The following is a 72,089-nucleotide window of genomic DNA, read 5'->3' as shown; positions in this document are numbered from 1 at the left end:
CACTATATTCCAAGATAATGGCGCGGAATCTTTCAAAGCATTGAGGTTTAGGGACATTTAAGGTAAAATAGACTTTAAACGGATCGAAATAACCAGGAGGAGGATAACTGATTGGTGGCTATAATCAAGGCTCGAGCGAAATTCAATCCTTCAATACATATTGAAAGTACTTGACTTTATGGCTAGGTGGCTTGATCCGCCGTCCTACCTAAAAGGCAGAGCCAGATACATCCATTCATCTATCTATCCTGTTTGTACATTCTAATGTGCCCAAGGTAACCCCGTGACACTGTGTGTTTCAGGGTTGCAACATGACAACACACTGTTCAATACATTTTCACTTATCTACTGTGTCATTTTCACTTATTTTAGGTAAGGTATTGTGCCGCGAATGCTGTCTCGACTAAAAGTACATGCTTTACTTCCAGTTTCTGAACATATAGGCAATGACTGGAAGCACAAAGTGATTGAAAACAAGAATGCATCTAACAGAAAAAGAATTAAGATGCATCCTACTTAGAAGCTATTAAAAGTGTGCGCTAAGCTTAGAGACGTCACTTGAAGAATGGACATCAATAATTTATTTGATTTATATTTATGGCATAGTCAAATAGTGAAAACGAAGCGAAAAAAATGGCAGCATATCCACGGAGTGAATGATGGAGAGTGGGGCGAAGCATTCGTCCGTCCATGCGTCCGTCTGTGTGACCGTCCATGCGTCTGTTTGTGCGCCCGTCCCTGCGTTCTTTCATGCATCCGCCCCTGCGTCCGTTCATGCGTCCATCCATGCATCTGTTTGTGTGTCCGTTCGTTCATCTATTCAACACTCCAAGTCGCACCATCTCGCATCTTTTTATCATATATTCCCCATATAGAAGCACCGCCATCCAGCGGACATTCCAAGGACTAAACGAGAGGTGGCACACGCCCACTTTCTTACGGCCTGCGCTTTGGGTTCACTTCCCACCTTTAACCACCTCGAGTTCATGGTATATTCTAGTTCACTGTATTCATGGCACTGCGACGAAACGCTCGCTAAACCTTTCGAAAACCAAGGAGGTTACGCCCAGCGAGTATAACGTAGCAACCTTTCCCTGTCAGATAGGGCTCAATTTACATGCCAATGGCTGCTAATGAGAAATGAGAGACAGGAGAATTCGGCTTTTACTTTCTTACGGCTTGCGCTTCGTATCTACTTCTCATTTTTAACCACCTTGAGTTCATTCATGGTATATACAAGTTCATTGTATTCATGGCACTGCGGCTCAACGCTCGCTAAACCTTTCTAAAGCTAAGGAGGTTACACCCAGCGAGTATAATGTAGCATCCCTTTCTTGTCCGATAGTGCTCAATGTACATGCCAATGGCTGCTAATGGGGATCGCAGCGTGCGCGTTGACTAAAAGCCGAATGCTCATGTCTCTCATTCCCCATTAGCAGCCATTGGCATGTACATTGAGCACTATTTTTTATTGTTAAACAACGCACAGAAGAAATCTCTCACTGGCACCACCTTGGAGGTCAAGTGTTATACCTATTTCGGGTATGTGCCACTGGTGGTTACATACGAGGGACGCCCAAGCCACGCCATAAGGAGCTTCGCCCCTAAAAAATGAGCATGCAGAAATCGCACGAAACCTCGGTTTTTGATATATTGCATTATCTGCGTAAAAAGTCATGCAGTAAGCCACACACTAGGCCAGTTTGTATGAGCTGACATAGTTCATACAGTCCGAAGAGCTGGCTAGTCAACATCAAGCCTGGCATAAGATAATTATGTGTCAAAGTTGACAAAAAAAGTTGACAAAAAGTAAACGTCACTGATCAACCACTGCATACGCAACCAATCTTTATGTTTACAGTTGGCACAGGTCTCAATGCGTTGGAAAAGCTAGTTTTTGTGGGTGACCGTAATATTGAAGACAGCATCTGTCACGGAGAAGTAAAAATTACTGTTCCGAACAGCCTCGGCAAAGTAAGTGCAATGTTCTTACGCATTTTTCATTCGGCAGTCGTACTGCACTGCAAAAAATAAAACAAAACAATTCTTGACGACGTTCGAGACTCGCCTTTAAGAGGTGTAGAAGATAGTGTGACGGTGCGCCACACGCCTAGTCTTCCGATTCACATGCCCGGCTTCAGCTCTCCGTAATCATATCAACAGCAGGGCAAGGAAAGCAGCGTGTGTGAACTTGAAATTGCCGCTTGAAATTCCCATAATGCTGCTTACTGCGAGTGCAATCGCGAAGTGCCCGTTGCACCAAAATTGATCACACTCACTCGGGTGTCATTACGTGGATAAACGTTAGCAAGTTGAAGAGGGGGGGGGGGCATTGACTGATAGAGGTGGGGCACAAAGCCTGCCCCAAACATTGACATTGAAGGGAGCGGCAGTAAGTGTGGTGTGCAAAGTCATCCTCATACATTGTCATGGTAGGGAAGGGGGACTGCATAAACCCTCATTTCCACCTCTTGAATGGGATCCATGGGCCCGCTTATCAGCATACGCGTCCGTAATACAACACCTACAGCTGCCCACTTCGCTGGTGCTTATGCTCATGATAACAGTGTAAGATATGTACTGTTAACTTTTGCCATGGTGCTGATGAATAAGTTCAATAATGCCACAGCGCTTTATCACATGCTGGGTCTTTATATGATCGACTAATTGTGTAATTTACGTAGTTTTACGCCGTAGTGGTGTATTCTAACTCAAAATAGCCAGAAAGCCAGGGAGGCGTTCCGGTCCCGCCAGCGCGGAGCACGAAAACTGCGAAAGCCGCAAAAAGCAGACATTCAGTTGATAGTCGACCGCGCTGACCAAGCAGCACCATGTCTTTGTCTGACCGTTCCACGTGCACAAGCTCCTTGGAGTTGTCCGGCCATGACAGCTGCTATTAGGACACATGTAGATGTTAACGGGCATCGCCGTTCTTCTTGATGGCAGCACTTGTCAGGCCGTCCATGTACATGACTGTGATGAGGGGCTAAAATGCTTACGCTAAGAATTGCACCAATAAACGAAGACTTTTTAATATATTCAAGGTAGGAGGGTGTAAGTCTGTGGAGTACCTTGTGCGAGACATTGGCAAAATTGATTAAATGATTTGAACCAAGTTCTTACCTTTCTTACGATGTACAGCTTACCGTATAAAGAAAGCCGTTGTCATGCTGGACCTGGTATTGTGAACAAAAATATTTCAGTGCGTTAAAAATTGCGTATATGCGCCCTATGGGCGGCAAGGTATACCGTACTTTCCGTGCGGTAAATCCGTAGAGCTAGATAACGCACTTTACATTATCGAAACAAAATGTAATCATCACCTGTGAGTGTTTAGTGGCTGTCGTGATAAATCTATGGCAAACAGTGTGCACCCAAACAGCAATACCACATGACACACATCACACCCAGGCACTTGGAAAAAAAAATCGCACGCTAAACCAAGAAAGGGCCGGCCAAACACACACGATTCACAGCATACAAGCGGATGCTGCAGTGGCGCCTCAGTTTCATCACTTGTATTGTTTTACAGAGACGTACGTCCAACACAATGTTGCCCATATTTCCGGCAAGCCAGAAGGTTGTTCGGAGACCATCTATAAAAATTTATTGGAAAGCGATCGGAATGTGCCTGAAGCCTGTAATTGGGAATTATCGACGGAAAAGTGCCAGTGAACATAACCAGTGATTTTCCTTCAGATCCACAGAACTGATAAATCGCCGGAGTTGGCCTTTCAATTTCGTTCACCCTGATACATTTGGCAAAAATGTGAGCACGGAAGAGTTCGGCGGTGGCTAGATCCACCGAAACTGCGCATCGCCCATCGATCACGCACACACTGATTTATGGGTCAGATGTAGCTCTATTCCCTCGCCACAGACCAATCAGAGGGATGGTAATGAATTAAAATAATGATGTCTATGTTCTACGCACTTTTGCTAATTATGTTGTCATTTTTTCCCTTAAGCGCTCTGTTTACTTACACAAACGATATCTGAAGTATACGAGCATTTCGCACGACTGCATTTGCAGACATCCGTGTGAAAAAAACCTGACCAGAAAGTAAGGTTTGCGTGTCTCTTTCCCTTTTCGATGTGACAAAACTTCCTGTGCGGGGACGCGTTCCAAAAATTAGGCAATCTGCACAAAATAAACGTTATGGCCCCTCCATACTAGTGGAATGAAGCCTGATTGAAAAGTGCCGCTGATAGACCTTTCTTTTCATTTTTTTTGTTATTTTCCTTTCTCTTTCTTGTACCTATTTTTGCATTTGTTTCTGTATACTTTTTTCAATATATCTATTTTTCTTTCTTGATCTTTGTTTCAAGGATTTTCTTGTCGCTCCTTCTTTTTGTTTCTTTTGTTTCTGCTTTTTTGCGTTTTGTTTGTTTGGATGGTTTATTATTTTTTTGTGTCTGTTTTTGTCAGTCTATTATTTCTCACCTATTCCACGTGTTGCTACATCTCTCTATCAACTCGAGATGTAAATTCTCATCTTCTTAATGTGCCTGATGAGCGAGCACTGAGTGCAGCAAACTTTCTGGCAAGAAATTAAACCATCTAACAGACGCAATGATTACGCAACTGAAATAGAAGCTTTGCAGAGACGACTGATGGTTGCCACGCGCGTTTTTATGTGGGCGGAACGAACATTCAATAATTTGTCGGCCCGCCGAATATGAGTGACGACATTGCATTATGGCAAGTTCTAATAATTTTTTCACTGTTATACTTCAGGGGATAGAAAATAAAACCATTTCAATGGATAGGGCGAATGTTGCTTCTAAAGTATGGGAGAACGATGAAATCCTGTAGGCTTGTTTTATAACGTCTTTTCTTTACTCCCTTTACCAGTGTGTCGACGATACTCTGAAGCTCTGTAAAGACGGAGATACTATTGACGTGAGTATTCTTGTACATGGTTCTGTATGTAGTTAATGCACCGTATTCCTTGAACAAATAAGGTCCAAGTGAGGCTTACAATATATCAGAATATCCCAATGGAGGCTGTCCGTTAGGTAATTAAGCTCTTATGATTTTTATATGCTCTCAGATTTCGTACACGTTGTCCCATTGGGCTTGGTCAGGCAGTATTATGCTGCAGTACCTTGTAACATGCAAGCAAGTAATAAAGTGACTGTTTGCCTATAATTATTATGGTGGCGTTAAAAACAAGGATATCAATTTCACTATATCACACCGTGGCGGGGACTGTAAAGAAAAAAAAAGTCACAGCTTTACCGCAAAGGCGAAGCAATGAATGCGATAGGCACAAATTGGGAGGTCACGCGCAGAATGGCAAGCAGATTGAAACGTCACCAGCATTTCTTACGCACAGAGGACGCACTTAACGTAGTCACAGATACAGATTAACGCGAATGAGCGTATCAGTTGTTACCTTGCTGTGTCTGAAATGCGCGCCCTTTTCGCAAACAGAGGCTGTGCAACGATTGCAGTTACCTTTGTGCGCCCCGTAACTGCAACAAAATTGTTCTAACGAAACTCAAAACCCAGCCAAGCCGTATGATTCTCCCCACTGCAAGATAAGGGCACGCGATCGAGCGTACACCCCCTTATTCTCTACGTGGGCCGAAGTACGCGTGAGAGACGATAGCCGCCGTGCGCTCATTGCGCCATCTTGCTGATAATGCTGAAAACACGATAATCCCCCCCCCCTTTCCATATGCCCGCCAACAGCGGTAAGTAGTAGATATGAATAGCTTGCCGTTTGAACATTCAGGGAGGTGCGTTTCGGTGGCTCAGTGGTTAGCACCTTACGTTCACGGCGCGGACGTCCCGCGTTCGACTCCGCGCTCCGGAGTCTTTTTTTAGGATTTTTTTTGGCACCACAGACGCCGACGCCCACGTCGACGTCTGTGGCGAAATCCAGCTGAGTGTGTCCATATATTTGCTATCGCAATAAAGCACAGAAAAATTTATAAAAGGCTGCTCATCACCAGAGCACGTAAACTGAAAATTGGTACCAAATCAAAACCACAGATGGCTCTTGTAATCGGTTGTCATACCTATGAATGTATACAACTAATGAACACTACGGACCATGGCTAATCAGAATGCAACACACAAAAAGAACCAAGCTTTACGTTCATTTTATTTCATTAGTTCATTTCTATGTAGAAAAGAGAATTCGCAAATAATTTCGAATATATGTGGTTTAGAAATGAGTTGCGTACAGGAATGTGTTGCATGTGCCTATCATTTTCCTATTACATTTCAGATTTCGCTCGTAGAATCCCTTGGTAAAACTGTTGCGGTAAGTCCAAGCGCTCTATATTACGATTTTGTGATTTACCGGTTGTTAAACCAACATGCCAGCCTCCATTGGAAGCACAGTGGAGAATTTTAGAAGTCATGGTAATTTATGGCTTATCAGAAAGATTGCGTACTAAGTTACAAATTTTGTGGACTATTTGTGTCCTGTTGGTCTATAGAGGTCTCATTTTTCTCTGGCAGCAGTCCTGTCAAGTAAATATTATGCATGCTTAAAACTTAGAATGGAACACGTGGCAAGGAATAAAATGCACATTTTATGAGAGAAATGTATGGGCATAAAAAGAATATGGGAAACAAAAACGTTTGGTAACGCTTATTGAATGCAGTGGATGATTCTCTGCTATGTGTATATTGTGTTTCGAAACCAGGAAGCATATATTTGAACGCATAGACGGACTGTTTTATTTGGCTTGATACAGTTATGGTGAATTCGAAATGATTCAAGCTTCTCTATTAATCGCTTCATTTTTCGTTTTGTCTGTTTGTGTGTGTGTGTTACATCTTACATCTAACAGTGCATCGTGAAGGACCTGCTAACCAAGACGCCAAGGGAGACCGTTAGCGGTCTTCTCTGTGACGTCGCACGACTATTGTCCACAGTTATTGGACAAGTTCCCGGTGGCAGTATTCTAAGCAAACCAGTGAACGAAATCTGTGAGTACTTTGTAAGGCGTCCAATTATTTTCATGATTCATCAAACTGGCACGTCCATAAACTATGAAGTTGCGGAAAAGAACTTCCTGCACGAAATATGGAAGATGACTAAGGAGCCTCGATTGGTATTAACAGACACAACTCTAAAGAAACGTTAGCTTTGCATTGTGCAGAAAAAGAGAAATAGTGTTAGATATCTCTTGTGAATGTTTGTTCAAAGAATGGTTGCTCTTTCTAAATTACCTTACCTGTTCCCAATGTTGCAAGTATACAGATCACTATCATCGGATTCACTAATTCACAAATTTTCGATAAAGCCTACAGGCATCGTCAGCAGAAATTCGGGCACTACTAAAACGGGCTAGCTTACATGCTCAGAAAGTGCTAGAGAACTTTCAAAAGCTAGCCTACATGTCACCTTTACGGTTATATATTTAGCAGTGCATTGAATATGCTGAAGACGCTACAAACTAGTGCATAGGGGGAGAGACCGCCGCGGGGGGGGGGGGGAGCTGGAGGCTTGGACTTTTTTCGGGCTGCATCATAAAAGGGCGCAGCCGCCCTCCCCCGACTTTCCGGGGTAGGCCCCAAGATGTTGTCCCGGGGTGATGACGTCAACGAAGGAACCAGTCTTCAGGTCGAAGATGAAACTGTTTATTCGGGCCGAAGTTGTGGCCGCGCAAAAAGAAATTCAGATTACAGCAAGACGTACTACACTGGCACCAATAGCGGCGAACAGAGCGTCGGCCGTCGATCAACTGACAAGCGGCGAAGCGTGCTGGCGTTTACACACTTGCCATCGAACATTCTAGCGTTATCGCTAGCGGCGACGTATGTTACAGAATAGTCTGCAATGTTTCTGAAGTGGGCGTAATCTAAACAAAATGATTTACCACAGTCCCGAGGCTTCTCGAACAGTGTAGGGGTGGTTTGCGTTGAGAGTTACTGACAGCGAAAAGGGGCGATAATAAAACTTCAGGAGGGATTGTGGCAATATTATTTATGGCTCGCATATCGACCAATGGACTGTTCATCATCAGTTGTTCATTTATTTGAGATATTTTATAGGAATTCTTCGTTTCTTTTCCTTTCATGCTTTTATAATTCGGATCACGGGACAGCGATAAATAGGAACTTTGGTGCCACGGTAAGTTGTTTGGTGCCACGGAACTGAAAATTAGGCCGGAGAATGAAGGAAATTGCGGAATTTTCATGGTTCTTGCAAAAAATAAGTACGGAATTTACGCGTACGCACCAAGAAGGATAAGGTTTTTATATGTAACCAAGAAGAGTAAACATAAGGGTTCATTTTTTTGTTAAAAACAATACTGATAAGAACTGACAGTCAGTTCTGCCAAAAAAAAAAGCATAGGGATTTAATTAGAAGTATTTGTAGTGTACATGTAAAGAAAGAAGTCTTGATGAAAAGATAAGTTGCCGTGGTCAAGGACCAAGCTTGCGATATTCGATCAACGCGTTCGATACTTTACCAGTGGAGCTACCATGGTGGCTTCCCCCATCCACACTATTAGGTATGTATGTGCATTAAACGCGAGAGAGTGAGTCAGTGCCGCCTGTTCCCGTTGCGGCGAGTATGAGACACTCATTTTTTGCCTACTGGCATCACGTAGCACGTGAACGTGAATGTGCTACGTGCTTGAGGGGGGGGGGGGGGGGGAATCGAACTTTTTATTATGCGTCCCTTGCACTTTTAGATGCGGAGCATCTAATACTCGAGGCTTGTAGTGCGGCGCCGTCCGCAAGCTTCCTCCTCCTTCTTCCACCATCTGTGCATCCCTTCCTCCTCTACACACCGCGCGCGCTTCACTCCTCCACCATCTGTGCACCCTTCCTCCTCTACACACCGCGTGCGCTTCTCCTCTTCACGAACATTCGCTAGCTGTATAATGTAGCGCGCATGCGCCGTCACGCTTCGAGAACATCGGCAGCTGACGCGCGCGCATGCGCCGTCGCGCTTCGAGAACATCGGCAGCTGACGCGCGCGCATGCGCCATTGCGCTTCTCCCCCTTCTCGAACATTCGACAGCTGACAGTGCATGCGCCGTCGCGCTGTATATATACTCAAGGTCGGCGCTCGCTCGCTCAGTTGCCGCTCGTCGGTTGGTTTGTACGGCGCGTCGACGTCCAAGGTCGCGGTGAAATGAATTCCAACGAATCCACAAACACAATGATCGACGTCCCTTCGACCAGCGCCGCCCTTTCGCATACGTGTGTACGTGTTCACTCATTTAACAGCCCCTCCTACAACCACGTTAACCAATTTAGCCATCGACCCAAGTAAGTCGCAATTTAACCCCCCATTTCACAACCACGTTAACCAATTTAGCCATCGACCCAAGTAAGTCGCACTTTAACACCCCGTTAACCAATTATATGCTCCGCCTCCTCCTCAGTGTTCCCCCGAGGGAAGCTGCTGGCAATTTTTTTTGTAGGTTGAGCTACGGCAGCAGTTATTCCCTATTCCGCTTCGCGATGGTATTACGTTTTGTCGCCATCGGTGGCAAGCTTTTTTCACCCCCTTCTAGTTTCCCTATATGCGTAACTGCTACGCCGCTATTGAAGACTACACACAAAGCTACACACATTTTATTGGCTCAATGAAAAGTCGTCTTGGTTTAGTTGTAAGAGAAAAAACTCTACGTCTTCATTCGATTTCATTTGTTTCAGTAATTATGACTGTTAGTATTTCCCATTACAGAAACTCCAAACGTTTCTCTTTCTTTATGTTTCAGGCAAGTCCAGGTAACTTTTTGAAGACACTGTGAAGCTGGACCACTTCAGTGTGTTACATGAAGCTGGACGGCAATAAAACATCACAAAACAAATTCCGCTTTATTTCTTCCACAGTCCTATAAATATGTTCCATAAATGCTGGAAAGGGGTGGACAGATATCAGTTTACACCCGATGAATTTAAAAACGATCTTATATAGGTATGCTAGCTATCAGGGATGCGTATTGTTTGTAGACAATTTTACGCGGGTAGTTGAAGCTCCGAGAGCAGAACCAATACGACTGTTCCTAAGGCACAAGCGGTAGTGTCCATTAAAATGCTCCATCCAGAATTTCAGCACCTAGTTTTTTTTTTGAACAAAAGTTTTGTCATCTAAACCAAGGAAAAAGTAATTGTGACCACCCACACGACGTCAGCTAGCAGCATGCCTCTCAGCGTGTGGTGAGCTGACATTGCGACATTTCAATAACACCGTGACATTTCGGTAAACTTATTCTCGAAGATGTAAAGCAGACTATGCCCCAAAGAGTTACCCGAAAAACCAGATGCCCAAATTCACTAGGCAGTACCACTGGTTTCAGAAATTTAGAGCGGATTTCCTATCTTTAGGAAGCAGAGCGTAGTAATCGTAGCTGCTACATGGTACTTACAGATGTCCAAGCAGTTCTGTCTTTACTCGGTCAGTAAACAGGTTCCAACTTTTTTGCCCCCCCCCCCCCCCCAAGCAAGCTGACTAACCCACGGGCAGCGTTACGCACCACTAAGCTCGTAGATTGATTCTTTGCCTTAAGAAACGACGCCTTGGCCCTGCGGCGATGCAGTTTTAGTCGCGCAGCCTGCGTTTTCATTTTTCCGGGCTGCCTTCTGCCAAATGGTAAGTTGGGCGAGTTGGGCGAGTCACACAGTTGCATTATGCCCTTTGCCGTTTTGTAGAGCCGCAGACACCTAGAGAAGCGGTATGGCCACAATGAAAGCCACCGAGCTGAAGACTAGTTTCACTGTTTTCCTGCCAGAGGAAAAGTGCTACTCGCTCCGGCTTTCCTGCCCGCGTGGCTATAAGACGCGCCTATGTGGTGGAAGCCCCGCTCGGTCGTTGGTTGCGCGCCGATGACGTATCACGAACGTATACTGTTTCATTGCTGAAGTGGGCAGAGCTATGGTGACTGGCATCCCTTGTGCGAAAAGGTATTGAGCGGTTGCGCGAAAATTTGCAACGGGCTGAAAGGGGTGTTCTAACCCTGGTAACTTGCCTATCATTGAACGTATTAGCATAATTTATGCGGCAGTGTGTTTACAGAGCCAAATTTCACATATTTATGTTCATCAAAATTTTTTCGAACTTGGGCTTGTTTACCGGCCACTCAAAAGCAGCGGGGCCACGACGCATGTGCAAAAGCTTGGGATAGTTTTTAACCACCTGCCTACCCTACAGGCGATACTTCCTACAAGCAGCACTTTAAACAAAAGACCCTCTTAACGCAGTGATCTCTCCGTCTCGGTTGTAGTAGGGCAGGTACATTGAGCGACCGTTAAAATTAAGCTATTGTGTAGTGAAAGTTGCCTTTCAAAAATTCCCAATGATAACAATGCTACGAAGTGCCAATTTCTTGAGCCTCTTCGTTTTGGGGCAAGGCAGACTGTGTTTAAGGTTTTGGCTATTCGCACTTGAAGTGTTGTATTTGCTAAATTTCGCCTCACAACTGCTAGCGCTCGAGTGTTACACACACATCTGTGTGCACTCAAAGCGCGGAAACGAAGTGAAACACCGACAACATCATTACGACAAGGAAAACGAGCAGCAGCACACATGTCAGGCCTGCATGCGCAAGAACTCCTGCCAAAGAACTAGTGCACGTGACGGAAGAACCAATGGAGATGATAGGCTAGTGAATGCTGATACTAAAAAATTCTCTGTTCACTCTTTTTTGAACCTCGTTAGTTGTATTATTCTCCGATTGTAACGTCAATGGCGACCCCACTGAATGCAGAAATGAGTGCCTAAAAGCCATGCTTCAAAATCCTGCGCGCGAAACCATAGTAATGTGAGTTTTCATAGGCAGATCCGGGTAAGCATATGCCACATTAAACGATCGAGTTTTTCAAGCCACGATATTTTCTCACTAATACACGAAGGAAAGAAGTAAAGATGAAACGCGAAGGAAAAGAAAGGCCACAAGGTTAACCAGTCCAGTAGGATTAGTATGCTACTTTACGGAGGTGAAAGGCATGGGGGACTTTTGAAGATAGAGAAAGCATGAGAGAGAGCACGCACACGAAGTCACATATGATAATCATGATCTCCCATTAAATTTATAATCACATGGTGCAACTCTTGCCTTAAAGAACTTCAGCACTGTCTTCGATGCCTTCGCCCGCGATGACCTATCAGCTCTACATTCAAGATGTTCTCTGCCCATTGTAGTGAGGGGTGTTGCAGAAGATGTGCTCCAATGATTCCTCGCTACCACAGTTGTCGCCAAAGGGGTTGTCAACCATTTGAATTCGAAAGGACACACCAATTGTCTACATCAGCCTCTCTGGTCATAATGGCGCTTTGTAGGAAATATTGTGCCCTATTAACTAGCAACACGACATCTGCTTTATTACTACGGTAAATGATCACCAAAGAGTGCCAACAGTATTATATTCAGAGAAAAAAAAAGCAAGTGTTGTCGGAAGTAAAAAAAAAAGAATCTGACTCCGTTATTTTTGTTCTTCTGTCAGCTAAGCAATTACTCGATGTCTAGAATGCAAGGCTCTCATTTGGCGAAATTCAGTCATGTACACTTCAAGTACACAATATGTTTCTCATTAAAGAGTTTAAAACAATCATTGTGCTATTCTTGTACACTAGTGCTGGTAGGACGCACTGTATGCCGTAGATGTACGTGGGCTCCCCATCAGGCAGCTTGAAGTTACTTATGATGTGTGTGTGGGGAAATAGGTTTTCTTTCAGCGCCTCTATCCTTTGCACTTTGGTAAAGCCAAAAAAACCTCTGCTTGTCTAAAGAGTGCCTAAATAATGCTCAAAAATGGATGAACAATAGAGAAAAGATGTGTTGCCTCTGAGAATGGCTTTATCACTTCCGGGGATACCCTGTTGTGCGATTTCTCGCGAACTAACAACAGTGTCCGACCACCTTCAAACACAACGATAGAAATCACCACCCTGTCGTACTAGATTCACTACCGTCACAATTTTATGGACCCAAGAAAGTGCACTAGGTCTGGAGAAATCCCCACATCAGTAGGACAGCGTTTTGTGCTCCCTACTACTAAATAGTGCTCTTTAGTACAGCTACACATGTTAAATAAGAAGTGGCCGCTTTTGGTTATACCCAAACTTGCTTTATTACCTTGAAAAAAATTCTCGACATATTTGCTCGCCAATTCACTATTATGTTATTGTTACAAACCACCAGAAACCAGAACGCTTCAGAAATACAGTGAAGATGACTAACTATATAGTACTCGTTTTGTCGCTGTTCAGCCAATTAGGCAGCAGCTGATTCTATTTCTCTTTGTATATTTTGTAAATACATTTCTTCCTCCTGCACTCTCAACCCATGAAAATATATTCGTTAGCATGAAACTACAAAATCGCAGCGTTGGCTGATTCAGGCAAGTGGCACGCTTACACACTGGAGATCTTAATTGCGGTGGAATGTCTTTGGTCGTAGTAAATTGTGTTTTGATGCATATACGTTATCATTTCTGCCATATGGCTCATCTTAAAGCCACCTAGTCCTCACGCTGAGTACGATTCGGCATGTTTGTACTTCATTGGTTTCGCCATTCGCCGCAAGGGCTTAAATTTCACAGCTAACTAAATCCAATTCCTCAAGCATGCTTTTACACTAAACGATGTAGAAAACACGGAGAGACATATGGCAACCGGACGCACATCTGCGATGATCCACACTATTAACAAGCGTCATTGCCACTGAGGCTAGGCTGAGAACTAGAACATATTACTTGCAGCACATAGTGACGCCTGCTATGGCAGATAGATAGATATGTGGGGTTTAACGTCTCAAAACCACTATATGATTATGAGAGACGCCGTAGTGGAGGGCTCCGGAAATTTTGACCACCTGGGGTTGTTTAACGTGCACACAAATCTGAGCACACGGGCCTACAACATTTCCGCCTCCATCGGAAATGCAGCCGCCGCAGCCGGGATTCGAACCCTGCTATGGCAGAGCTGCTTGCTTCAGAAGCTGCTATAAATTATGTCCCGTCAGGGTCGCAGCGCGAACACCCTATGCGGGTTAAGTCTTTCTACAAGGGCTGTAATTTTCATCAGATATCTGGCCAGAGATTTTTGTAGGGGTGAAGAACTCAATCACTTTTTATGTAGGCTTGTGTGCGTATTTAATGCGTGCCCATATATACACTCATGCAAAATTGAAAAAAAAAATCCCGCAAAGTCATTCAGATTCCTCGCCTTCCTTTCCCAGCCTAGAAACGCCAGAGATTTTTCCTTATGGTTGATTTTTAACATTACGAGTATTTACACACGCAGACACGCGCACACAAAGTATGAATACTATTCAAAACAGACTGCATATTTCACAAATCACTACTTCCACTTTACTTGTAACGCGAACAACCAATGTTTATTCCATATATTGGAATTGACCGTGCATTGAAAAATTTCGCGGTATGTGAGACTAATTTGAATAAACTAGAATTTGTTCTAGTCCTTCGAACAGTGGCAAAGGAGGTGATGTTATTCAATAAAAGTTCTAAATGGAGTTACGAAGATCCACACAAATTAAGTGCAAATAGAGCTAACGTTGACGTAATAGATGATGGCTTTCAATGATGTAGCCACGTTAAAAAAAGAAGCGCAAGCGGAGCCATCATTTTTTAGGGTGGTTGGTTCGCCTTCGTTATTACAGCAACCACATTCTGTATAGCAGCATTCTTTACATTCTCGCTTATTTAGAATACCAGTCGTTGACTCAGACACCTTTCAGTGTAATGAAGACAGCGAATTTTGAGGGCTGGCTTCACTGTTTGACAAAACTTTCATAAAAAAAACCAAGTCATAATAAACCGAAAAGGAGTCTAAGAGGCATGTATTGCTTGAACGCATTGTAGTAAATGTAATGCAGATGTGAATACAGGAAAGTGTACAGGACAAGCAGTTGCCGTCATTCCGGAATGATACTGATATCTTATTTATAATGTGTTGGTTCGCACGGTAACTAGGCACTTCATAATACCTGAGGTCGTGCAAAGTGAGCGATGGTTGATATATCAGGGTGCCATACTACCGCGTGTTTGAGGAAAGAATTCGAAAGTAAAGATATGTTGAAATTGCGCGAACAAGAAAAAAAAGGGGCCACCAGGCCACCACAGACGCTTATATTGACGCCGGTTGACTTTTATGTACATGTGACACCGGCCAGCTTGTAAATCATGTTTTCGGCGTGGAAGTTCGTTTTATATGAACGGCGATTTAGCTTACCAGAAGTATGGTCACTGACAAGCTGCCTCAAGGATTATGCTCACTACAATCAAGGGAGCTTTCAGCCCTTCTTGTAAAATTCATTTGTACTTGCAAAAAAAAAAAAACTGACTACAAATGAGAAAGACACAGGATTTTGTCATTTTTTTTTAAGTTCACGGTAACAGTTCTTTGGGCAGCTGTTCATAACGGACCTATCCCAGTATCTTAAAAGAAGCGTACGTAACTATACCACAAAGCCGAAGCATTTGTTGTTTCACTGTTATAACTTTTCGCATAAAAATATATAACGTTAGAAAGAATTACGAAACCGAACTGAAAGGAAACTTTTCTCAGTGGAATAATGCTAAAATAGAAAGGTAAAACATTTTGTTTCAACACGCTAACAACCATTAACTTATGTCGGCGGTATTTTCAAACTGTTTTTGACATTTAGAAATGAAGCTTGTGAAGCACAAAAGTAATCCACCAATTAGGTAAAACTCTTCCCTTACATCTTTTCTGAGCCTTAGGAAGGTTGGCTAGCGTGTTAGCACTTAGCGTGAAAGCGCGCCATGCATCGCAAGCGCACAAACTATCCACTGCACTTGCTTTTCGCCGGCATTATTGACGTCGTGAGTCATGCTTAGAAAGCGTGATTTTCAAGGTGAAAGCCCATCGTGATTGGAACAAACGTGAAAAAAAATCACCACTACTCTATTTACGCTTACTACAATTGAAAATATCAGGGTGAGAAGAAAGTAAACTGGACGAAAAAACTTTAACACTTGCCCATGACATACATACCTTGTAGTGGGTGTGTCATGAGCAAGCACCACTTTTCGAGAATTTTTCTCCGTTTTTTTAAGTTTACAGAAATTCACGATAATGTTGTCTCCGTGAGAGATACTATAGAAGTAGCCGACATTTCTTGTACACGAAGTGAATGCTTGAGGAGGTAGCCATTGTGAGACATGTGTCTCATTTAGAACGGAGTATTGTCCTGCATGAGTGTTGCGAGGCTGACTCTCTGCAGTTTCGCAATATTAAGCCGTCGTGATAATCTAAGAGTCGCAACGACATTGAGTTTAATGATCACGCATAGTTGACCTATCCATATTGGCTCATCGAGTAAACGACACTCACTTTTATCATGGATGTACTTCACGTCACGGAGAAGAATGCAACTGCAGCAACACCGTTCAGAAATGGTAAGAAAAGAATGCGACTGATAGTTCAAAGACCGAAACATTTCTCAACATTGAGTTCTCCTTTTCTTGAGCCTAACCACCGCTAACGTGAAATTCTTTGCATTCCCAGTAACACTAACAGGAAAATTTGCAAGCAGCTTGTATTTTGAACATTGATTCCAAGTGAGGTTATGCAAGGTGCCTGCGCTCTTGAATACACATTAACGCCACTCATTTTCCGCTTTCTACATCATAACCAATAAGTTGAGCTCTAATAAACGCACAATAATACAAGACAGGTGGTATGAGCCGAGGCAAGGGAGCACACAAAGCGCAAAGCAGAACTAACAAGAAATTACGCGTTATAGAAGAGTATTGCACCTGCTCCAGCAATACGCTATGGCGCCATGTCAGACAGAGCAGCATGAGAACCTGGACGAGTGGTGACGCAAGGTCGCCTGAGTTGCCCCACCATCGCACAGACAATCATGTGACAGGTGGTGTGCTCACGACGCGAGCACTATTTCTGACGTACGTCGCATCAGGAGGAGTGCTCACATCTATAAAAAAGTATAATAAAATAAAAACTTGCGATGTTTTATTTTTTAGTCCATGTCCAAAACCTCCACAAGTATGACACGTGCTTGCGCATTTACAAAAAAGTCTAAAAAAACCCTTGATGACGTAGGACCTTATAACCAGCAGGTAGTCTGAAGCGCGTCTGCGCAAGCACACGTGGCTTTACGATTTTCTGAGCATGTGCGAGTACTGGCTTATCATTCGCTTCCGAAGTTCTATATAAATAGTCGCCAGTAATACAGGGCATTCAGATGCTTTAGCCGTTTTATAGAACATCTGTGGTTGTCTCAGAGCATAAGTCGATATAATCATGAGCTTCAGTCAAACCTTGCTCGTGATGTGCCTCCTGATTGCCTCGCGCTGTGTTAGTGCTGGCGTTGGTATGCATTTTTCTTTAATTTTGGGAGACTTTCCTCTATTTCATTACAAATGTATCTAACGCTGATGTTTTCAATCGGGTTGAAAAAAAAGTTATCGGGATTTAAGACTTCACGTAGACTCCATTCGCTTTGAGTAAGTTTAATTCACCCGTACACCACTGGCTTTTTGCCGCGTACGTTGCAGGTCTATTACAAGCAACCTACGCATGTCACGCCGTCAGTGACCTATATAAAAAATCGAAAAGATTTACCGCCCTGAAAAAAGCATGAATTGGTTCAACACCGTGTTGAATTTTGAGAGTGTACTGAAGGGAGAAAACAAACAATGTATATTGACCACTCCACGAATTTTTGTTACCATACCCCGGGCTATCTAATAACTTACAAAAATTAATCTGCTCCTAACGTCGGAAAATATGGTGCAAAGTATTATATATCTTCAAAGTGCAATGTCACCAGTGTTTTTGTTTTCTACAAGTTCTGCAACGTTGTAGACATAGAATAATCGCTAAGCACATTTCATTGCTCATAGTTACGGCCAATGGCAATTTCTGAGGGTAGCAATAAGATGAAACGCAGCAACTTTTAAAAGTGTGCATTTGTATATTAGTGATCATTGGTATGTTTTTGTTTACCTACCCCTTGTGTTGCTTTTCCGCAATTTTTTCATATAAACGTGCTACGACGACTTGATTGCGCATGGAAAGCGCATACATGGTTTCGATGCCAATGCTGCACCAAGTACCCAAATTACTCAGTCATGTGTGCAACCTCAAAGGAAAATTTCGTGATTCCAGTGCCTACAGAACGAAAAAACTTTATTTTATTTTTTTAAAACAATATTTTTTGAAAAACTTTACACAGCCACGTAGAAATTATACATGCAGGCTTTAGTGTGAGCAGATATGTTTTCTTTCATTATTGAAGAAATATCATAGCATAGAAGTTAGATATTTGAATAAGACAAAGAGTTTCAGATATGTATCTAATGCCATAAAAAGAGCCATACCTGTCTATTATCCTAATATGATCTTAGATGTTCCGTGTTGATAAGACGGTGGTATTCCACGTTGCGCTTTGTATCCTCATGAACTGCCCCCCCCCCTCCCTTAGGTTTCAAAAAAAAGAAAACCGTCATAACCACATATCATCATCCATAATTCGCAGTACCTATCACGATTTTTTGACGGAAGACTTGGTGGTCTGTCGGAATTGATGAGAAAACTAGAAAAACTGACCTGCAATTCGTTAACACAAACTTGAAAGTTCTGTAGTGCCTTTTTATTGTGTCAGCTGAGTATAAACGTGATATTCACTTAAAACAATTACAGTTGTGAATCAGAATTTTTTTTCTACAGAATGTTTGAACTAGTGTCAAAGTACCACCCGTGGTGTCCAGCGTAACATGAGGCAGAAGTGAGCCTTTGTTGGTTGGAGTGCTGTGGTTGGCTAATAGATAAGTGACAACAGCCAATAAGCCCTTTGCAAGCATAGTTCATATTCGTGCTGTCATAGCGTACACGAATCAATGCGTCCACACTAAACGTGGTGTAGTAGCCGAAAATTTACTCGTATAGGTTTTTCATAAAAACGTCGCACTTTTGACATGCATCGATGACCTTCTACCTTAATGCATTTATGTGGGCCCAATAGAAATGGAACGTCAAGTGGTACGTACGGAAGAACCAGTAAGTATTAGAGATGAAAGGTTAGTGTTCTGGCAATATCGACTTTCATATCAACATTTGAAAAGGAAAATTACACATTGTTGTGAAATATATGGGAGCCAATTTACTTGTACCAAAGCGTCTTAGAAATGCACGCAAAATGAGAATAAGTAAAGTTTGAGTTGTGTAATTGCCAAATTTGCTAAAAAAAGCGCACGAACCACACTTTGAAGAAGAAAGTAGTTGTAATTTTATACTCGAATAGTTTTGTTGTAACGATTAACCTAGAAACCATGATCACAGTCTCTACAGATCCGGCAACTGATGCGGCAGATATATGTACTGACGATGCCACTGCGTCGGAGCCAGAAACCTTGTCTGGCGACGCGACTTTTGATGCTGCAGACGCTTCGAAAAATGAAGCAGCCGCAGGAGAAGCAACTAGCCCAAAAATAAGAGTTGACTTTTAAAACTTTCACGGCGACAAAATGATACTTTATCGTTCATAGGGCATATCCCATGTTAATCTGCAACTTTGTAGAATACATTCTTAGTGAATAAGCTTGCACGCTTTAGTTCACATGCATGTGAAGGCAATAAGGCGTGCAATGAAGCAAGGCTAATCAAAACTGGGTTCTTTATTACCCATTGCGCAAAAATTGCCTCAGTAGTTTAAAAAAGGTGGTTCGTAGGCAGTGGATTAGGCCGGTTTAAAAATCATTATGAATGTTGTAGCTTTGGTGGGTTGCGCAATTTGGGCATCTTTAGTTTAGTATTATAAGTACATTAAAAATATTGCCCATGAAAACTGCCAATACCAGTATGTATGAGTAAAAGACGCACCACAATGACGGGCACAAAGGCGAGCCTATAACAGGGTTCACTTGTTGCCTACATTGTGGTTCATGAAATACAGCAAACAGAGCTAATTTCATTTAAAAGATTGCCCTTGCAGATGTATATTTATTGTTTTGTAGCTTCACCTGATAGTTCAGAGGGCTTGATACACGTAGCCTCCACAATGCTGGAGAGGGGTTATTGAATGCCAATAATTTTGCAGATGCAGTCATTTCGTAGCTATAAATTACGGTATGAACACATTTTACAGGCAATGCCGCGACTGTAGACGACGTGCCTATGAGCGACGATAACATTGGCTCAGTGACGGCGGACAATTATTCAAACGACGACTGCATAGAGGTCACAATACCGAACATTTTGGGCATTGAAGCGGTAAGAATAAACAATGTGCATCAAATGTGTTCCTAAGTATTTTACTTAGAACTTAATGCTCACTATAGCAAATGTGACTGAAGGAAATCGTTAGAAAAAGGTCGTTTCAATTACCGTCCCAACATGACCCAGACGACCCTATAAAATGCAGATATTTGTGAGCTTATAGTCCACCAATAGGTCATTTTACAGCGAAGGCTATTACGAAATCAAAGCTCTGGTCCCGCAGCGGCGCCGTAGTTGTGCGCCACTGCCGTCGCCCACGCCCGTAACCGCTATCGCAGAAATTGGACAAAAATTCATTACCAAGAAAACAGTGGAGCTTGAACACGAATCTGCTGCTTGCCAGCCCAGTACTCTACCACTGAGCTACGCTGGTGCTTAGGACTTGATCGCAAATTTGCTTTAAGCAGGCTTGATGTCGGGAAAGCAATCGCATTAATACAAGTAATAAAACGTTTTAGAACAGCAAAGGAAGAACCAATCTTCACACTATGCGAATAGCCTAATGAAAGGGCGTCCGATGCTACAACCCAATAAAAAAGACTCTTTTTGTTCCGTTAACAACTGTGGCGCGTACCCACTTCATTCATAACTTCTCATCGTCGTCAGCCACTGCAGGAACAAGTGGCACAAAATCCTTTGCCAGTATTTAGGGGATACCACGCTTCTCAGAATGACGAAGGATAGCATAGCGATTGCCGGCCTACTGCCCAAAAACTTTATTATTAATGCCCTAGTGAGTATCAAGCAAGTGTGCTTGCAGTAGTTACCCAATGAGTATTTTGAAAAGGCTCTGAAAGGCTGCTTTTCTAGCTTTCGCTGTGACTCTGCTGCGCTTTCTCACGACCTGGCATTTTATTTAATGCTCCCCCACCCATCTTTTTCATACAAAAACGTTTAACAAAACAAAAGTGGTGAAAGGAGGTGTTTTTAATGGAAAAAATGTCATCATTTACAGCTTTTTTGCAAGAAATGGTTTTTGTAAAAGGTCAGCGTGTTCAATTAGGATCTCGTTAATAAGGCGAAGAATAAACTTTTGAGTAATTTCTACATGTAAAACAAGCAATCATGCCCCGCCGCGGGGGTCTAGGGGGTAAGGGACTCGGCTGCTGACCCGCAGGTCGTGAGAGGGAATCCCGGCGATGGTGGCGGTCACCTCCGATGGAGGCGAAAATGCTGTAGGCCTGTGTGCTCAGATTTAAGCGCACGTTAAAGAACCCTAGGAGGTCTAAGTTTCCTGAGCCCTTCACTACGGCGTCTCTCATAATCACATGGTGTTTTTGGGACGTTATTAATCCATCAAAAATTAACCCTATGCTTTCATGCATGCCTTTGCGCTATATAGCTGCACAGTTCAACGGCTGTAAAACACGGACGGTTGCCGGCTCGGGCTGCCAGGATAACTGGAAGAGAAATTTTTATCGGTTGCATAATTGGCTGTGGCGTTATGTTGCTCGGTATTGCAATGCCGACCGACGCGAACGTACGAGCGCAAGTTTTATTGTTTCAAGAAATTTGTTGCTGGGCAACATTTTTACGTTCTGTGATGCATTGTTTTTGTACAATGAAAGCTTACATTTGCAAAAACTGCCTTAATATTGCGCATGTTAAGCTCACCTAAAGGCCGCAGCGATATTTCTCGGAATTAAACCATTCGTTAATAATAAATGTCCGCAACGTGTATTTAGCGCCACTTTTTCTACAGTTTTGTTAGGTAAAGGTACACGCAACCCGTTGCTTTCGTCATGGATAGCCTATTGTCAACCTTTTAAAAAACTGAAAAAGTTCTAGTAGTGTTTTGTGTGACTTGTAGCCGTTTATTTTGGTGTACCCATGCACAAGATGATGCCCCTTTCAGCACCACACTTTTAAAAAAGAAAAAAAATAGTCACATGGAATTTTATTTTAAAGGTTATGAAAGACAAGGTGGTTCCATGGTGCCGCGTTTATTTCTGTTTTTTTCACCTCGTGTTCAAAACCATTTAAAGTAATCCAAGACAATTTTGTCAATTTCCTATTCCTTTACAGTGCCTTAAGGACAGAATGAATTTATGCACAGGACAAAATGTAAGTACTACTCATTTCGGGACAAATACTCCTAATTTATGCGTCTTCATATAAAGTCAAACTCTATAGACTATGTTGGCAAAGCTGGCCAGATAAACAAAAACAGGTTTACAACTGTATTTGTCCAACGACAAAGCGTATTGCTTTTTGTGCAAACACAAAGTAAGCGTAGTGAGAGCATACGTTGACAAAGCAGATTGAAAAAACAACATAAGCCTTCCGTGCATCATTTTTAAGATCACAGTAGTATTTTCTTATGTTGTACTTTGACGATCCCACTTCAATATTTCAGCTAGAAAAAAGTTAAGGGACCCCAACACTCTGCCTGTAAGAGTTGAACGTGGTAGCGATGTCTTGTTCGTAGTGCGCCCTTCTTACACATGAAATTTTTTTCGAACTTTTTATGCACCCTCTTCGTGTTCTGTAATGCGTAGGTGCCGTAGCGTGCTTGCTTTTTGTAGTGAGTTACAAGATTTAAACCACGAAATCATCTTGATAAACACGTATTCTGAGGCCCGTTGGCAATGGGTGCTTGTACCACGCATTATTACTGCAATATTTAATGTTGTATTGTGAAGCATGTATCCAGAACGTGTGTGTTTGTAAAGTATTCGTTACTTGCACTGAATTTACAAGCAAGGCAAGTTATTTTTTCTTTATTCATAAAAAGACACGTGGGCCTATGGTAGATCATCCACTTGCCACGCAAGCGACCCGGGTTCGATGCACAGTCGGACCCAAACGACCCTGGTTAGGTCCCCAATCTGACCCAGAATTTTTTAAACGTAATTCTATATGCATCGTTCTCAATTTCGCGGTCACGCATAATTGTTCGCTCACAGCCAACGACGCCGAAGCCGACCCCGGAATTCCTACGAAGCGAGCTCTTGAACGCTGTTCCGTTAAAATTTCTTAACGTGCTTTCTTTGCCATACTGTGTTCATACTGTGGTGATCAGTGCGACAAAAAGCAGGCTGTTTGCACCATTTCTTTGTTGCATTCATTTGCCTGAATTTATGCAGCCTATATTTACGTGCATCAGCAAATAAAGCCTATTCCTGCATCATAGCTGAGCTTGAATAGTTTATTTTTTTGTTAGCGTGCAGTTCGGCGGTAATTATGAAAACTATTGCGGAAGAAACCACACCGGGTGCCTCCGGAAACATCTCTAAAAATTTCTAAGCGTTGGCTTCCTAGAGAGACAAAGGTTTCTTCAAAGGAAAGCTGTCAGGATGAGTGGATGTTCCCAAGAGCTAGAATACAAAAAAGATACACAGATTTCCGAGATTTTCTATGGAACTTCAAATACTCTCCTCATGGCACTACTTATGAATGGTGAATGATAACCGGTGGTATTGAAGAGCCAATTCACTTAGAACCTATTGTGAGGCACATGTATCGATATGTGATGCGTAAACTTTGCACACAATTATGCAGCTTTTTGAGTCACTTTCATACTAAAGCACCTTTTTGGCTATTGAAGCAAGGAGTAGCTTGAGAGTTCATGCGTTTCGCCGCACACTTTGGGGATGCAATGCAAACATTGGTCTCATCTCGAAAATTTTTGTCTAGTCTATATCTCTTTCAAACTAAGGGGGGTAAAGTTAATCAAGTTGAATATGACGAAAGCATTTACGTGAAAGTAATTTGTGAACCTCCGATGAATACGGAAACAATTTTTTGTTTAGGTTTGTGATAACCCACATTTCAATCGTAATAATTTAAATATTATTAGCGTCATTTCAGTATTGTCAGAATCATTTATTTTCTGCTTTGGAGCCTATCAGGTAAAAAAGAAAAAATCTGAAGTGTTACATATGCGAGACATAGTAGGCTGAAGGCCTTGAGAAGTGCTCTGCTGGTGGGAGAGGTTTTACTCAAGTTGGCTAAAGAAAAAAAAACACATAAAGCAAGGGATGATATATTGACGTATAAGATTAAATAAGAGTGCTGGAGGTTTGGGGAAGAAATAACGAAAGATTTCCATTGTGACTAGCTCTGATTAAGGAAGCTCCATGTATCTCGCGCAACATTTCTGAACGAAGTGCTATACAAACACTTGTTGTGTTAGAACATACCGTAGTCAACAAAATATCATCTGCGTGACAGCTTGCACATCACACTGGCCTCTCCTAATGCATTATCGTTAGCGTAAAAAAAGCTTACGCAATACTAGGTAATGTCACCCGTTTAGTTTTCCAGAAAATGCACCAAGCACGTACAAACGTTACATCTATTTCTCAAAATTTAAAGGGCCAGTCTTTAAAGGGCTCCGACTTTTTCGTTTACACCCTCCAAACAAGCTCGCGCATCTTTCGTACGCCTGACCAATGCCTCCTAGAAAAAGGATGCCTGGAATGTAATTATTTTTTTTTTCAATTGAGAGCTTTCCGCCAGCACGCAATCTCGGAGGCCATGCCTTCTGCCGCGTGTTGCGACCGTCCCCCACGTGCGAACGCTCGCTTGCGTACCGCTCAGTCACGTGACATTACCGTACTGCTCTGGCACGTGACATCACATCTGCTCGGAGGCGATTGTGAGAGCATTGCTGTTTTCGCACGCGGAGGCCGCCAGAGGCGTTCGCCTTCGTACCAGAGGGGGAGGGAAAAATCAGAGGGTGGGGCAACACGTTCGCGGCTGACGTTCCAGGCATATTTTTTTTTTCATTGGCCTGACCAATCTCCTTACACGCGCAGTGACGTCAGCTCGGCAATCGGTGACGTTGACTCAATACTCTTTGTTGAGACCTGGTTTAGACCAACCGACGAGCTGCGTGCTGCGTCACGTCACCGATCGCCAAGTTTACGTCACTGCGCGGGGAAGGAGGTTGATCACGCGCAGGAAAAATGCGCAAGCTTTTCCTGCGCGTTTCGGAGTCTGTTGGCTGGCCCTTTAATGTGTGCTACTGACTCTTTTAATCGGTGCCTTATGATGACGATTGGCAAACTTTATTGAATGATCAAAAAGATACCCCTCCCCCTTTCATGGGAGGGGGGCGACTGAACCAGCACAAATACTGTGGGCCCTGGCGGCATCTTCAGCCTGCCATATTGACCGGGCTTACAGATAGGAATCGGAGCTTAGGAGCGCAGCCTTTCATCCATGCCCGTCTGAGAATTCGTCTCCGATCGGGTCTTGTAAGCACGTCCATAGCATGTGGCTTAAGTCCTCCCTGTTTATGGAAAATTTTTATTTTCCCGAACGAAGGTCCGGTTCGCAGTGGTTCGTCCTTACCGGACAATAAGACGTATGTGTGAAGTAGGAGCCCCGCCAGCATCTCTTCTTTGTTCAATGACAAGTGTCGCGGAGAATATTTTTTTCTGCTTTGCATATATTGCTGCGTGAAATCTCTCTAAGTAATCATCGTTCAAACCCTCTCATCACTTTTTTTTTGCAGACGATGACAGAAGGTGTGTTGCTACTAGTGAACGTAAGTCTACTTTGACTTTTATTACGTACTAAGTGGTTCTTTTGCCACGTGCTAAATTTTATAGTAATCATTGTAACAGCGCGAAAGCAGAAAAGAAGCATGGAGCTAGTCATGTATCTATTTTGTCATGTAGTTTATTATTTAGAATTATTAAGTACTGCCTTTATATTTTCAACTACTTGATATGATGAAAATCAACGAGAATACATACCTAATATAACCGCTTGGACTGCTTGTTAGTCTTGCCTGTTTGTGATGCGTAATTCGACAAAGAATGTGTTGTATCTGGTCACTAGTGCTGAGGATACTCGCAAAAGCACAGAGGAAAGTGCCTACTCACCTCGCAATTTACGTGTTTACGTATCCAGTAATTTTGCACTTTTTGGTGTGGGACTATTCGAGGCATCGCGTAGAAGGAGCATAGACACGAAAACAGGCTAGTCTACAAACTACAGAATGTGCTCTGTGCGCTTTAAAAAATGTTTTACCACCATTCAAACAGACAATACAAATTAACAGTGAACTGTATAGGTATTAAAATTTAGAAACTAATTGTGGCTTCCTTTTGAGGCTTTTTGCGATAACTATTAGCCACAGTCAGGATACGTGATTCTACCTTACCTTAGCATCCATAGAATTATATCGCCATGTTTGCAAAAGTAGCTTGTGACCAACACAAAAAAAAACAAGCAAGCACTTCGTCGTGATGGGGTCGCTCATGAGAAAGATGATATAGAATAATTTACAACTTATTAAATTTCAGTGCACCGTGATTGGTGTATTCAAGAACCTAACTCCAATGAGTGCCTTGAAGACTGTGCAAGATGTCCTCATTGCTCTTTTGAAGAAAACTCTACCACCCGGTAAGAATAGCACCATCCTGTTTTACGTTCCAAACCGTGGAAGGCAATGGAATGCGATAAACTTACTTGGAAAACAGTCTTGCGCAATATGGCCGTGGGCAAGTGCTACGAAAGGAAACAACGCCAGCCACTTTCTTTTTTGCAACACAAAGCTAGCAGAAAATGATTGCTCATAAATATACATTTGTCATTGATAAAAAAACACCTTCCCAAGACTCGGATGCGCTATCAAGGCTCTTCTAGGGCACCAGCTCAAGCGATTGGCTTAAACAGGAGATCGTGCCACACAGCTCAAGAACGAATGATCGGAAAACGCGAGAGGCGCATTCGACACCAAATATTTTGCGTGGGTATACTTGTAAACTGAGTGCAGAAATTCACCCATGCAAGAAATGTGCCAAAAACAATTACCAAGGATGTTTTTCAGAGATACTGACTGTTCAAGTTATTGTTTTATGACTGCTATGCATGCATAAGTATCCTTTAAATATTCACAACGCGACATTCGAGATCAGTACTGGCCAAGTGCTTTAGTACATATCGGTCTCCGCAGGTCGCTGGATAGAAACCCAGCTACGGCGGCTGCGTTTCCGATGGAGGCGGAAATGTTATAGGCCCATGTGCTCAGATATGGGTGCACGTTAAAGAACCCCAGGTGGTCGAAATTTCCGGAGCCCTCCACTACGGCGTCTCTCCTAATCATATGGTGGTTTTGGGACGTTAAACCCCACATATCAATCAGAACATATCGGGTACATCGCGAGATCATGTGTACAATCATCACGGATGTTATTTACGATATGGAGCGTTTCTCGGCCAGCACGTCCCCTCCATCGTCTTTATTACCATCTGCTAGCTCCCTGTTATTGTTTTTGTTGGGTCCCAGCTTCCTGACCAACTGCGTGCGGCTGATAAACTGATTGGCTGGACTATATACTGAGGCATTTAAGACAGGATGTACAATAACCAACATAATTAATTATGACATGTGATAAGACCAAACTAGTAGATGACATAATAGGAAGATAATTACAACGAAGCCATGTCAGGCGAAGGCGCGTAAATGCGCATAGACAGACCGTAGTAATGAAGACTGTTCTGCTTAACACGATGTTAATTAAGAGCGGGCTCACTGAAATTGAGTATAGGAGGACATTCTTCGCTAAGATCACGCATAATAGGAATGCCTAAGTTAGCATTATGTTTATGAGCTAATCCTAATTGATACTTGCATCCCTGGGAATTCACCGCCGTCACATCTAATAAGACAACAAAGTTACGGCACTCCGATACATCATCTACAATTGACGAACGCTCTATCATCAAGGCCCCAAGCGCTAATACCTGCAAACTATATACAGATGCTGCTATCCTACAAGACGGCGGAAGAATATCATCCCTGAGTAGTACGCATAATTTTGTCAATGGGCACCAGTGTTATCTATCTACGGAAGCCACTCCTCTTGTGATGGAACTTCAAGCCATACATGACGCAATCCAGGATGCCACCTCTAAGCTGCCTGCAATCAAGCAGATTGACGTATACACTGATTCCTTAGTAGCTATTAATGAGCTCAAGAAAATACACAAAGTGATATAGATCTGCGAGGCGATTCATAAGCTGAACCATATTACAGCTACTTGCGGAAAAGTACAGTGAATTAAAGGTGATGCTATGAACCCACACAACATTGCTGCTGACCAGCAGGCGTACTGCCCTTTAAATATAGACCTTCCAGCCATTCCCCTTCTACCTCAGCCCCTTAACTTAATCCATAACCGTAAAAATGTTCTCCGGCTGTATACACGTGCTCTCATTCCACCGTGTGTCTGCTCTCTCCCCCCTCACCTTACTAGGGCGGAGGAAGTGCTCAGGAGGCTTCGGGAAGCAGGGCCTTTACACCGGCCGTTATATTATCATGTAACTAGTCACATTTACGAGTTGGTGATACGTGTCCGTATTGTCCCACTCTAGTGATGCAAGCAGATGCATACCACCTTATATGGACATGTAAAGGGTTGCAGCCAGAACGCTCCCCTCAGCTCCTTCAAGCTGGCCTTCGCTACTGTGACACAGCCAGTTACAACCGCTGTATACATGACAACACATTCTACAAGACACTACGTCACTTCATACACAACACTGCCCTAACGGCGCACATTTAACAAACATACTCGCAAAAATATCATGCCTTAAAGGCAAGTCTTGTCGCAATTAAAAAAAACTAAATTCGATGTTATAATTAAGGTGTTAATCAAAAGCGTACCTTTTGCGACATAATTGTTCACTATACCGTTAATTAAACCCTACCTAATTATTGCCATCGAAATCAATACCGGACTGACTCTTTTTTCATTCTGAAGCAGCCAGAGCAGGCTGACTATACGAATGAATCACCAAAATTATGGAAGAAGCTAGGTGATCGCAAGCTTCTCTGATGGCTCCCGCCTTGCACGAGCAGTGCAAGCTGAACAAAATATTGCCACAAAGATGTTAGTGCCACAATACAAGAGGATGCTACTAGTCGAAGAATTGGAAGAGTCTCGGGCTCGGCCAACCCTAGTGGGGGTGTGTGCCACAGATACTCTTTTCTGCTAAACCAAGGCATCGCACTTGTCATAGCGTGTAAACGCTACACGTTCTACATGTTGTATATATGTTGTAACTACTGAACATCTACGCCTAAGATACCTCACCATGGCCCGAATGAAACGCTTGACAGTCACACCAGCACTATGAAATTCCCGAGTTCTACTAGCGACGTCTTTGAATCAACAAATTTCCAAACCCGAGTTCATGCGCCAATCAGTTTTAATAAGAGACGCCCGTGGCACAAAAAGGGTCAGCCCACCGCGCTTGCTGTTCTCGACGAGCACTAGTCACGCCGCAACGCTAGCAAGTGGGATAATTTATCATCACGTAGCTGGGACGTCTTAAATTCAGTTTCACCACGCTCATTTTGCATCCCTCGCTGCCATGAAGCAAGCGCCTCTGGTGACGTTCGAAGAGAGAAATCTCACAAAATACTTGCTTGTGAAGGCATTCTTTCCACTGACTCATTCCTGAACAAGAATTTTCCTGGCGATGCAGCAAGTAACAAGAACCTGTCAATTTGTTTATCCGTGATATTTCAAGAGAAGCAAGATGCACCGCAGAATAGTTACGCGTGGGTGCCCTTATAGTCTTCGAACGAGGAAATGCCATTGCGTCTCGCTTGTTCGATTCCATGCTGAACGGTTGTGTCGTCTGGGATCGCCGAAACCAGCGTAGGCCTCGTCGATCTGCCTGCCGTCCGCGGTCGCCTGTAGCCGTGTAGCCTACGCCGATTGGTGCCCCGTCCTCATACTCCTTCAACCACCCCACATCTTTCCTATCTCTTCCCTTCTCTTTTACACTCGTGTGAGGCGATTGCTCTGTATCCTTCATCTGTCTTTTTCTACTAATGTTTTTGTCCACTTCCCATCCCTAACAAGCAGCTTAGCTTTGTCACTATAATCGGCAGACTGAAATTAGCGCCTTTTTTTTTTCTTCAAAATTTACACTAATACCAGTGCAGCTAGTAGAATATAGAATGAAACGTTCCTGAAGAAAGACAGCCACAAACGCCCCTGTGAATGGTGCGATGTTTTGTCGGCAAAAAGAAAGCGTGACAGTCACGTTGGCAGCGCCGCACTGCTGAAATATTTAGACAATCCCGCTGACATCACTGAACTATTAAAAGAGTTACTGTGTGGTGCTGACACGTTTGCACGCGGTATTCTTTTCAAAACCGTCGCAAATGCCGACCATGCATTAGTGATGCCATGCACGTTCTCGTAGCCGTTTTTACCGACGCTCCTATTGCACGCTCCACACTGTTCGAGTGTCATGACCGCCGTAAGATAAGCTCGGACCAAACTCCTGTTCTCCATACGTGTATTCGAATGCGCACAATTCCCCATTCATGTCCCTTATTTATTTAATTACTCTATATGTTCCGTTTCATAGTTACTGCGCGCTGTAGATCCTTGATGCATTTCTTTTTAGTTTCTTTAAAACGATTTCGCCCAATCTCGCAAAATCTGCCGTGCAATGTTGTGCTATGCCCAGATATACTCCTGCTACATTTCTGGTATACGGTTTAGGTGATAATTTAACGCAACATTAAAAATATAATAAAACGCGCGTAGGTGCTCATATTCTTCTCGAACGAGCAGACACGGAGCGGTGCTTTATGAGAGGCATGACCTCGAACACTCCTCTACGCAAGCGTGTCCAGTAACATGCATGCCTAATGAATACATATGGCCACAACCCCATGCACAATGCACACAACAGTACAACAACTCCGTGCCTTCTGCCTCAATTGCAGCAAGAAAAAATATTTATTTATTTATTTACTTATTTATTTATTTATTTATTTATTATTTGTAATACTGCGAGTCTCTACTGAGACCATAGCAGGTGAGCACACTGGACATATGCTAATATAGAATCATGATATCATTTGCTCTCAACATTTAAACAACTAGGCACGCGACAGGTAACACTTTTGTAGCCAGTTCAACCCGCCAAGTAATATTGATGGGTGTACGAAAGGAGCCTAATCATTCTGCTACCCAAAAGCATTCGTCGCTGAAAACATGTGAAGGTTCTTCATTTGCAACCTATTTATCATTTGTCAAGATGAAACTTTGTTCATCCCTCTACTCAATTTCAGTGGCTACCATGATGGAGATGATGCCTACGTTGTCAACTGACACGGTTATTGAAGATAACACCTGTCGTAATCCAATAAAAATTGGTTTTCCTAGCAGCCTAGGAAAGGTACGTATATAAGATATTAATTCAAAGCTTCGATAGTAGCAACAGTAGATGGAAAGTAATAAAGTTAAGGGGTTTATGTCTTATTGCGGGCATCATTGTATTTCAGGCGCTTTCAAATTTCGTGAAAGTTCAGAATACGATCAAACTTTTCAAAACTACACAAATTCGTGACATACCGTTTTCACACGACATCATAAAATTTTCAATGTTTTACAGATACATAATTACTATTCCCACCAATATCCGCGGCATACAAGTGCTCACAAGGTACATTTCTTTAAAGGAACCCTGAAACGATTTTCACGATTTTTCTCAACACATTGGGCTGCTAGACCAAGTCCTAAAGTTAATTTTGAGATCAAATAGAGCTCTCTGCGTAAACTGTGTAATTTCTTACAGCGCTTGAAAGCTGCGCATTCCTCCAGATCGCTGCAGATCGCTGCGACTCGCCAAAAGCGTTTTCAACCGCCCGTACACTAAGCGACACGCTCTGCCCCACTGACGTCATCGTTGCCAGCTGATCTGATTGGCTGTGGAACGCGTAGCACGGGCGACCGGTATAAGGTCGGCGGCGGGATTTACGCGTATGCGGTCTCGCGCCACATCGTGACGTAGGCGTCGTGAAGGAGGAGCTTTGCCCCTAGCGCTCGAAGGAAGAGTTGAGGGCAGTTGTGGGTAAAAAACGGAGTGGAGGAGGAAGGTGCTTTTTCAGTACTCGTAGCTTCATTAATAATGGGTGTTCAGATTGAACTCTGGTGCCAATTATTTGCCCCAATAGCGGTCTAATCAAAAACAAAATGTGAAAAAACCGTCTCAGGGACCCTTTCCGTAGTGTGGTTTTTGTAGATATGGAGATCATGAATTACCATAATACCTCGTGCCTTGGTAACTTTCGCGTACCAGTCACTTTAGGAGAATTCTCAAAGGGCTGCATAATTGTTTGTTATTAAGAACGTGACTATTAATGGTGGCTTTCTGGCGAGTTGGGTAGTTTATTGTGAAAAAAATTGTGTTACCAACTTAGGAGCACTGGAGAACAATATTGAAGTAATCTGTACTGTTGCTTGTTCTTATGGTGTATTTTTCATGCTCGCTAGTATTTTAGCACCGGCCTTTGAAATGTCGTAGTGGCATTTTTTGTCGAAATAGATTGCATCAATGCCACTTCGCTAAATAATTGCGGCATGAAATATTTCCCCAAAACAAAACAAACAAAAAAGTATGAAGAGAGAACATTATTTGTGTAGCATCCTAAAATATTTAGGGTAATTTGCGTTACCGTGATTAAAACCAAGCTATCAGTTACAAAATGCAAACAAAACTATATCTAGCGTTTATGCCTACGATAGCGATATATTCAATCGATAATGATATCGATTGAGATACAATCGATGGTGATATATTCATATGTACTGGCGCCATATTTGTTACAGTGCATGGACCACACGTTGAAACTCTGCGAAAACGGGCAGACCGTTGACGTATGTATCTTCTCATTCAATGTACTACATTTGCTAAAGGATAAGTAGTGATAACAAAAGTAACATTGCACGCAACTTCTCGCGACGCTTGTATATGGCAGGGCCGGGCAGGATGAACTTTCAGAGTGCTTATTTTACTTATGCTTAAGCAAAGTACCATAAATTGTTTGCGCTGTTTTCAAGTCCACTGCAATTATTACTATAGCTTACATGTCGTGTTTATGTATGAATTGGTACTTGTGACAAAATATACCTCAACAATCAAATTACTTTATACAGACACAACCCAGGCTTTTCCGGTGAAATGTTTGTGGCGTTATTTTAAGACAAAACGCAGGCAGATTCTACTCATTCTCGGAGTATACATCATGTGAACCAACAAGAAAGTAGTATTCTGTATCACATATTTAATGCACTAAAATATGCGCTACTAGTTCATCGCATTTTGTGCTTTTTGAGTAGTTATCATCATAAATTCTGAAAAGGCCCAACTCCGTCGTGGTGATCTAGTGGCCAAGGTCCTCGGCTGCTAACCCGAAGGTCCCACGATTGAATCCCGGCTGGAGCAGCTGCATTTTAGATGGAGGCGAAAATGCAGTAGGCCCGTGTGCTCAGATTTGGGTGCACGGTAAAGAACCCCAGGTGGTTTAAATTTCTGGAGTCTTCCACGGTGTCTCTCATAATCATATGGCGGTTTTAAGACGTTAAACTCCACATATCAATCAATCTGGAAAGGCCCGAAGCCAAGATTTCTTTTTTGTTGTTGTTGTTTCGGAGTTGGAGTGGAAAGGTAGTTGCTGATTGCCTGAGGTCTTAACGATTTCAAGCAGCGCCTATTTGGAGAAAAGTTTATACTTGAAAAGCCTGAAATGGGAACGGGTGTCTTAGCTCCCTTACCCCTCCAATGGCTGAGCCGTTGATCATGGGCTCGCCATGGACCTCAACTGCAATGACAGCCAATAGGCAGCCAATGGTCTGACGTGACGTCATGGTATCCCGTTTGGTATCCCGTCATGGTATCCCGTCATGGCATGGTATGCCGTTTTATCGAGATAAACTGCACGCAAGGTGCTATGTTGCACATCTGATAAAATGTGGTACTGAGCACATTTCTCCGGTTTGAGCAGTTGTTGATCAAAACTAGCGAGTGACTTAGGTTATTATGGAATATTATTGACAATGTTAAAAACAACGATACCGGACTCTGCAACCACAGTCAACTTTGCAGCAATATGAGACTATGCTTGAGTATTTTAGGCAGTTACAATAACTGGCCATGCCTTGTGGTATAATACTTGACAGGGACGCAGAACCTTGATTTGATGCTTGTTATAGCGGCGATGTTCTGTTTTTCTGCCTCTCTGATATTGGCTTCTCGACAATGCTGCCGAAGCTTACCATTGATTTTGTTCAACGCAAGCTTCATTAGATAATCTTGAACGTTTGATATCGCTGTTCCTGTGTTGATAGAAACTTTGAGTAGTCTTTGGGCCAGACCCGTGTTCTGCGGGCAGTGGCATGTGGCTATGAGCCACACGTGATTGAAGTAAATGGTTTCATGGCATACGTTATAAATGTCTTACGCTATTCATGTCATAAGCGATTTATTGTGTTCATCGTGTAAAAAGGGTCTTCGATACAATCTAGAACACTACAGTGCAAAAAAAAAAAAAAAAAACAGGGGACGGAGCACAGACGACGACCTCAGGGCTTGTCATCGTCGTTTGTGTTCCGATCGTTGCGTGCTTTTGTGCTGTAGTGTACCAGAAGAAACTACGAACAAGCTTAGCTCACAGCTTCCATGCATATGTTGATATGTGTCAAGTTAAGAGGAAGACCAAGAAAGCACGTAGGGAGGATGATTGGTAGGTGGAAAGGGTGAAAGTGTCTTTTTCTTGTTAAGAAAATCTTGGCATTAAACATAATTCTATAACTATTTATATTAAGTTCTGCGATGACACATAAGGGATAAAAAATTGAGAATTCAACCTGTATCTCTAAAAAAACGTTATTTTTTGCGATCACTATATTCTCTTCAGAGTGTAGAGGAAGACGAGATATTAGCATGGATTTAAGAGATAGACTTGAGTGCAAAGTCAGGACTTAGCGATGACAGTGACTGATTATCTTTTATATATAGGTTGACCTGTGAGAAATAATAAACTAAAAATAGAGAAGGTTTTCTTGTACATGCATTCCTTGCCAAAAATATCGACCATTGCTTTTATGAAGTAACAAACTTTTTTTCACAGGAATCCATAATAACGTCGCTTCTTTCGGCCCTTGGGGTAAGTACATTGGGGCATTCATTCAACGAGTAATATTTTTTATAAATCATTAAAGGTTTCGTCTGGTTGGCACCTTATTATGCTCAGAGGAACAGGTGCTTACCTGGTGATATTTTTATTAAATATCAAGTACCCAAAAGTGCGAATATTTTGAAATACTGCGTGGCCAGCATGGTAGAAACAATCAGCATTATTAATCTTTAATTTGTTACTTTTCGTATATTTTTCCCCTCGTTTGGAGTAACCTCCCAGATCAATTTATACCCGCCTGGTTAAGATATAAATCTGTAAATACACACATGCCTGGTAGACTTTGGCACAGAAAAAGTGCTTTTGCTGCTCGCAACCAACTCAGATGCCAAAAGGCTGGACAGATAAACATTGTCGATTTACTCGGTGTACAAATCTGCAACAGCAGACTTTTCATCTGCATCAACATATTTCATAAAGCTTTGATCGCAGTTAGCTCTTTAAACATCATCACTTTTAGTGTCAATAGCCGAACGTGCACATTAAAAATGCCGAAAAAGTTGCGCAAATTAATGAGATAGGTGATGAATCACTCTGCTAGCGCGTTATGACATTACAACAAAGTTTTTTGTCTCTCTGCTTAGTTTGAATGTTGTTTTGGCCCTTAAGCTGCTTGATTTGTACAGCTCAGAGGTAGACTTTTATTTGCTGCTCTGGTCAACGCTTCAAAACGTCACAGCTTTGCCGCAAAGGCGAAGCAACGAACGCGATAGCAACAATTTGAAAAGTCACGCGAAGAATGGAAAGCAGATGCAAACATGCCCCACGTTCCTCCCACACGACTGGCGCAAAAAACTTACTCACAGGTGCGAATGCTCGCGAATAAGCGTGTCATTTGTTACTTCACTGAGTCTGAAAAGTGCGCGCTTTTTGTGAACGGAAACTGCTATGATTGCAGTGATCTTTGTGCGCCCGGTAACTACAGCAGAATCGTTCCACGTAAGGCCCAGGGCCAGCCAAAGCGTACGATCCTCCACTCCTCGCCACCGCTAGATAAGGGCTCGCGAGGGAGCGTCACTCTTCTCTCTAAGCCGGGCAAAGTACGCATAGGAGATTAAAGAAGGCACCGCTACACGATGTGGCGACGTGCGCTTATCGCGCCATCTTTCTGGTAATGCCGAAAACACAGCAGCGGTAAATGGTAGATATAAATAGCTTGCCGTTTGAACAGTGAAGGTTGTACTCCGTGGTGGCACAATGGTTAACGCCTTTTTTTTCTTTTCGGCGTTTGCATATATATAGGTACGTAACATATACGGTGCATGACGTTGACGCCGACGCCGGCGGCCAAATCCAGCCGAGAGTGGCCATATAACTGCTATCGCAATAAAAGCCGACAACGTGTTTTTGCAATGTTTTCCGTTAGCTCTATTGTAACTGAAATGAAAGCTCGGCCACGTGCACTCCTACAAAAAATTTCATAACATTTCATGTCAGAGTGGTGCTTTATTAGAAACTATGCCACATAATTCTACCTTTGAAAGGTGAGAAATAATATATAACCGTGTTTGTTATCAAAATTTTTTATTGCTGCTATGAAATAGGCAAAGTAGCGTAAGCATTTGGTGATCGCACCTCGTACAATACGTCTAGGGAAGATGTGCAAACGGGTGGATATTTCACTTCATTGACATACTGGTCGCTTGGTTTGTGACTAGATGATCAACAAAAACGAAACATCCTCCCCCCCTTGGTATTGTGGCTGCTAATTTAGATCGCGCTTCCCACATTTCAAATGCTTCCCAAAGCCCCGCCGCAGTGGTCTAGTGGCTAAGGTACTCGGCTGCTGACCCACAGGTCGCGGGATTGAATCCCGGCTGCGGCGGCTGCATTTCCGATGGAGGCGGAAATATTGTAGGCCCATGTGCTCAGATTTGGGCGCGTTAAAGAACCCCAGGTGGTCGAAATTTCCGGAGCCCTCCACTACGGCGTCTCTCATAATCATATGGTGGTTTTGAGACGTTAAACCCCACATAGCAAATGCTTCACAAAATAATACAGACTGGTGGCGTAGCATTCTTTTTTTTGTGTGTGTATGGGGCGAAGATGATGACCACCTTTCATGTTTGTGCATTTGTGTTAACTGTAAGTGCATATATAAGCACGAATTTTTTTTTTAAGTTGACATGCCGTTTCAAGCACTCCCGACTCCTGGCTATGTCAATCTCGCAGAAAACATATTGTTACGTGGAAAATAACAGCTGTCAGTCCGCAGCCACAACGCAGCTCACGAACAACGTCCACTTCTTTACTATCAGTCTGAGGCACCTTTTCTTGGGTATCCCCACTATGCCCTCTTTCAGTCAGACGAAATCACGTAACACGACCCCCGGCGGTAAAAGCGCCGACCCGGCGAGTTTACGGGGCCACTGCAGGAGCAGTGTGGTAACGCTTGAGCCTTGATACGTGGACGATGTTCCTTGACAGCAGAGCGGAAGAGGTTGATGGATTATCATCATGGATTATACTGAAATAGGGCATAGTGGGGATAGACAGCACCTCCACCAAAATGTTACGTGGAAAATAACAGCTTTCAGTCCGCAGCCACAACGCAGCTCACCAACAACGTCCACTTTACTATCAGTCTGAGGCACCTTTTCTTGGGTATCCCCACTATGCCCTCTTTCAGTCGGACGAAATCACGTAACAATATTATAAAATATTCTTCAATAAGTAAAGACTACTGGTGCACATAGCTGTTCTGTGTAAGTGTCGTTTTTGTTCTGGCTGCATGTTTGCGGTGGCGCTGCCATGGCCCGTAAAAAAACTAAGTTGCCCAATAAAGAGTTCTCATTCAAGAACGCATGTCTTTGCTTTGCGCTCATCAAAAGTCTCTTTTCCTTCAGAATGATTGAACGTAGAAGGATGCCGTAGTTTTTGGTGTCGGTGCGTGCAATGTATCAACATTCTTTTTCAGTGTACGCTTGAGACAATTCTCACCACGACGCCAAATGAACTCCTCAGCATGCTAATATGCGACATCGCAAAAGCTATGGCAGCCATTTTGGGGAACACCTTCGGCACACAACAGCTAATTGAGAGGCTTGCGGAGGGAACCTGTAAGTATACACCACTTAACAACTGGCATTGCAACAATTGCAACAAAAAAGTGCAAGACAGTTTGTACTCAGTTCGTCTGAAATAAGTTAAATTGAATATTCACAAGTCATATTGAGGCAATTACCATTGCTTTGGTTATTTTGCTTGGTAAGTAGCAAAAGTGACCGCAAAAAACGCAGACAAAAGTTAGCTTTCAAAAACGGGATAGGCTTGTAATTGTTTCGAATCATCATACACATTTTGATACTTCTGCTTCCTAACTGAATATTCGGGAGGAAAAGCTTAAAGGGAGGCAAAACGGGCTTCAATATCTTTTTGCAACTCGAGACAACCAGCATCACTTTAGGTGCCCTTATGAGTGAATCACTGATGTGAACTTGATGTCCTAAATGAGAATTTTTGCGTCTGTGTATTGTGGGTGACAAAACACGCCGATTAACGTTGCAAGTTTTCGCTGCTAACGCTGTTCATTAACGCTGCTAGATCTGGTGTTACGGCTATATACGCAAAAAAAAAGAAAGCTATTATTTTCAAAGAAGCACATTTTTAAACTAGCTCTTTATATTGATACGTTAACCATAAAGCCAACATATAGGCGGCATTCCTATTATTGGGGCGGTACACGAAAAGCAAGAAGTGCTCCAACTACACGTCAGTAAAAGTAGTTCGTACGTGTTGCAGGTTAGCGCCTCACAATATGACAGTAAAGAAAATTTTGATTACTTAGAGTTTGATAACCTTATGTACAATTGGCTTTTGAGAAAGGCAGAGACCGGCTAATAAAGCCAATCACCGGACATTTCAGATCTTCATAATATTTATCATGACCTTGTTATCAGTGTGATCTTGTTTAACAGGTGGCCCTTAAAAAGAAATGGTATGTGGCTCAGCTCACACGAAGTACAGGCGAGAGCAACTCGTCGCGATTCGCATCGAGATTGAAGAAATTTAAACAAGCTTGCCTCAATAACATTGCAAAATAGTGTCATACATGGGCAATCGTGATTAGGGTATAGAGTTTTCGAAGCTGACAAAAAGTACTTATCGAACTGTGCCACACAAATCACAGGTGAATAATTTATCTTTTTGAAAAAAAAACTTACTTGAAGCTCACGTTTGACCGGTTTAATTTGTATTGATTATTAAAACTTGCCTCTCTTATTTCATTAGTTGGATAGAGATTGAGAAATACTAATGAGCTCCTATAGAAATTTTCAAAATAATTAAGTGCATTGTACTGTAAAATCAAACTTTAGGTTTCTCAGACTTTTTTCAACAAAGTTGTGGTTTCTATGCGTTTATTATTCACTTTGCTTCAAGTCAATTCATCTAATTTGGATAGTAATTTCATCCTCATGTTCTGAGATATTTTGTCAAGCCTGCTTTGCTCATTTCCTTAGGATAAAGCTATATACGCGGTATTTTAGTATTTATTTTAACTCTCAGATTAACGTCGAAACTAAGAGCTTCTGTATCACTTTCGAATAATCTTATCTGTGCAATAACGCACATTTACAACACAATTATCTTGAAGTGCGACAACTACCAGCTTTCAAATATTCATTCACTCACTGCTTTTAAATTGCCTGTGAAACCAGTGTAAACATCATTCGAGGGTTCGTTGCAAAGCTGCTATGTCACTGATCGTGCTCTGACAAATAATAAAGGTTACATATAAACTTTTCTCAATATTTACAAAGCACACACACTACGACAATATTATTAAAAGGAACAGCGGTAGAAAATTGTTTGCGGCTGATTGATTTTAGAAATATTTAGAGATAACATTTTGCAGGCGAAAACAGTGCTTGAGCATAGTTTTGACCATTTGTAGCGTGCTTCATTTGTCGTTCAGCAGGAGTACATTTCTGCCCTCGCTACTGAACAAACAAGACATTAAACACTGCCTTATGTTATATTGTTTATCCGGTATTCTTGTAATAACAAAGTGTTCCTCTTTCATTGTCTCTTTGTAGGCCACAAATCATACACCTTCAAATAATCTCGGACATTAGGCTGTTTTCACGACCATATAAAGTGCACTTTCTACATGAAGAAACTGGCGCACTTGCACGAGTGTCTTTCCTATACATAGCCTGTCAAGGCACAAAGGCCGCGAAGTTGCTCCGCCCGCTGTGGCAATATCTCCGGGACTTCTCTAAGAAGCAAGCCCAAACCGGTTCTTACTCTAGGATTGGTGGCACAAAGGAATGAACCGAAAAGAATACAAATTGTTGCTACATTTGCCATTCACATATTTTTTTTACATATAAGCCAGATTTTTTACGCGTAATAAACATTTTTCATGTTGTCCAAATTTTCTCCCTTGAATTCTTCGGTGTAATAACAGCGTTAAGAAAACACATGAACACAACAACCGCAAAAAAAAAGAAAAATTGGATACAACTCGAAATAACGCTTCTTCAGCGCTAATATCTGTAGCAGGATTGAAAGTTGGGCTAGTTGGGGATACATTATGGGCAGTACCAGCGCACAAACTCACGGGAGGAAGAGACACACACAAACGCTGACTCTCAATTGAAGAATTTATTGAAATATACAAGTTATCTCAACACATAAGATAAAAAAAACGTGCAAAACATGCGCAGAGGGCCGGCGAAGGGTCGTGTTGACGTCATTATCAATTTTGTGCTACGGGTAACTGCGCAGGTGCGGCATATTCCATTCAAACAAACATGCTACTGATTAAGATTTCTTCTTTTTCATGTAAAGATATTGATGTCTGACCATAATATCTGCCCATAATATCTGTATTTGCGGGAAGACAAAGGCAGCGCTTTCCAAAAAGGGTGCCATGGTATAGCCTACACTTTCCAAGTGTTCCCTTGTTTTTTACCGGTTGGATGTATACGAGGAAGCGCCACCTGTACAGGGCTGCCTTATGTGGTGGTTTGTGTGCGGTTTGTGAAGATGAGTGGTATCTGTGTTTGGGAGAGATGCTTGGTGTGGAAATATTAGTAGGGCTTGAGTGACAGCAGAATAAGTGAAGAAAAAAAAATACTCTGGTGCCAGTCTCTAATCACTCAAATGTTTTTATTCCTACCTGTTTTGTGCTTTGTATGCGCACAAGTAGAAGGCTAAAAACAGGCAGCGCTTCGACGCAACACTACCGGAGTAAGAGATCTAAACATTTTCTAATTATCAAATTGCACTCGATGTGCGCTGCCTACTGTCTCTAAAAGTATTTATAGGCTGTGAAGTCAGCCCGGGTGGTAGGAAAATATATTTTTGGAGTATAAACATTCTGCCTTGATGTCTCTGGCAACATAATTGTTGTTAAAACTCAATTAGGCAGTGTGAGTTTCACGGTTCAATTAGTTTGGTAAATTGGTAATTTTGTAAAATTCACTGAATAAAAGCTTGCTCTTTCATGTTTGAACTTATAATGTATGGGCATTGGAAAGCTACCGGCACATTGAATATTCAGCGAACCTCCGCTCTACATATAACAAATTTAATATGCATGACGCGACGATGGTAAACGACACATCCGAACATGATAATCGTGGCATGCGTGTCATATAAAAAATAAATGCATGCTACGCTTATGGTGTGCTCGCGGTTGTTTCGCTGGCTTCACATATACAAATTTTGGTGTTACGTGGCATCAATGAATGACGAAGGTATATGACTGGTGCAACATTGATAATCATGACACACATGTAAGAACATGACAACATATTATGCTTTTTAGAGGCTCGCGGTCGTTTCACTAGCTCCACGTAAACCAAATTAGGTATCACGTGACGTTAATGGACGACGAAGGTAAATGACACCTCCAAACATGATAACCATGATGTGCATGTCATGTAAAATATGTCGCCCCGGCGCGGTGGTCTAGTGGTTAAGGTACTCGGCTGCTGACCCGCAGGTCGCGGGATCGAATCCCGGCTTCGGCGGCTGCATTCCCGATGGAGGCGGAAATGTTATAGGCCCGTTTGCTCGGATTTGAGTGCACGTTAAAGAACCCCAGGTGGTCGAAATTTCCGGAGCCCTTCACTACGGCGCCTCTCATAATCATATGGCGGTTTCGGGACGTTCAACCCCGCATATCAATCATCAATGTAAAATATGTCTACATGCTACACTCATAGCGTGTTTGTGACCTTTTCACTAGTTCCACACGATACAAAATTTGGTATTACGTGACGCGAATGGGCGACTAACGTAAATGACACGTCCAAACATAATGCTTATAGCATGCGTGTCATATAAAACTTGACTACATGCTGCGCTCATAGCATGCTCGCGGCTGTCTCGCTAGCCTCACATGCACCAATTTTGTATCATTTGACGTGAATACATCCACCGCGGGTGGTGCGTCGCGGGCGCCGAGTGGGGAGAAGTGGTTTCTTCTACATCGAGAAGAAGAGAACCTGATTTTACTCTTACGAAATTACGCAATATTCACGCGATACCCCGACCACTCTGCGACGCATTTACTCGAGTTCTCCCGTTGGAAGATTTGGGCAGGGTTTTTCATTATTTAAATAGAGAGTAAACGAAGGAGTTTTTGTTACTGTTACTTGGCGACGGCTATCCCTTTCCGCTAGATTTTTACAAATAAGAAGAAAAAAAACAAATTTGCATATATGCTTATATACAGTCCTACATAGGTGAGAACAGAAGTTCTCTTATGGGCAGAATAAACACGTAGTTGCCACGCTCTCTTTTACCTTTAGTCCACTCCGTAGTGGTCACAAATCTTCGTGTCTTCGAAGAAGTGTTGCAGCACCTTGATTGCTTTGCCATTTGTTTTAGATGACCATGGGCCTAGTATTTTATTCAGCGCGTATGGCCGATCGGTATCTAACTTTTGCAGTTCTTGTAGGAGTCGCTTTTGGTGTGTGTCGTGTTTGGGACAGTAGAACAAGAGGTCATAAATATCCTCGTCATCATGGCCGCATGAACACGCTGACGATGTTGCACGCAGAATACGAAGTAGGAAGTGCTTTGTGTAAGCAGTTCCGAGTCTTAGGCGATGTAAGAGTGTGTCGACACGTCTTGGGAGTTCATGGTTTAATTGGCATTCAAGATTAGGATCAACTGCATATAGGATCGATTCCTTTGTTTTTTTCTGTGAACCAGATAGACAAGCATATTTCACCATTTTGTCATTATTCTTAAAATTCAATTTACATCATATTCAGATACAGGAATGAGGCACGCTTGCATACTCTGATCAGGGGTTTTGGCCAACTCATGTGCCATTTCATTTCCCTTGATTCTGCAGTGACGTGGCGTTTTCCACACATGCGAGTGCTGCCAGAGAGTCTATATTTACTATCCATTTTTTGTTGTCTTTGACAGTTTAATAAAGCTTATTGCTAGCGAAATCGCTATGAGCTCCAACGTTGTTGAAGAGGAGAGATGGCCCAACCAACATGCATATTCTTCGCGCAATTCCGGAATAATAAATGCTGATGTCGCTGTCTCTTTGGTGACAGAGCGTCAGTGTACACGTGAGTGTAGCCTTGGTACCTGTCAAACAGATGATGTGATGTCAACTGCTGTGCGGAAATGATTGGCACATGTTTGCTGTGAAGTCCTTCTTTTGACATTTTATTAGTTGGTAGCTCAATCAGCCATGGCGGGTACTTTTGGTCCAGTGGCCAATGTGTTGACACACTGGGAAGCCGGGAAATGTACTGCTGGTACACATGGTGTATTTTCGTTCCAGCACGATTCACGATGTTGAATATGAGCGGATGCGAAGGGTGTTGGGTGCCGACATGTCTCAACATTTGTAACTACTATAAAGTTAGGTTCTCTTGCCTCTGCCAGTGTCACAGAACTTGATGTTGCCTGTGTAACCCCCAGATATATGTGTAAGCTTCGTACTTGTAACAACTCAAGTCGGTGAAGCGACGTCTGAGAGATGTTGTGTAGAACTGGCGTGGAGTAGGCAATTTTCTGTCGGATTAGTGCACAATTGACGTGGAGTAGAGGCGCTGATGTACCACCACATTTTGTTCCCGCTATGCGATGTACATTTATGGTGCAGTTGGCTTCATTTTCTAGATCAGCAAGATGCTGACTTCATCTAAGTTGGCTCCCTAATGTAACTCCAAGGAAGCGATGCTTTCGTGCGATTTCGATTCTCTGGCCACCCACAAAAAGATTCAAGTTTTTCTCTGTCTTTCTCGTGGACGGTAAAACTACCGATTTAGCGTGAGAAGTATGCATGCTTCGTGCTTTGAGGTAATCACTGACGAGTTTAAGTGGCACATAGCATCATTTCATTGTAATAGGCCAACTGATTGTGCAACCTTAGTTCGAACTTTATCTATGTGTTAAGTCCAGTTTAGGTTTTCCTGAAATGGAACACCTAAAAAAAAGAATGGCTTGTCACATCCTCTAGTAGCAATCCGCTGTAAAAAAGCTTCACAACATGGCTTACTTCTTTATTCTTAGAACAAAAAATAGTGAATTTCGTTTTTCTTCGCATTTAGGTCAAGCTGATTTGTTTGTAGCTATTGGTGAAGTTCCTTCAATCAAGAATTTGCTTTATTTCTAGTTCTTGTAGGTGAGTACCGGAAAAGAATGCATTTGTGTCATCCGCGTACATTACCATATCATCTGTTTGTGGAATGTTTAATATATCATTATTATATAGGATAAACAGTAATGGCACCAATATTGAACCTCTGGTACCCCATATTTATTTACGCTTTATTCCGAATTGTGATCTTGCAAAAAAGTGCACTGCAGTCGAGATTCTAGGTTACTACTTATAGGTTATAATGCTGTGCCACGAATGCCATACACTTGAAGCTTGTCGAGTAATATTTCATGTTTTATCGAATCGAAGGCCTTACGAAAATCTAAGAATATACCAATGGTAAGTTTTTTTTCCTCGATGTTATTTATTATTGTATCCTTGATTCTTAATAATGCCATTTCCATTGACCTATTTTTCTGGAAGCCATATTGTTTATCCGAAATTATACGTTAATTTAGCAGGAAGCTATTAAAACGCTTATATAATGCGTTGTGCTACTTTCGAGAACAATGGCAGTACCTTAATAGGTCTAAACTTGTTTAATTCATTGTGACTACCACCCTTAAAAATCACTGCAACCCGAGCTATCATAATTTTTTCAGTAAAAACTCCAGTAGCAAGTATACAGCTGCAGATGTGTTTCAATGGACCACATATTATGTGAGCAACCGCTTAAATAGGTTGAGCTTTAATTCCATCTTCTCCGGTGGCTGACTTGTTTTTTAGGGAGTCAAGAATAGAAAGAATTTCGCTTGCAGATTTAGGAGTAAGAAATATGGTTTCATTTACAGGTTCCATTTACAAGTTCCATTTAGATTTCCAGAAAAGCGAAATATTGAAGTTGGAGCACCAGCGTTGATAAAATGATTATTGAGTAAATTAGCAGCGTCTTGACCACAAAACTTGACATCATTTACAAATATATTTGACGACACAGTTTTTGAAAGACCTATTAGCTCACCGAAATGCTCCACATTCTACGATCATCACTCATTGAAGTTTCAAATTTATTTATTTATTTATTAGAATACCCTCAGGGCCCGTAGGGCATTACAGAGGGGGTGGGTACAACATATATAACACACAAGAAAAAAAGACAAAATAAAGAAACAAGTATAAGATGCGCAAATCAGGAAGGCAACATAAGTCAACTAAAAATGTATAAGAATTCAAGCACATACAAGACAAAGATAGACAATGGAAACTGCGTATAGTTACAAGCATTGCTGAGAAATTGCAGTCTTGAATAACAAAGGGTCTGTTATTGATACAACGGAAGAGGGAAGGTGGTTCCAATCGGCGGCTGTTTTCGGTAAGAAGGCTGCTGAAAAGAATTTGGTGCGGCAAAACGGAATGGCAACCTTATGCTGATGATCAATGCGCGATGAGTGGTATGACGGTTGTGCAATGAGGTCTCGCTTCATTGATGGATTGTGAAAAAATATCTTATGAAAAAAATGCCATCGCGCCAGTTTCCTCCGGACAGTTAAATTGGGTAGGTCAAGGTTAGATTTCATTTCTGATATGCTAGCAGTACGGGAATAATTAGAACAAATGAACTGAACTGAGCGGTTCTGAACAGATTCTAACGCGTTAATTAAATTTTGCTGCACGGTATCCCATATAGAGGACGCGTACTCAAGCTTTGGGCGAATTAGTGATCGGTATAATAGAATTTTGAGGGACAGCGGAGCGCGAGAAAAGTTGCGGCGTAAGTATCCTAGCGTTCGGTTAGCGTTATTACAGATGTAGGTAACATGCGTGTGCCAAGATAGATTGTTGGTAATGTAAACGCCGAGGTACTTATATGAAGAGACATGCTGGAGGGGAACGGCGTTAATTCTGTAGGTACAGGGGGGAGAAATAGATCGCCGGGTTATTGACATGCATTTAGATTTGTTAGAGTTGAGAGTCATAAGCCATTTATTGCACCAGGTTGAGACAGTGTCAAGGTCTGACTGTAGAAATTGGTTATCATATTCATTGTTTATTTCGTGGTAAATTACACAATCATCTGCAAATAACCTTATAGCGGAGTTAATGCTGTCTGGGAGATCAATAATATATATAAGAAAGAGTAAAGGGCCTAATACGGAACCTTGGGGTACGCCGGATGTTACTTTAGAAAGAGGTGAGTTATAGCCATTAGTTGTTACAAACTGAGTGCGATTAGTCAGAAAGCATTCAATCCATTTAAGAATGTTCGGGTCAATGTTTAAGGCACTAATTTTCAGGAGGAGTAATTGGTGAGGCACTTTATCGAAAGCTTTTTGAAAGTCAAGAAAAATGCAATGCACAAGTGAGCCGTGATCTAAAGCCGATGCTATGTCAATAGTAAAATAAAGAAGTTGGGTTTCACGTGAGTAACTTTTTCGGAATCCGTGCTGGTAGGGAGTAAAAAAAGAATTTGATTCTAGGAATGAGACAAGGTTGGAGTAAATTATATGTTCTAACATTTTACAAGGAACACTGGTTAGGGAAATTGGTCTGTAATTGAAAGGAGACTGTGTGTTACCAGATTTGTGCAGAGGGACCACCTTCCCCACCTTCCAGTCAAGCGGCAAAGTGGAGGTCTGAATAGATTGCGAAAAGATTAAGGACAAGTAAATTGATGAATACAATGCAGTGTTTTTTAGAAACTTTGAGTTGATTTCATCTACGCCACAAGAAGAGGATAACTTAAGCTTGTGAATTAAATTTTGCACTCCAATGGCATCAACGGTAACAGGATACATGGGTAAAAAATCACGACTAGGCATTTGGGGCAACGCAGAAGCAGAACAACTTGAAAAAGAAGTAACAAAAAAATCATTTAATGCAATGCAACACTCTTCACAGCGAACTGGCTGCCCGTCTGAGTTCGTAAGCGAAATGTTTTTCTTTTCCCTAGGTTTAACAGTTTTCCAAAACTTAGAAGGGTTGGTTACAAGAATTGAGGGAAGGGTATTATTAAGAAAAACGCGCTTGGCTTCCTTGATAGCTGCTCTGTATTCGTATACGTATAAATTTATGCGTATAGTATTCAGATTTGCTTTTTTTATCACTGTTCACTTCGTTGGGAACTTGTTTAAATTATTTAAATACTTGAAGGTCAGGGCTCTCTAAGAAGTGATTGAATAGTTTGTCTCTGTGTTTATTGCGCTTATATAGTTCATGGTTTACCCATTCATTTTTAGCTCTTTTATGCTAGATGACAGGGATTAGAGGAAATGCGATGTATGCTTTTTTCACTTTTGGTATGAAAAGATCAATATGCTGCTGAGAAATTTTCTCCTGTATAAACATCACACTAATTTGTATTGGAAAGCAATGTTTGAAATAGCTGTATGGTTTCGCTATTTATGACATGCTTGAAGTTGTTTCTAGCAATGCGCCTAGAGAGTGGTATTGCAGAAAATTTCGGCAAATGATCGCTTATACCAGGCTTAGCACTCGAGAACATGTTTCATTCTTTGTTAGAAGTAAAATATAAATTGATCAATGTTTTTTAAATTCGGAGTTATTCGCGTGAGAAGGTCAATGAGATTCTCACAACCATTTGCGAACAGAGCTTCAAGAAGTTGGATAGTTTCATTATTACTTGAAAGTAAATCAGTATTGAAACTACCAACAACAATCGAATGAAATTTCTTCATGTTAGAAAATTCAAGTACTTTGTCTATGCAATGAACCGATTCTGCTAACGCACCTCGCGGTGGGCGGCACACAGCAACAATAAGAATTTTTCGAGAAACTACGGCAACACATTGAAAATGATCAGTAACACATGTATATTCAGGCAAAATGTCACTCCGTGACAATCGTGTACATAGATAGACACGCCACCACCTTGTTTTTGAGAACGAGAAACTGAAATGCGATTGTAGCCCGAGAAATGAATGACGTCATGCTGAGCCGCGTACCATGTCTCTGAAAAAAACTACAAAATCGAAGGAACAATTTAGCTGCGCTATGTACATCTCTATATAAGCTTGCTTATTCCTTAAGCTTTGCGCATTCACGTGGAGCTGTTTCAGCCCCTTTTCTTGAAAACAGCTGTTTTTCATAACAAAGTTGTTAAAAGATGCAACATTGTGGTATGGTTCCATAATTGTAATAATTGGCAAGGTGTTGCAAACTTGGCCGATTTTGTCTAAGTCACTTTCTGTAGTGAGCTTGAGTGCACGGGCGTTCGGCTGCTTGCGTACAAAGATACTTCCCGATTGATTAACATGTGGGGTTTAACGTCCCAAAACCACCATATGATTATGAGAGACGCCGTAGTGGAAGGCTCCAGAAATTTCTACCACCTTGGGTTTTTAACTTGCACCCAAATCTGAGCACACGGGTCTACAACATTTCCGCCTACACCGGAAATGCAGCCGCCGCAGCCGGGATTCAAACCCGCGACCTGCGAGTCAGCAGCCGAGTACCTTAGCCACTAGACCACCATGGCGGGGCAAAGATACTTCCCTGTGAACTCCAGAAGAAATGATAGTTCAACTCTTTTGCCCTGTTTTTCGCAAGCCAAAGTAGCCGCCTGTTCGTGGAAGTCAAGTTGTCGGATAACCTAATGCCCTGCGTTCGGGTCCTGAGATTCTCTTTCTCTTTTCAAACCATGCTTTCCTGAGTATTTTTGTGGCAAAACGAACAAGAATGACAGCGTCCTTTCCTTTTTTTGCCCGCAGACGATTAACTTCGTGCAAATCTTTTTAAGATAGTGACGGAAGTTCAAGTTGCATGGCAATCTTATTTATTTCTGCTACCAAGTTTTCGTCTTCTCGTTAAGCCAAGTCATGAACTTCTATATTCTGTCGGCGGCTATACTGTTCTAGAGCGTTAATTTCCTCTTTAAACTTAGAAATCATTGTTACGTCTTGTGACTTTTCAACAGCTTCTATTCGGTGGCGTAAGTCACCGATACCCTGTTCCTACCGATTTACAGCGAATTTAAAGTTATCGTAGGTATCCGACAAATGTTGCACCGACCATTCAATGCTCTGTACTGTTTCTTTTAAGCATATTAGCTTATCTAGCTTCGCTTCCAGTGCTTGTATTCTTGACTGATTTTTCTTTATCTCAGCAAGCTGAGCTTGAAGGTTCACACTTTGGCCCGCGGTGTCAGCGTTTCCTTGAAAAGTCTTACATGTAGGATACTTATGTAATTTTTGGTCGCATCTTTCATGATCCTAAATGATTTGGCAGTTATACCGCTACATTCCCCGATATGGAAGTCACCGTTGCAGTTAACGCATCGCATGATGACGTCATCGTCAATGAGCGATATGTGACAAAAGGAACATGCTTTTGCAGTCAGTTTTGCTTGAGGGATGCGATACACATGTGAAAACAATTCAGACAGCAGACAGGGCGCCCTTAGCGCAAAAGGCGAAATTAAACAGCACTGAACAAGGCACTGCAACACGGTGGCAACGGCGGTAGCAGTAAAGCAGCGATATCAAAAATTAGCAAACTAACCAACCTGGGTATTTGAAAAGGAGCTCATTATACGAGCGTCCTTTCACCGCCGCCACCCGTGTGTCCAGGTAGAAAATCGGCGCCGGAAACACGACAACACAACGACGGAGTCAGTGATGTCACGATATGGTTCCGGGCCACGGCAGCGGTTTTTAGGCAGTCTGGGAACCTGGATATTTGAAAAGGAGCTGATTATATGAGCATCATTTCACCGCCGCCGCTACCACCCGTGGCACTACCCGTCCCAGTGCCAAAGCTTGCACCTTCAGAAGTATGGCGCAATGCTCGATCATGCGTACATCAAACGCGAAACTGTCACGTCGGCTGAAACAGTGACTAGTCCTCTTTTCTACGTACCCAAATTGCAAGGTATGCGGGCGGGCTCATCCCTGCTTTAGCATCACTTAGGTGAAGCATGTGTTTTCTGTGATAGAATTGTAACTAAAAGGCACCCCTCGCGTTGTTTTCATATTTTCTTTGTGTTCAATAGAGTTGCACTATTTGCTGAAAATCGCCTTATCGCACACATTGCAACCTCCCTGCTGAAAATTGCAATACTGCCTGCAGTAGTAAATTTTCCCATTAACTCATGCCCTTTTATCGCACATTCGCACTTGAGAAGCGAGGCGAAAACGAGAACGTAAGAGTGGCCAGAAAAGCAAATCTGCGCGCTTCAAAAATGTTTACATTCGTTCTACCCGGGCCTCACGCATGCCACCACCAGCCAACACTTCCTCTACTTTGAGACTTATTTCTCTTTTAAATGTCTCCCGAGCACTAAATTTCTTCCTGAATACTAGCTATTCATGCAAGGCACTGAAGCATAAAAACAAAAACAGTTCGCTCCTCTTCATAAGTTGTTTCGGGAGATGCTGCGGAAACAACGCCAGCGGACACACCGGCAGCGTTGGTGGTGGATTGAGACAGCAGCGTAAAAGCGAGATACTTTGCGGCTTACCGACTCGCTGGACGATACAAGAAAAACTCTTACTCACTTAACATTTATTACATCTGTTTGCTCTTCACTAAACTGTTACTGTCGCTGGCGAAAGTTCGAAAATCACGAAGTAATCATATTTTAGGAGAGTTTTTTTGCCGATATGCTTATTTGGAATTTTTGTCTGACATAGTAACAACGTTGCTTGCTGAATCACTTTCTCGGCAATCTCCGCAGAGCAGCTCTGTGATTACCAACATTTTATTTCTGTCTATTAGCACAGCGTAAGAACGCACTTATATTATGCAACTTTCATGAGTAATAAAGTGGGATAATTATACCCTAGTGTGATCTCGCTGCTGAAAGTCGTTGGTTTCAGAAAAAGAAACCGACATGCAATTGTAGCCCCAAAATATATTTATTCACAAGTATACTGTCTTGCACTGGTATCGATAGTGTCCACCAAAAAAAGGAGAGACAGAACGTATAGTTCCGAAACGTGGGCAAATAAAACAAATTGTCTCCTGATATTCACAGCAGCGTTAGAAACATTCAAAATAGAAAATGCTTGCTGATTACCTAAATATTAGAAGTAAATTTATTATAAACATCTTGTTTGTAGTGTACAGTCCTACTCAGTAATGCTGCATGTGGTTCGAGAGTAATCAGAGTGAAAATATTTTTTTTAGAAACTAATAAGCGTCAAGCGTGGCCCTAGTGCTCAGGACACCAACCTCATTCACAGCGCGACAGCACAGTGAAAACATGTGAATGACAGCTAGATTATACGAGAACAATATTGTTTTATATATTCGTCTGCGCCAGTCACTCCGGAGATAGAGCAATGAAGCTGGTACGCCTTCAAAGTTGTGTATGCCGGATATATCGAGAAGATTCACTCATATACATATGAAATATATCTTTAGCTGCAAATATTTGGGCAGCCAAACTTTATATTTCAATCAAGTTTGCCACGTAGTCTTAGGAAATATTTTAAATGTGAATAACTATGTACGAAAATGATCCACAACGTAAGTATTCCTTTAGTAGTAGTGCTTGAGCTTGTTACGTATAACTGAAGAAATAAAAAAAAACGTTTGAGTATATTGTCAATGAACGCGAACATTGCACATAACGTTCGAGCCTTCTCATCTTCATTCTGCATATTTCTGAGCCAAAATACATTTGCGTGAAGCTTCGCGTCCCAACAAAATAAAAAATGGCAGCATATCCACGGGGTGAATGATGGAGAATGGGGCGAAGCATCCGTCCGTTCATTCGTTCTTGCTTCCTTCCGTCCATGCTTCCGTCTGTTTGACCGTCCGTGCGTCCATCCGCCCCTCTGTGCGTGCGTCTGTTCGTGCGTCCATTCTTGCGTTCGTCCATGCATCCGCTCCTGCGTCCGTTCATGCAGCCATCTATGCATCCGTCCATGCATCTGTCTGTGTGTCTGTTCGTCCATCTAGTCAACACCCCAAGTACCACCATCTCGCATCTTTTCATCATATATTCCTCATAGAGAAGCAGCGCCATCCAGCGGACATTCCAAGTACTAAACAAGAGGTGGCACATGCGCACTTTCTTACTGCTGGCGCTTCGTGTCTACTTCCCACTTTTAACCACCTCGAGTTCGTGGTATATACTAGTTCACTGTATTCATGGCACTGTGGCCCAACGCTCACTAAACCTGTCTAAAACCAAGGAGGTTACGCCCAGCGAGTATAACGTAGCAGCCCTTTCTTGTCAGATTGTGCTCAATGTACATGCCAATGGCTGCTAATTTGGAATGAGAGACAGGAGAATTCGACTTTTAGTCAACGCGCACACTGCGAATTTTTCATTGTTGAACAACGCGCAGGAGAAATCTCCCATCGGCACCACCTTGCAGGTCAAAGCGTAAGACTGGTTACGCACTGCGACGAGGGACGAACGGGTGCCGCTTTCATGAGCTTCGCCCTTTAAAAAAAAAGTGTATATGGTTCAGGAAACCTCGTAGGTATTTTACTCAAACGTAGTAATGCTATTCAAATGCACGCTTGAAAATAACTGGAAATAACTTAGATCTATTACTCTCGCCTATGAATTAGTCGCATATTAATTGGTAAAATTAGTTTGTAGGTATTAAATATTGTTTGATTATTGGGTCTGGTTGTGACCACAGAGGACTAAATTTTTTTTAATCCTCCTTGGTTGTGACATGCTCGTACAGGTAAGCATAGAGTTCCCTAAAATTAACTATAGGGGACTCTGGCGCCGCGATCGTTCAGCGACCATGGTAATGATGGGTAGCACACACATTTGCCTAGTCTTTGTACTCGCCAACGGCGAATCGTACTTGTGGCTTCGTTTATTGCTGTGTTTCAGTTTTTTTTTTTGAAAAAAAGATTCAATCCTTTTGAACTTCGTGACCCGATTTGGAAAGATAAGTCTAAAAAATAAAATGTGGAAGCGCAACCGCGGAACATTTGCTAATATTTGTTTCGTAAGAAAACAGCTCCAAGCCACACGAACACGCACGGAGCCAGAAGCAGGCCAGAAGTACGAAGATTAGACAAATGTGTGTACTACCCATCATTTCCATGCTCGCTGAAGTGTCGTGCGTTGCAGCTCCCATAGACACTAGCGCCAGAGTTTCCTCTAGTGTATATTAGGAAACTCTATGCAGGTAAGGACGTAGAAATATACTCAGCAGAACAAAAATTAAAATGCCACATTTCGGGCAGCGGAATGCTGAGGCCGCAATGAAGGAAGACAAAATGCGATGTTAATGATTGCCTTTGGTTTAAACACTACAAGAACAAAATTACTTACGTGTTGTATTGATAGCTGTACTGGCTGTAAAAGCTATCGAAAAGGAAGAGTAATAAATATTGTTTAGTAAAAACAAAAACTGGCAGATCCCATGTACGGTGGGAATCGATCATATGTGAAGCACGAATGAGAAACGTTATGTCACTTTAAAATCAGCACAACGTTAAAAAGTAGAGAGAAATGATACCGTACATGACTTCCATGTCATGATTACCATGTTTGAATGTGTCGTTTACCTTCGTCATCTGTTCATATCATGTGATACTAAATTTAGTATATGTGGAGCTAGCGCAATGGCCTTAAGTGCCCAATGAGTGCGGTATGTTGCCATGTTATTACATAACACGCGTGTCAGGATAATCAAGTTTGCACAAGTCATATATTTCTTCCACCATTAACGTCACGTAACACCAAATTTAGTATATGTGGACCTAGCGAAATGGCCGCAAGCGCATCATGAAGTGCCCAATATACTCCTATGTACCGTTGAGGCGCGCGCACGCTGGGTACAGGGACGCTACGTTAGCCAAACGGGAGCACTCTTCAGTCCGGCGTCAGGCGCGAGCAGCGTCCGTCGGCGCGGCCCGAGAGCAACCGGCGTAAAAGGCGACATGCAGAATTTCGCGCCGATGCGTTACCCAGACAACACTGCGTCTCCCTCTTTTCGTGACGGAAGGACGCCGGACGCACTGAAACGCGCACGCATCAAAGCAACGCAGCGCACGCCTACGCAGTCCACGCCTACGTCGCGGCAACGCCGGCGTCACACGACGAAATGAACGCTGGCGAGCACGCGTATCTCATCCCGTCGAAATGTATTGTCACCTTAACTGTAGCATGCACTCATTTTCTCACATGACACGCATCTCATGATTATCGTGTTTGCACCAGTAACATACCTTCGTCATCACGTAATACCAAATTTGGCATATGGGCAAGCTAGCGTAATGGGCGCGAGTGCATCATCAGTGCGTCATGTAGTCATGTTGTTACATGACACGCATGTCGTGATTATCATGTTTAGATGTGTCATTTACCTATTTCGTCCCTTTGCATCGCCTAATACCGAGTTAGGTACATGTGAAACTAGCGAAAAGGCCGCGAGCGCATCATGAGCGTAGCATGTAGTGATATTGTTACATGACACGCATATAATGTTTATCATGTTTGCACCAGTATCATACCTTCGTCATTTATTCACGTCCCGTAATATCAAATTAGGTATATGTGAGGCTAGCAAAACGGTGCGGTTCTGTGCACTATCATCAGCAATATGAGCTCGAACACATGAGCGCGTGGCAAATATCCTCAAAACCAAGATAACAGAGAGTTTTAGTACTGCGTACGCTGCGTACGTGGCGGCGTTGCGTACGTAAGGACGCCACGTTCTGCGTAGTGCGCATGCGCAGACCGCAACGCGCACGTATCGCAATACGTACGCAGCCGTTACGTACGCACGCATGAGATGCGTGCGTGCGTACGTATGAGGTGATCGCGCCGCTCTCGAACAAGTTCGCGACAGCGCGAGACTTCGTTTTGCAAAATGGCGGCATTGAAGGCAAGCACCGACCGGCTCTGTGGCTTAAAATATGGCCATAATCTGGCTATAACACTTGGATTGGCTCACATTGGCTGCCAACAACACGTGCTTCTATTTTGATCTACCAGATGACGCAACACGCTTCACGCTCGTTACGTACGCGGGTACTACGGCGTACTAAAAGCCTATTAGTGGCAAACGACGCCACGTAACGCAAGGCGCTTGCGTGATGCGTACGTAGCACCATTCCGCAGTACTAAAACTCTCTAACGTCATACATGGAACGTGCCGCCGAAAACGAAGCGGAAAAAAGGGGTGGTATTCTACTGTCTGTTCGCACTTCTTCGCTAGAGTTGTGGGCAAACGGCAGATGATTGCGCGCAATCTGCCGTTCGTGATGATAGCACGAAGAATAATGCGCGACCAGTACCATTTACTAATAATACAGGCATGGCGTACGTCAGGCTACGTCACAGCTCATATTTCAGCAGCTACATAGCCTGGTGGGTCATTTGGCGTTACTCTGTGGGTTATGTGTATCGCCGCTGGCAGCCACTAACGCGCTATAAGCCGCCGTTTCGCAGCCATGATACTGACGCGGGATCGCCAACACATACCGCAAGCGGGCTGCCCTTTCCACTTCTGCTTCCGAGAACTACCGTTGCAAATCAGTCGATGTAAGGTGCAAGGCTATGCACCACGCACTCGCGTGTTCAAACCATGATCTAAGAATAATCTGGTGTCGACACTTAGCGCGGCTGAGCAGTGTCGCCTAAAAAATAAGTCGGGCCTGCTCACCTATCCGGGCATGGCCTCTGACGTCACTCAGTTCTGACACTCGTCTCCTGCGGAGTGGACGTGTGAATGCATGCTCCAGCCGTTCGAGATAGCAGAATTGCTAAGCCTGACGAAGCCTGTTCTTGAAGTGGGGGTGTTTCCTTAAGTGACTTCATGAATATGAGCGTGTATTTCTGCCTACTTGAAAAGTGGTGGAGTGATGTCAACTGCTTACTGCACTGAATGTTCGTGCGTACACCAACAAGCCCTCGCAAAGGGGCAGTGCTGCAGACTCGGCTGCCACCAATATTGACAATGTGCCGAGGACTCCAGTGTTTTCATGAGCATCCTCTCCTTGATTCAAAGGTATGTGTGTATCTCTACTACACTTGATTTCGAGGTGTTTTATTAGCACAACGTTTAGCACGTTCAGTTCTTGCCGTAATATGGAGTCGTGTACGCTGCTGAACTTTCAGTGGAAGCCTTGACCTTGAACACTTTTAGCTGAGCAGCGCTGACACTCGCCCGCGCGATAACGTGTTATCCCGAGATAGTGTGAGGAATCGCAAAGATTTTGCGTGTTTGACGAGCGCATTTGCCGAGACGCGGTCTGTTTGGTTAAAAATGACGGTGAAATGAAGTAGACGCAGCTTCACGCTCCACGCAACCAGCCGCGTTTTAGGTTCCGCTGATTGCACCGCAAACACATCAAAATAAAGCAATAAATGCCATGTGGCAATTTATTATCAGAACAGGCGTTATTCCTTCGGGTCGGTAAATACTTTGGTATTTGCGCATAGCACCCTAAGCTTATTGTAATAACTCCATTCCTTTTGTCTATAAGAGGGAAGGAGGGCTAGTGCGTGGTGGCGGGCATCTGTTATGTATACTTCGTAGTAATCTTTACCGCTGCTCTGATCATTTTTTGGGGTTAATATAATTATGCACCAGCCTCTTCAGTACGTTCACCTAATTTATTGTTGTGGAGATCTGTGATGTTGCTCTTCAACTGAATTTGAATACCTGCGCCTACCTCAATGATTTTTCTGTTTTGTGGCTTCTCACTAAGGCGCAAGTGTCACGGAAAGCCTGTAATAGAGCGCTTTGTTGAATGTTTTGTCTTTATATGTGTTAGTTTCATTTAATGCCGGAATACTCGAGGACGACTACCAAGTACACCGATCCACGAACATGCACAACAGCTTCACATGCACTCACTCACTAACTCACTCAGCAGAGAAAACTCCCGCAGCTTAGAAAATAATAAAAAAAAATTTTGGGTGCATGTTCTGAACTGTGTGTGTGTATATAAATCAAAATTATACAGTAATGTTTACCTTACTTTTCGTTTTGTTGGGTCACCAAACACTGCTCTTAAAAATCGATTGCGTATTCGGTAGTGCACTAAATTTTCTTAGGTCCAGATGTAATAATAAATGCTCACAAATAGATTACCGAAGAATTTAAAGCGCAATACAATACCAGCGCCAAACCAGACACAAAGGATCGAGTGAAGCTGCTTGTATACGTGTAAAACTCGCCGCGAACGTTTCATCTTTTCACGGAAGGCGATGGTGGCAGTGGCTTCACAGCCTCCCGTGCGTGCTCGCCCAGTCAAGGCGCGTGACGTCACAGTGGCGGTGAGCAGGCCTGATATCAAGGTGGCATTGCCCTTTCGGTGGATCTCGCCGCTGCTGCATAAAACAATAATAACAATATGTCCCAAAACTACCACATTGCTGCATTTTCCTTTACGCTTGTTATCGGCCCGTTACACTGTAGGCGTAGACCGCGCCTACAGTATCAGAGAAGCTTCGAGACTCTAGTAGATAGTTTTGCAAAGAATACGCTTACTTCGCTAACATTAGAGATTATTCTGGAGCCTACGTGGCAGCTAGCGATAACGCTACAATATTCGCTGGCACGTGCATAAGTGCCGAAGCGCTTCACCGCTAGTCAGTTGATCGACGGTCGACGCTCTGTTCAAGATCGTGACGTAGACGAAGACAGCAGACTCGATGCAACGATTAAACTGTTTATTCGATCGAACTTGTGGCCAGGTAACTGAAGGTCAGATTACAGCAATACACGAGCACTGATAGCGGAGAACGGAGCGTTGGACGTAGATTTAATAATTTATTTATTTTCAAACACTGCAGCCAACTTCAGGGCTATTGCACGTGTGGGGTACATAAATACAACAGCAAATAATAGCAGCAATATAGCAACAATTTTTTTACAGAAAAAATATTGTCAACTCCGCAACCGGGCATAAAATGAGAGAAAAAACATTACCCTATCGGAAAAAAAAGGAATGGTGGGCGTGGTGTAAACCACCACCCACAATTATAGTAGATTAATGTAGTGGGTGAATGGTGGGAAACGCCCACCATGGCACATAGTGGGATATGGTGGGTGCTGCAGTACCGGCAACGCTTGAGCGCGAAATGGCGTGAGAATCACCGTGACAAGCTGCCACAAAAAATAAAAAAGAATTCTATAAAAACGGTATAAAAAAAACCCCGTCCCCCCCCCCCCCAAAAAAAAAACAACGTGCCGTGGAGGATCGAACGTGCAACCTGCTGATTTCTATCCGGAGACACTAACCACTGCGCCATACCATTTTTTTTTTTGCTTTATTGCCTGTTTACAGGCGCATACATCAAACTACAAGCAGAACAAAAATAAGCAGTAACAATCCGACAGAAACTTAAAATTCCCTAAGTGCTGCCAAGGGCTCCACCCTCGACAACCACTCAGGTAAAATCTTTTGAGTTTTCTGCAGTTCAACATACTTGGCCATACATTCACGGAAATACATTCGTGCAGGCCGTGCATCCTGATCGCAATAGAAACCCGCCATACGGGCCCGCCATAAACAGTGAAGTCCACATAGCATAATCAAATCAAAAGGCATTCCCTCTTCGTCCACTATTGGCAGAAATCTTATACCATATGAATTTAAAGGTAATTCTTTCTGTAACGTCCTTTGAAGTACATCCCAAAAATATACTCCTTCCCATTAATGTAAGAAAACGTGGTCAATATTTTCCGGTTTTTTACAGATAAGGCAATTTGCCCCCCAAGGTAAGTAAAAACCACGGTCTGCTTGAAACGTCCTGACTGATAGTGTACCTGTGTGCAGCTTTAAAAAGAAAGACTTCGCGCCAGGAGCCACTTGCATTCTCTTCACTCGTTTAAGCACATCTTTCCCTTCACCTCCAGCGTACATGGCACGGTACAGCGGTTCAGGTAAAACAACATCGCATACATCTTTGTACAACTTCTTTCGAGTCACTGAAAACAAATTTTCATTGGAAAATCTAACAGATGAAAACCGTACACTTAGAATAACCTCTTTAAGATACCCACGCACAGCACCGGTCATGTCATTCGTGCTAATCACATATCCAGGTAAAGCCCGCATCAGTCTGATTTGGCACGCTGTACGTAAGAAAGGGTCCCTTGTGTAGCGAAAAAAAAAAGAACCTATTTACGACTTGGCGTATGAAAAGATGTGTTGAACCAAGCCCTCCGTGTTTCACTTTTCGAAACAGATTAGTTCGACTGCATCTCTCCCAGTTTGAAGCCCACACGAACACTGCGAAGATACGATGGAACTTCTGTATGTTTGCCCTTGAACAACGCAATACTTGCATCACATACCAAAGTTTTGAGGCAAAGAAAAGATTACAGACAGTCGCCCTAGCAAACACTGTCAGATGATTACCGTTGCATCTATTAGCTTTCGTCCGGATTTCTTTCGCTTGTTCTTGCCAGTAGTTCTCATTATCTTTATAAAATTCCAGTGGCACCCCTAAGTACTTGACAGGTGTGGTCACCCATTTAACATTGGCAAAATAGTCTGGTTTTGACGACCACTCTCCATGCCAGAAACCCAGACACTTTCCCCTGTTTACTAGACTGCCAGTTGCCTTGCCGAACCTTTTAACCACACTGATGGTAGTGGTAACACTATCTTGATCGATACAACAAACAGACAGATCGTCGGCATATGCCAAAGTTTTAACTTCGAATTCTTGTAATCTAAAGCCACGAATGCAACTGTTTTGAGCTATTCATAAGCACAACGATTCTATATATAAACTGAAAAGTAGGGGGCTCAGCAGACAGCCCTGACGGGCAGAACGCTTTATGTTAATTGTATCTCCTAGTGTCTTATTGATTACCAGTCGGGTTGTGCAGTTCCGGTATGCCATAGATACTCCATCTCCGATTACAAAACCAACGTTGACATGGTCAAGAATGGCAAGCAGAAGGTTGTGGGAAACACAATCAAAAGCTTTCTCGAGATCAATCTGTAGAATGACTACCCCTACTTGATTGGCATCGCTACACTCGAGCACGCAGCGCATCTTGTGTATATTAGTCACAATGGAGCGTCCCATAATCCCGCATGTTTGCTGAGGCCCTACTAATTCTTTGATTACCCCTTGAAGTCGCCGTGCTAGTACTTTCATTAGAACTTTGTAATTACAATTAGTTAGTGATATCGGTCTATACGAAGAAACTAATTTTAACTTCTCCTAGTGTTCTGTCTTAGGTATCAAAACTGTCTGTGCTTCACTAAAGGACCTAGGGAGGACATTAACTTCATAAGCTTGATTGAAGACATCTGCAAGTACTTGGGATAATTCATTTTTGAACTCCTTATAACACGAAGCACTAAGCCCGTGGGTCCCTGAAGATTTACCAGGATTCATTTTATCTATAGCCCTTTCTACTTCCGTTGGCGTTATAGATAGCTCTGAAGCTGATTTGGTGTTATCTGACAACTTCGGCATTCTGCTAAGGAACTCCTGCTTAAATGCCTCTGAATCAATGGGCGTGGCAGCGAAGAGTCCTTCGTAGTGTTTGCCAAACGCTCGTCCTATGTTCTCATTGTCTGAAACTTCGATACCGTTGACTACAATGGCATCTATTTGATTTCGTCTGGCATGACTCTTCTCTGATCCAAGCGCTCGCTTCGTCGGGCGATCATCCACAGTCATTGATGTTGCTCTGGCTCGCACTAGTGCTCCGCGATAGCGTTTCTTCTCATATACCTCTATCCTCTGTTTGATACTCCGCAAATTGTCATCATATACTCCAGGTTTTTCACATTCAAGAGCTGTTAGTCTCTCAAGTGTTCGTCTAAGCTCTTTCTTAGATTCAAAAGATAAAACGCTAGATCTCTCTATTGCTTTTATTTTGATTCGCTGCTTGAATAGCTCCCATTCTTCTCCTATTTTGTCCATACACTCTATGTTAATATTACTTATTTCTTTAATAACTGATGCGCTAAACGGCTCATCCCTTAAGGGGTTAGAGCTCATTTTCCACTGTTCCCAAGAAAAGGCGTTCCTTTCTTTTTTTGACCCGATATTGCATTTTACAAAACAGTGATCGGAAAAGGAAACAGGGACAACATTATAACTGCTACACTGGGATATCGCATCTGCAGTAAGGTAAAGTCGATCCAATCGGGCATTACTTGTGCCTTGAAAGTGGGTATACTTCACATCTCGGGAGCTATGCAAACACTCCGCTACATCTACTAATTTGTTTTCAATAATCACCTGTGCCAGGACATCACTGCTTCTATCTTTAACGTTGCGCCTGTTTGATCTATAACTTTCATTCAAGACACAGTTGAAATCACCCACCAATAAGAGTTTCTTACCGGTACACATATGTTGTCGTAAATTGGAAAAAAACCCGATCTTTCCTGGCCAATAGTTGGAGCATAAACACATATAATGTGCCATTCAGTGTCACAATAAACAATATCACACCATACTACTCGGCCTGAAGGGCAAGAAAAGACATTTTCTACGACTAATCCTGGCAGTTTTCTAACAAAAAGAACACATCCCCCTGATGTGCCTATGACCTGGCTCACAGTGGCAAAATACCGTGATGTAAACATAAGCACTATGCTCCCAGTCTCCTCCTCGCCTTCAACTTTCGTCTCCTGCACTGCAAGCACATCCAGATTTTCTTCCAATAACAACCGGTAGACTTGGCTTTGCTTCTTTTTTGAAACCAAGCCTCTAACATTCAGCGTGGCGAAGCTAAATAATACTTGAGGCGCCAATACAACCATGCGGAGGAGTTAGGCCCGGAGCATGGCGCTTACCTTGCACGTCTAGCGCTACGCTAGACGCCTCCAGGACCGTCCGACCGCCTGGTTTCACTGCACAGTAAAATTGAACTGTTCAGAGCTTTTTTGTCCTTGGTGCCACCAGCTCTTGCTCTCATGCTGGTGCGTCTGCCAGTCGGCGTCTTTGCCGGTGGTTCTTCTACTCTACTTGCACTGTTCTTGTCTCCCGTCTTCACAGGTTCTTCCAACGGTCTTTTAATGGCTGAAACGGCACCGCTGGGCCAAGAGACGCGGCTGGCGTTGCACGTGTTTCCGTCTATCTTCATGTCGAAACCAACGCCACAGGAGGCACCATCGACAACTTGGCCATGCTCCGACGCATGGGCAGACGCTCCGGCTACTTCACAGCCTGCGTCTGTCACTGCATTGTCAGCTGTCTCGGTCGATACAGCTGCAGAACCTGGTCGAGTGTCCACAGGTGCCAGTGTAGATTCGTCTACTGATGTTGCAAATGTGGAGTTTCAATTTTCTGCGACTTGAACTCCGCAACCTTCAGCCGCGTCCTCTGCTTCTGTCACGTCCATAATGTGTTCTGACGCATCTTCGGCCTCCGCTGACGCGGTCACTGCGGCGTACGAACGGACGCACTCCGCGTCTCCGTGCCCGAAACACCGGCAGCGCGAGCACCGAGGCACCTTACACTCGCGACGCACATGTCCTGTTTCGCTGCAACGCAGGCATTGCATAGGCCGACCTGGGGCTACCACTAAGGCTATTTCACCGGCGACTCGTATCTGTTGAGGTAGGTCCTCGACTTTCATACCGCTTTTTAGCTTAATGAAAACAGTGCGGGTCGTCGAATTCTTCTCATTTATTCCTTCCACACGCCAGCGTTCCTGGGTCACTTCTGTAACTTCCCGAACGCTGCCAACGCCGTGCGGACATCTTTGTCCGAAACGCCGTGTAACAGCCAGTGAAGCCGCAGCCTCACCTTCTGCTCCTGAGGGTCGATAACGAGGCAGCGGCGTCCCTTGACCTGGAGTTCTTTCAGTTCAGTCAACCTCTTCGTCGCCTCCTGGCTGTTAAAGGTGACGGCCCACACATGGTTGATCTGGTAGGTGCCCAATGCAATTACGTCGGGAAGCAGTCGTTGCTTGTCCAGGGCATCTCGGAAATTTTCGACCTTGAAAGGCCTCACTCGAATATCACCGTGCAAAACACTGTGTTCAAAACAATACGTCCTGTTGGCAGATTCGGCAAGATGATCTCGAAATCCTTGTCACTTTCGTCTGTAATCCTGTTTCCGCGGCCACCAAGGACCGCCTTTGCCGCTCCGCGGGAGCCCATGATTCCTGCGTCCGACGCGTGCGAGTGCCGGCGAAAGAATGCACTGCGCCATACCAACATGAGGTTGGTTGTGTGTTAAATAGTTGGTTGTCATACAAACTTACGGTTCAACTTCAGTTATGTTTGTCGTGTACACAACATAGACGAGATCTGCACCTACTACTAAAAGTTGCACATTGACTAAACACAAGCAACTGCTGCCTGTAAAGATTGCCATTGTGTTAATGGCACCAGTGCTATTTTTTTTTACAATTCACAACTTTAAGAAAAAAACCAAGTGGACTTGGGAGCAGCCGCAGTTTACCGGCGGGGTCTGCCAAGTTTAATATCCGCTTCGCGCTTGTTCTAAAGGGCGACATCTGCTCACGCTTTGTGACGCTTCTAGGCTCATTCCATAGATCCGCCCGCCTAATTTATTTGATTGAGTATTGGGATGCTTTTTGCGCAATGTAGAGGGCGGTCGTGCCAGCGCAATGCTGTAGCTCTTTCACTAAAGCAACAACTACATAACGGCTCAGCCAAAACGAATGCCATGTGCGGGAAACATTACGCTATCATATTGGTTCCTCAAGCATACGAATTGCCACGTCTGAGTTCTCGCGCAAAAGCTAGAGAAGTGCCGGGGAGTGCGACCGGCGGCTGTCGGTGAGAAGAGACGTACGTTCTCTGGGAGTGCTTGAATCGCGTCGCATCGATGTTTTTTGTTTCTCTAGCGGACACCATACACAATGAAAAATGCTTCATTTAGGTTAATTGATGCCGTGGCTGTGCTGTACTGTCTTTCTTAATCGTCGAAATCGTGTATTCTGAAACCCGGAAGCACAGATAACACATTCGTACGGGCTCGGTCGGTAGGCCTAATCTTTGGTGGAAATCATGGTGGTAGAACATGTAGTCTACAAATCCTAGCTTGTACACTATATAAATTGCCCGCCATTATAAGCCCACCCATCATCTGCTTAGTGCTTCCCAGCATTATCGCAATGGTGGGAAGAGTTTCTCAGCTTGGTACACCATGTGGCCCACCATAATAAGCACCACCCACCATATGCTTAGATCTTCCCAGCATTATCGTAATGGTGGGCAGAGTGTCCCATTATTGCCCACTATCTAGCCTCTGCTTTCCACCATCATTTCCACTTTACCCGTCATCTGTACACCATACCACCCAGTATGTCCTGGCATATCCACCATATTTTCCACTACGTCCCACCATATCCATCATAATTTCCACCATGCCCACTATTATTTCCACTACGCCCACCATGTTTTCCAGTATCCACCATGGCAATTTTTCCGATAGGGTAACGTCACTCAAATGAATCTAAAAAATCTGATATATTGATTTCACGAAGAGCACCAGGTAAATCTTTCCATTAAACATTTTTCCTTCGGAAAAACTGTATTTGAACAAATTAGTACGTGCAAAAATGGCTTAATGTCAATATTGTCACGGGTGTGAGAGAATGAATGAAATAAATATATTTACAAAATTTACTGGGAGAGTCGGGGGCAACTGCGGCCAATATGGAGGTACAACAGCAACAACAACACGACAGCCATCGCATTCATCGTCTTCGTCGTCTACCTGATGCTCTCTCGTAACCGATGTCGTGTAACATATAACCTCCCGCCGCCGGTAGCGCTGCCTCGGCGCCTGAAAGAGAGTAGCATCATGCGGAGATGTATGGTTTCAGACGGGACACGTGGACGATGTCAGTGGCGGGTGCGGACGACGGCGACTGACTGTCCAACGGAGCTATCTCATATGTGACCTCAGTAAGCCTGCGTAAAACCTTGTAAGGCCCCGAGTAGCGAGATAGGAGCTTCGAAGAGAGGTAGGTCAACGTGGCGGCATGGTGTCCAGAGGAGGACCAATGAACCTGAAGAGTAGGAAACTACTCTGTTATGGCTATCATAGCGGGCCTTCTGAGAGAACTGCGAGTCAAGAGGACGTTCGCTAGCGATTTCGCGGGCCACTTGAGCCCGAGCAGTGGCATCCCGGGCGTACTCTGTAACCGTTTGCGTAGTAGATGGAAGAAGAGTCTCGAAGAGTGACGCTGGATGGCGGCCGAACAATAAATACAAGGGGGAGAAGCCAGCGGTGTCATGGCATGACGAATCGTACGCGAATGTCACATAAGGCAAAGTACTATCTCAATCAAGGTGATCTTTGGAAACGTACATGGAGAGCATTGTTGTCAAGGTTCAATTTAGGCGCTCGCTAAGACCATTTGTTTGCGGGTGGTAGGCCGTAGTGAGCTTGTGACGTGACGATGACGAGCGAAGGATCTCATCTACTACTTTTGAAAAAAAAATGAGCGACCACGATGGGTCAGCAGCTGTCGAGGAGTGCCATGGTGAAGAATTACGTCATGAAGCAAGAATTCCGCGACGTCAGTGGCAAAGCTTGTCGGTAGCGCTCACGTGATAGCGTATTCTAAAAGAGCTTGTTGTTGGGCCAGTTGGTAGAGCATATCAAAAAGTTAATTCGAGTGCGAAAGCTTGACACGATCACTCACACACGCGCACACCCATGCGTTAAACAAACACAGCGCCCCCACACACACAGGGCGCTGTGTTTGTTTGATGCATGGGTGTGTGCGTGAGTGAGTGATCGTGTCAAGTGTTCGCGCTCGAATTAACTTTTCGAAATGATAGCGTATCTTGTGGCGTAGTCAGTGGCCACGGGTATCCACTTGTTTCTGGTGAGAGAAGTAGGAAACGGTTCAAGGAGATCAAGACCGACGCGGTAGAAGGGGACAGTGGGTATGTCTATTGGTTGGAGCGGACCAACTGGTGGCAAGGTGGAATGTTTGGAGCGCTGGCAGGACTCACAAGCAGCAACGTATTGGCGCACAGAACGGTAGAGGCCTGGCCAGAAGAATCTACGCCACACGCGATCGTTCTTGCGCATGACCCCGAGATGTCCAGTGGTTGGAGCGTCGCGAAGCTGTTCAAGAACAGCGTAACTGAGTGCCGCGGGAACTAAGAGTAGTAGCTCTGGTCCCTCCGCGCTGGTGTTGCGTCGATAAAAAATGCCATCGCGTAGAAAAAACAAGTGTAGTGACGTGTCTACGTGAGGCAAACGTAGACTCTGCGTGATAGAACGCAAGTGGACATCGCTGAGCTGTTCCTTGCATACGTCAGTAAAAGCAGACCTAGCGAATGGACAAGGCTCATAATCATGTGCTTAAAGCTGAGGTGGGTCCACGGGGTGACGGGATAGACAGTCTGCATTCTGGTGTATTAGGTCAGATTTGTATGCCATGTCAAAGCTGTATTCTTTGAGATTTAAGGCTTAACGGCCAAGTCGCCCCGTTGGATATTTAAGGGACGACAACCAGCACAAGGCATGGTGATCCGTAATTACCGGAAAGTTGCGGCCAAACAAGTATGGTCGAAATTTCCCGACTGCCCAGACTAGTGCGAAGCACTCGCGTTCTGTGATGGAAAACTCGCCCTCGAAAGGGAAAAGGATGCCACTGGCATAAGCAATGACGCACGCGATCCTGTCCTCGTTGCGGCTGGGCGAGAACAGCACCGATTCCATGTCCGCTGGCATCGGTACGAATTTTAGTATGGGCTGACGCGTCGAAATGGGTCAAGATGGGTGGGAAAGTAATGTTGTAAGGGTGCTGAAGGCCATCGCTTGGTCAGTACCTCAATAAAAAGGCATGTCCTTCTTCAGTAGTTCCGTAAGCGGTCGGGCAATGTCAGCGAAATTCTTCACAAAACGCCAAAAGTAAGAACAGAGGCCCATAAAACTACGTACATCTTTTGCGCAACGTTTTACGGGAAAATCTGACAACTCTAATTTTGTCAGGATCAGGTTGAACGCCTCGAGCACTGACAAGGTGGCCTAGCACAGTTGTTTCCCGATGGCCAAAGCGACATTTGGAAGAGTTGAGCTGAAGTCCAGCTGTCCGAAAAACCTCAAGAGCAGACGATAGGCGACTAAGGTGGCTTTCAAATGTAGGTGAAATTACGATGACGTCATCGAGATAGCACAGGCATATGGACCATTCGTATCCACGCAGGAGTGAGTCCATCATCCTTTCATATGTAGCTGGGGCATTACCCAATCAGAATGGCATAACCTTGAACTGGAAAAGTTCTTCAGGTGTAATGAATGCAGTTTTCTCACGGTCTCGATGATCGACCGAAATCTGCCAGTACCCTGATCGTAAGTCGATAGATGAAAAGTAGGCAGACCTATGTAGGCAGTTGAAAGCATCGTCAATCCGCGGCAGTGGATACACATCCTTACGTGTTACTTTGTTTAAATGACGGTAGTCTACACAGAAGCACCAGCTGCCATCCTTCTTCCTGACTAGCATAACCGGCGATGCCCATGGACTGCAGGAAGGTTCGATGACGTCTTTTGTGAGTATTTCTTCAACTTCGTGCTAGATAACTTGTCGCTCAGCATTAGACACGCGATGAGGACGTTGTCGGATGGGGCTGGCGTCTCCAGTGTTAATCCTTTGAATTACGAAGAATGTCTGACTCATGTCTGACCCAATGGTAGTCATCAAAATTAAAGATGTCACGGTAAAATTTCAGCAGGTATCGAATATCAGCTGTTCATGCTGGAAGAAGGTCATGGGCGATCATCTTGTCGATGGTGGCATCCGCTGCGCTCTTCGATGAGGAGAATTGGGCAGATGACGAAGAAGATTCAGCAACGAGCACTGAAATGGCAGCATCTATAGAAGAAACTTTTGCCAAAGTCATACCATCTGGGATAACTTGACCGCCCCAGCTGAAGTTTAGGATCGGAAGAGATGCTGTATTTCCCATGACTGCCAAAAGGTGTGAGGCACGGCAACATTTTTGGCCACCAGAACGTCAGCAATAGGTCTCAACATGTAGGCACCGTCGGGAACAGCAGGGATAGATCTCAGGTTCACGTAGGTGACGGCTTGAGGTGCTAGGCGAACGTGATCTACAGAAACAGACCTGGTTGAGCTGGTGTTGGGTCGTCATGGTAACACGGTAAATCATGTTGAAGCATGCCGGCTCCACAATCAATAAGGGCAGAGTGGGCGGATAAAAAGTCCATGCCAAGGATGAGTTCATGGGAACATTTCTCGAGTACAGCAAATAGCACTGTCATTGAGCGACTGGCAACACTTACACAGCTTCCAATCACGAGAAATGTGCCACCGTCAGCGACCTGGATGAGTGGTACTGTGAGTGGCGTTAAACCTTTCCTAAGGTGGCAACGAAGTTGCGCATTCATCCCTGATATGTGAGCCCCTGTGTCCACATGTGCAGCAACGGGTGTGTCGTCTACTTCAATGTCAAGAAGGTTGCGTCGAGTCAGCAGCATGGTCAGAGGCTATGGCGGGCAAGTGGTCGATGCCGCATCACCTCTGGGAGCTGCATCACCTAGTTTTCCTGCGGCAGGTGGTCAGTCGGCGACGTTGGTTGGTGAACTTGGGGCGAGCGATACGACGGGCGACTGGAGAGTGGTGAACGGAACTGGTGAGCATGCGGAGATGGAAAATGACGACGATATGGTGGCATAAAAGGAACGTCTTCACTGGTGGCCTTAGGCGATTCCCGGTGAGGTTGAAAGCGTCCATGATACCTCTCTGGGCAATGGGTGTACCCATAGAATGCCTGATGCCAATACCACCGAGTGGTACAAAGGTGGGCGACCTGTCCGATAGGGCGGCCGTTGAAAAAAAATCGGACGATCGTCACTAGTCCTTCACTCGGCTGGATTGCGAGGGTGCACCGGAATGTTTTGGCTTTGGGCACACGAAACAGGGGGTCGACGATGGTCGATCAGCTGAGAGGGAGCTGTATTGCACTCGGAGGCCAGTCGAGCATGGGAAAGCTCTTGTCGCAGAATGGCATGTACCGAAGGCACCATCTGAGGGCTAGAGTCACAGGCATGGGAGTACGTGGACGCAGGAGACAGAACTTCCAGTTTACGTCTGATGATCTTGGTCACATGCTCTGCAGTTTACGGCGTCTGTATTGCAGGCCCGTCTTCGCACGACCAGGTTGCTGCTGTGTTTGGTAGTCGAGTGTAATGGTGGACGATACGTCAACTTTTTGCAGCCTCAAAACTCTGGCACTCTTTGATGATGGCGTCAACCGTGTTGCAGTCCTTGCATATGAGAAGGTTGAACGCATCACCTGGAATGCCTTTCAATATGATTGCTACTTTCTCTGTTTCTTCCATGCCACTGTCTGCTTTTCGGCAAAGGGCGAGCACGTCCTGTACGTAAGTCACGCAGGACTCCACTGACATTTTCGCACGAGATGCCAACGCCTTCTTGGCCACTGCCTCTCTACCCACAGACTTGCCGAAAAGGTCACGCATCTTTTCCTTGCACGCATCCCAGCTTCCAATTTGATCTTCGTGGTTCTCGAACCACAATTTTGCTGTTCCTTTCAAGAAGAACAGGATGTTGGCCAACATCCAGGATGTTGGAGAACAGGATGTTGGAGTGGGCACGGCGAAAACTCGAGAAGCGGACCATTAACCATGCGTCCCGCATTCTTGTTCCAGATGGCTTTGCTGCCAATTGTCGCTGCTTCTTGGACACCGCCGAATCGCACCTGCGCTTCGCATGCTTATGGAACAGGCGACAACTTCACGGAATTTGCCATCAACTGGACCTCGTATCTTGGACAGGATATCGGCAGCGCATGCGTGACATCGGCCAGTTCAACGCATATAAAAGAACAGCTTCAAATCGGATTCTTCAGTGGGCACGGCGAAAACTCGAGAAGCGGACCATTAACCATGCGTCCCGCATTCTTGTTCCAGGTTAGTTGTGTTGGTTCATACTGTAGTGATGAAAGAGGTGTTGTTGTCGTGCCGTGCCCACGGACTTTGATTGCTTTGGCGTACGAGTGCTACCATGTGTGCAAACTGCTACTCTGTGGTGATGTGGAATTGAATCCAGGTCCTACCAATACTGAAATGCTCCAGACACTGATACAGGGCCAGCAGGCTATTAGGGAAGATTTAGCAGAGCTTAAACAGCGGTTGGAAGTTGCCGAGAAAAGTGTTAGCTCTTTCTCGACCCGAATGACCAAATTAGAAACAAGCCCGCAGGGGCGCCTGCGCAAGTAGGCGTTTGGTGTGTAGCGACACCACGGACCCGAGCTAACGGGGGAGCTTCGGCTCCCTCCCACGCCTAGCCGTGCGTGGCTTTGCCGTGTCCGGGGAAAAGGGGATCCTGGGGGTTGAGCCGACGCTGGGTGATTGGACCTTTAAGGCCCCCCAGCAGAGGCAACACACCCCTTTGGCCCCGGCTTCACGTAGACGGCACCCCTGGGCTGACCCACCCAGGGGAAATCGGCAGTCGCCTTTTCCTATCTCTCTCACCCTACATCTTCGTCTTTATCTCTTACTGTTTATCTCTCCTGTCTTCTACTCTCTTCCGATTACTTCCAAACTTCCTGGCGGCTAGGGTTAACCCTGTGCAAATAGCCTACCTTGGTCTAGGCGCATTGGGTTATAGTGGCGTTGTACGGCTGGCGTCTGCAGTTTTCAGCATCTGTAAACTTGTAGCGTCCCCTCGTTGGGCTCCGTGGTGGGTGGCCGCCAACGCTGCCGAACAAAAATAAGACCGGCATGCATGGAGCATTCCCCCTAATGTCTGATCGTACCGGCTTAAAGCGGGTACGCACCGATGCTATAAATTTTTTCAACCAGCCAAAAGAAACATATCCTCACTTTCATGTTATCCACTGTGAAAAATCTGAAAAGCAAGCCAGGACCGTCTCTCCTTTCCTAGTTTCTAGATGTCTCACCGAAACTCTTGGCACAGGATACAAGGTAACCAAAATGGCTAGTGGAGACCTTCTCCTCGAAATCCGCGACAAAGAGCAATTTGAAAAGCTAGACCGTCTTTCAGATTTCGGTGGCATACCAATAACCATTACACCACATAGGTCAATGAACACAACTCGCGGAGTGGTATCTGACATGGACTTAATTGACTTGACTGAGACTGAACTTTTGGAGGGGTGGAAGAGCCAAAATGTCACTAATGTACAGAGAATCATCATCAGAAGAGATAATAAGGAAACACCGACAAAACACTTAATACTCACGTTTGCATCCAGTAAACTACCAGATTCCATTCAAACAGGGTACACGAAAACATCTATCAGGCCGTATATACCAAATCCTCGTCGTTGCTTCCAATGCCAGAAGTATGGCCATGGCTCTAAGACCTGTCGTGGTCGCCAGACTTGTGCACAATGTGGAGTCCTAGGCCACGTGTCCGAGAACTGCAAAGAACCGGCTCACTGTGTGAACTGCGAAGGAAACCATGCCGCATATTCACGCTCCTGCACATACTGGAAAAAAGAAAAAGAAATAAT

At 43.7% G+C, this 72,089-nt stretch overlaps 1 protein-coding gene across 1 annotated transcript; it reads left to right on the top strand.

Annotated features, from left to right (window-relative positions):
• Positions 1-17,149: 17,149 nt before the first annotated feature.
• On the top strand, positions 17,150-40,553 carry LOC142767452 (uncharacterized). Its single transcript, XM_075869151.1, has 10 exons — positions 17,150-17,307; positions 20,083-20,207; positions 22,239-22,277; positions 25,675-25,707; positions 26,471-26,570; positions 31,271-31,377; positions 32,811-32,858; positions 35,111-35,146; positions 38,094-38,235; positions 40,213-40,553. Exons 1-10 carry the CDS (start codon positions 17,238-17,240, stop codon positions 40,236-40,238), a joined length of 726 nt encoding a protein of 241 aa, XP_075725266.1. The 5' UTR covers positions 17,150-17,237; the 3' UTR covers positions 40,239-40,553.
• Positions 40,554-72,089: the final 31,536 nt, after the last annotated feature.

Source organism: Rhipicephalus microplus, chromosome 7, assembly GCF_043290135.1.
Source record: "Rhipicephalus microplus isolate Deutch F79 chromosome 7, USDA_Rmic, whole genome shotgun sequence".
Classification (NCBI taxonomy): Eukaryota; Metazoa; Arthropoda; class Arachnida; order Ixodida; family Ixodidae; genus Rhipicephalus; species Rhipicephalus microplus.
Note: the sequence above shows the minus strand (reverse complement) of the source record. Positions and strands in the feature narration are given on the sequence as shown.

What these genes read in the sequence shown, in the direction of transcription:
- LOC142767452 (XM_075869151.1), top strand. Translation starts at nt 17,238, where the DNA reads ATGAGCTTCAGTCAAACCTTGCTCGTGATGTGCCTCCTGATTGCCTCG. An exon ending in ATTTATGCACAGGACAAAAT is followed by an intron (nt 22,278 to 25,674) that starts GTAAGTACTACT and finishes TTTTTTTTGCAG; the next exon opens with ACGATGACAGAAGGTGTGTT. An exon ending in GTGTGTTGCTACTAGTGAAC is followed by an intron (nt 25,708 to 26,470) that starts GTAAGTCTACTT and finishes ATTAAATTTCAG; the next exon opens with TGCACCGTGATTGGTGTATT.